A 60,948-nucleotide genomic window follows, 5' to 3' on the forward strand; every position below is an offset into this window, starting at 1 on the left:
CATATTATCATTCAACATCATCACCAACATCATCGTCTCTATCATCGCCACCATCAATATCACAATTATTGCCATCACCACCATCATCGTCATCATCACCACCAACATCATTCTCATCCATCATCATCATAATAATCGCCATCACCACTATCATCATCGCCATCATTATTATCACCATAATCTTCATCACATCACCACCATCACCACAACATCCATCATTATTGTCATCGTATCACCAGTATAATCGCCATCATAATCATCAGCATCATCATCATGATCACCAATATCATCATCACCACCTGTCGTCACCGTCATCACCAATGTTCATCATTATCATCACCATCGCCACCAACATCCTTTTCATCATCTCAGGAATATTATTGAGAACCTCTTGGAAATGATGCAATCCATTGACTCGATCTCATCAGTGCATGAAGTAGCTGGGTTTATTCAGCTTTGGGTGCACTGGGGGCCTTGAACTTTTGTAGGGGGCACCAAGATAAATATGTTGTGGGGATAATCCTGCAGACCAAAGTTTAAGAAAATCATAATTTCATTCTCAAAAACACGATTAGGTTATCTCAAAAGGCCTAAAGTTGGACCGTCACTCTCTTCCCCTCTTTCGCTTTTTCTGTTTTTTTTCCTTTTCCTCTTCTTTTTCCTTTCTCCTCCATTCCACTGTTTCATTCGCTCTGTCTTTGCACTTTTTCTCTTCTTCTTTCCCTCCCTTTTGCTCTTCTTCAGGTGCGTTTTTTTTTTTTGGGGGGGGGGATTAAAGCCCCCCTTCCCAAAAAAAAATCGCTCAAGCCCTACCAAGTTTTTTCGACCACAAAGAAAAATAATCGCTATATATGTGGGCCATATGTATTAATGTACTATTTCATTCATGTCATCAATTTGCTCTAGAATCAACTAAGTTTTTACTATTCAAATTCTTCAAAGATTTTCTCCCCGGTCACCAGATTTCCTCATAACATTTTTAAGGGTGTCATTGATATTAAAACCTTTTCCGCTGCCATTTTCTATCCATGTAGGAGTGCAAAATTGATGTTTGAACTAAGGGGGGGGGGGGATTGATGTTTGAACTAGGGGGTGCCAAATGATTACCAAGAAATTGACTGATTAGGCCGATGATGATTTATTAAATAATTTATTGAAAAAAATGAATGTTTGATCAAGCATATTGCACATTGATTGAGTTGATTTATTGATAAATTTTTGACAGAAGGATTGATGGGTAGAAGTTGATGCCCCAATTTTCGGAACTTATCATTAAATTCCGAAAATTCTGCTCTGGACTTCATACGTATATGTAAGAGCAATCAGTCTCTCAACAGAAGGGGAGGGCGGTGAGAGGGAGTTTTTTTTTTTTTTTGGGGGGGGCTAAATGTTCTGTTGAACCTTATTCCATCAACCTACTTTTCCAAGTTCCATCTCACCCTCTATTCTCCCGACTCCCATGAACACATTGCTGAGATCCACATAATTAAGTTAAAATGCTGCCCCCAAAAATGCAATGTGTGTTGAACTTCACTCATGCATTAAAGTTCAATTTATTAATTTATGAAATTTGCTTTAACAACCAAAACTGGCCACGATTGATCATTAATTTATCACAACACCCTTAACTTGGCAGGTTCTAACGGATTTGCCTATCAAAAACTGACTGAAATTGGAAGGCTATTTCCTGCCCAGCCTAATTTTCATACCCTTTGTTTAAGTGGGAAGTGCTCGCTCAACACATTTTGGTGTCATTTGAAAGTTGGCTTTATTATATATGTAGGTCCCCCCCCCAAAGTGATATATTTTTTATTCGGCAGCCATGTCAAAAGTTGATAGATTTTGGGGAGCTACGTAACCATCAAGTAGATAAAACTGGTATTGTACCCAGGTCAGTCAGGGTCGTATCTAGGGGGCACATTCAGGGGGCGCAAATAAAGAAAGGAAAAAATAATGCAAAGGAATAAAAGTGCAGAAAAGGGATACCACTGAACTGAAGGAAATTAATACCCCGTCTTTTGTTATTCCCATGGTAATGCCGTTTCCAACACATTTAAAAATGAATCTTGCATGTCTTTATCCAAAGATGAATATTCGTGCCACTTTTTGATTAAAGGGGTGGTCCAGGCTGAAAGTATTTATAGCTTAATAAATAGAGTAGAATTCACTGAGCAAAATGCCGTCAATTTCATCAAAATCGGACAACAGATAGCAAAGTTATTGAATTTTAAAGTTTAGTAATATTTTGTAAAAAATAGTCGTCATGAATATTCATTAGGTGGGCTGATGATGTCACATCTCCACTTGTTCTTTTGTATTTTATTATATGAAATTAGGTTTATTCAAATTTTTTCCTCCAAGAACTAGAAAAACTGGATTGACAACAGTTACTGATTTAGTACATTAGATATTTATTGCTGCAACTTATTTCATCATAAGGGAGACATATTATTTTCACAAGTATGAAAAAAATATGATTTTATGTAATAATATAAGAAAACAGAAAGTGGAGATGTGACATCATCAGCTCGCCTAATGAATATTCATGACGACTGTTTTCACAAAATATTGCTAAACTTTAAACTTCAATAACTTTATTATTTGTTATCCGATTTTGATGAAATTTTCAGCGTTTTGCTCAGTGAATTCTACTCTGTGTATTAAGATATATTTTCAGCCTGGACCACCCCTTTAAAGGGGAAGTTTACCCTGACAAAAAGTTTATTGTAAAAATAGCAGAAAAAATAATGAAAAATATTGCCGAAGGTTTGAGAAAAATTCATCAAATAATTAAAAAGTTATTAGAATTTCAATTATTTGATTTGTGACGTCATATGCGAGCAGCATTCCTTAGCGAATGGTAAAAAATGAATGAAATGTCATTTTCTCAGAAAATCGAAAATGGTTTTCACTGTAACTTTTGTATATCAATAGACAAATCATTTCACACCCGATCATGAAAAGAAAACAAAATAAAGTCATCAGGAACCGTACAAAATTTGAAATTCATACATTTTATATTATATAACACATGGGGCAGCTGCTCGTTTATGACGTCACAAATCCAAAATTTTGAACTCTAATAACTTTCTTACTTTTTAACGGATTTTCCTCAAACCTTCACCAATATTTTTTACTATTTTTTCTGCTATTTTTACAACAAAGATTTCTTCAGGGTGAACTTCCCCTTTAATGATAATCATATCAACTCTCTACAAGAATTCCAACAGCTTTAGCTTGAAATATTCCATTTGTCAATCGCAAATATGACTTCTTTAGCTGCGAGTTTGAATCTTGAAATTTTACTTTTCATTAATTCTCATTAATAGTTATGAAATACATTATTATTTATCTGGTTCCCTTTTCAAAGCGTTTTCAACACGCGCTGATTTGATAAGGGAGATATAAATCCTATTCATTGATTTTTACTAACAATGATTGAAATGTCATTTTTGGGTGATATGTAAAGTCCATCTTACAGTAAGAGATGAATAATGTGACATAAGTACTAGTATCTGTGTATGAAATCACAGATGAAATAATCATGATGACGATCAAGATGATGTGGTGATGAGGATAATGATGATGTGATGAAGATAATTATGGACTGGTGATTGTTATGAGATGGGAGGTGGTGATGATAGTGATGGTAATGATGTCGATGATGGTGGTGGTGATGTTAGTGATGACGATGATGGTAATGAAGCTGGTGGTGTTGATGATGATTATGACGATAGTAGATGGTGTTGGTAATGAACAGTGGAATACAGGTGGTGGGGGATCATGGTCTTGGGGGCAAGAGCACCCCCCCTCAAAAAAAAGAAGATAAAATACCCCCCAAAAAAAAGAATGAAAGAGAAACGAAAAGAGAGAAGAGTTTTAGTATGATGTCATAATAAATAAATGAGTTTGTGTAATAAAAATGTCAAAAATTTTACTCATTCACAATTAAAAAATAATAATTTTGGCATGATGGGCCACATCTTACCCCTCAAAATCTTTCACTCATTACGCCAATGATAATGATGAAGTTTGTGGTGATGATGATGTCATAATGACGATGACGGTAATGATATTGATGATGATGAAGTTGGTGGAGGCAATAATGTTTGTGATGATCCCCCCTGCCCTTTATCTTTCTTCTCCCATTATCAACACGCCTCCTGACATCTCCACCCCCATTATCTCCATTCCCGTCTTCTCCAACCATTTTCGCATCTCCATCCCTATTTCATTTCAATCTCTCCTCTCATCTCCACCCCCTACTCCTGTCAACCCTTCCACATCATCTCCATTCACCTCATCATCTCTACTCGATCCTCTCACCATCTCCACCACTTCTCACCATCTCCATCCTCATCTCTAAACCTTATCTCAATCCCTCCCTGCATCCTCTCCATCCATCCTTGCATCATCCCCATCCCTCCTCTCATCATCTCCATCCACTCATCATCCACACCCCGCTCATCATCCACACCCCTCTCAACTCCATCTCTCCTCATCATGGATATCCCACCTTTCACCATCTTCATCCCCCCCATCTTCATCTCTCCAATCATCTCCATCTGATTACCATGTGACACAACATTTGCTCCTGCGACAATTGCCCCAGGCCTAATTTTGTCTAAAAAATTAAGCCCCTTTCACAATTGGTTGCGTGACTACTTACGACCCTTCACCGTTGCAATTCTGTGCAACATATATTGTGACCAAGTGATCGCAAACAATCGCACGAGCAATTGTGAAAGCCCCTTAAGGTAGAGGTTCAGGGTTGCAATATGGTTTTAAGTTAGGTTTAGACCTTACTGGTTGAAGCTGTTCATAAGATTATGGTGTGGAATTTGCCAGAGCAAATGTCATGGAACCCGTCACCACAGCTCTCAATAAAAGGTAAATATTTAGCGAGAAAAGGGATACAAAATAGTGCAAGAACCAAATATTCAAAATACTTCTTTGGAGTTAAGTGGGTTTTATTAAGTAACATTAAGGTAAACTTGATCAGATCTAAAATTACATAGTAACACATATTGAACTTCAGTGTATATAAAACATATTATATCCCACACAAAATAAATACTGGTTCAAAATTTCAAATAGGATTACATTACCACAATTATGATAATACTATTATGATAATAAATATGACACAATTTCAACTGGGAACAATATTCTCTGCTTTTGGTGTTTATGTAAAGCCAAAAATAAGGACAATCTTAAAATTACATTAGTGCCAATATAAATTAACATTTATCCAACATATGCACTTTCAGGAATATACAACCTGTTATACATTACTATATTTGGTTTCCATGGCAGTTACATGATCCCTAACGTAGCTGGAGGGATTTTCAACCCTTCCTCATCTTTTATTTTGTCACACAAAAACTGGCCATACAGAGCTTGCAATTCAGGTGGTCTCAAAGAGCTGGAAAGATAGAAATAAAATAAAGTAATTTCAACTATTTGAAGCTCTGCACCTCTTTTGCTACTGAAACAAATCAAATCATTTCAACCTTCAGTTTAGAAGCAAATACTTTTAAATATATTAAAGTTAAATTAATTGCAACTAATTCAATATCATAAAGGGAAAGTTCACTCTGAAAAAAAGTTGGTCGTAAAAATAGCAGAAAAGTAATACCAAAAAAATATTGGTGAATGTATGAGGAAAAGTTTCAAAATGTTATTCGAATTTTAGATTTGTGGCATCATAAATGAGCAGTTTTAGATTTGTGGCGTCATAAATGAGCAGCTGCCCCATATGTTTTGTAATATAAAATTCATGAATTAAATTTTTTCAATGGTTCCTGATGACTTATTTTTGTTTTCTTTTCATGTTTGGGTGTGAAATGTTTTGTCTTTTGAATATATACAAAAGGAATAGTAAAACCAGTTTCAATTTTCTTAGAAAATTACAATTTCTTGACTTTTTACTATTTATTATGCAGAAATGCTGCTCGCACATGACATCACAAATCCAATAATTGAAATTCTAATAACTTTTCAATTCTTTGATGGATTTTCCTCAAACCTTTGTCAATATTTTTTATTATTTTTTCTGCTGTTTTTACAATTAACTTTTTGTCAGGGTGAACTTCCCCTTCAAGCTCACTTGAACGATACTTGGTATCATCTAGATGTGTATGACATAAATGTTCCTCATGAATTAAGCATAACCCCTACATACCCAAAATTAATTTAGAATGTTACAACTTCTACTTAACCTAAACATGTAGTAGTTACTCACATTTTTAAGAAGCAATTTTGAATTTTTATGAATACAATGTATATACATAAAAAAGTTAAATTTTTGTTCAATTCAAACAATGTATAAAAGAAATAATAAGTAAATGTTCAATTCAATTGTTCTTTCTTTCATTTAAAGAATTTGAAAATACCAAAAAATAAAAATTGAAATTTGATATGCCTGCATGAAGTGCACAAATTTGATATTATCTAAGAAGCTGTACTTACCTCATCGATCAAGGGACTGCTGCTCTGATGCCCAAGTCATTGGAACTCGGTATCATTTCTGCTCGTGAAAGAAATGGAAAGGCCATCGCTTGTCGAGTATGAAACCTCTTCTCCTCATCCCGGGTGTAGGTGGTTGGGACCAGCCCAAGTGCTTGTATCCTCCAGAAGACCCGTTGTTTCCAGTGGAATTTGCATTTTAAAAAGCTGTGACAGATACTGACAGGTAAAAAAATAAGAGACATGTTTTTCGATAAGGAAAAGCAAGTTTTAAAATTTAGATTTTGATAAAAACAAGTTTTTCAATTTCGGTACAATACATTTTTTTCAATAAGCTATTCCATATTGTAAACTTCATAACTTACAAATGTATTTCCTTAATTGGTTTAGATGTTGGTTGGAAGCACCCCCCCCCCCCCCGGCCTGAAGGCCTCCAAAAAGGGGCGTCAAGGATGGTTACTTTAATTGGGAAGCGCATTCTCAGACCACGCAGTCACTGTCCTAATGGTAATCAGCTTAGTGATATTAAAAAAACTTTTTAATAAGTAGAAGTCTAAAAATACAAAAATAGCACACTCTCGCCATTGGAAAATGGGAAATATGTCAAGAGACGGAAAAATTAACTAAAATAAGTAAGTTGACTTCGCATAGCTAGCCCGGTGGGGTCACTCAATATGACTTGGGGACCGCATGACCGTTACTAAAATCGCGGGAAAAGAGGTCAATTTCACAGAACGTCCGCGGACAGAACACTCCTCGAAGTAGTGAAAATAGGGGTGCTCACCGTCCTCAATCTGATGGAAATAGGGGTCAGGAAAAAGGGGAGAACGATTACGGGAAGTAAAATCCGTCGCCGAGTCACCAGCCGCAGAGGGCGCGCGCATCATGCTCTGTATCTTTATATGGACAACTCTACATTTATTTTTAGAAAGAATTCTACTTTTCTTAATTTTCAAGAAAAATAAAGTTCTTTTGGACTATTGTATCAGTATGGCTCTTGGTCACTCTGACGCCTGTGTTGCAATTTCCTCTAGTGAGGAAAGGGTGTAAATGCCCTGTCCTTGAAATACGGTAAATAGGGGTAAATTTGCGAAATGGGTAAGTGTCCTTACAATCTTATAATTAGGGGTGTTTCAAGGTACAATTTTACCGCAATTTTGTCCTTGTTTTGCGTGAAAATAGGGGGGTAAATTTCACAAAATGTCCTTGAAATTGACTGCAATAGAGGGTCACTTGCATTTGTGGTAACGGTCATACGTGTCCCCCTCTGCGGCTGAGTGACCCCACGGGGATAGCTAGTTCAGCCGACTGCCTCACTCAGTCACAATCACACTTCACATCACAGCCGGTCGCCCAGCTGGCTGGCCGGCGAGGCGAAGCACCGCATCGGTGTCCTTTCCATCCAGGTGAACTATCTCAAAAAGTTGCATTAAGTATCAGTTTTGTGAAATGTGATAACTTTAAATAAGTACAGGAAATGTGAAAATGGAATATGAAAATACAAAATAGCACAAAATATGTAAAGTGACGGAAAAATCAACTCAAATTAGCAAGTTGTAAGTTGAGTGAACACGGCTAGCCGGCGATATCGGATTATTCTCGTTGCAAGGGAACTCGCTATATTTTCTTTCAAAATAACTCAAAATGCACTGAAATGTCAATATTTCTGTCGAGAATGTATTGAAGAAACATGGATTATGCGGGAAAATACTTTTGAAGTAAAGTTTGACATTTTATTTAATAAAATTTTGAAGAAGAATTCAAGTGGTCGAGTTGTCCGATTTAGAGCCAACCCTGGACAACTCGACCGGGACGAGTTGTCCAGGGCAGCGGGTCGGGCTGTCCAGGGTCGGGCTGTCTGGTGGTCGGGCTGTCCGGACCCCAATCTTATACCCTATAGCCAACTGAATTGACCGAACTTCCGTGTAGTTATTGATTTGTTCATGAACATACCTCATGAAACAAAATTGCGAGATATAAATGTGCCTGAAAATAATTTTAAGGGCTTGTAGGAATTGGAAACAACCCATTGTATGCGATCCCTCCTGTTGTGTGGCCCTGAAATATATTTTTTTTTACAAAGACCTTGAATTTTGTTTTATAAGTAGTATATAGCACATGCCTGAAATTATGAATCCTCTACTTTTTATTTGCATTTCCAGACTTCCCCTATGTCTTTGGTGGAATAAACAAACACTGTAAAAAATTACTGGGTAAAATTTTAACCAGCACGAAATTCACTGTGTCCAGCCAACTTTTGGCAATATTTTACCCAATGCGCGAAGCATTTTGTCCAGTAAGGTTGGAAAATAAGTAGCAGCTGCTTTAGAATGGGTAAAATGGATATATAAAAATGCCCAAAAGAAATACCAAATGTTGGTTGGACACATCATAGAGCACATTTACCAAATATTTTTTTAGAGTAAATATCATCTGTTTGTCAACTCTAAATTCCAAAACATTTATCTAAATGGTGGCATGTGAATTTCTTTAAAAGCAACAACGTGCTTGAAGGCATAAAAGCCTCGAATAAAATTTGAGAGTCCAGATTATGAGTGTGCGGTTGGTAGAAGCAATATGTGCATTTAAAAAAAGATAATGATCATTGGCATGAACACACTGTCCAATTTAGTTTATTTGAATTGTTTCCGCAATTATCAAATATAAATTATGAATTATAAATATAATTATCCTGAAAATAGATTTCGTCAACAAGAATGTGTTCTTTTCATAAACATGTATTATGATATTTGTATAAACTCTTGTTCAATTGATCATATTGGAATAATATATGATATTGGAATCATATGATATGCAATATGATAATTATTATTAAAAAAAAACTGATCTTAAAAGTAAACGGTATTTTAATTATTTGGAGAACTATTAAATCTTATGACTAGTAATTTTCAGTAAAAAAAAAAAAAAATCCATGCTAGATTTAACACTTTACCTTATTGAAATCCTAAGCAATTATTGTCTCCGGAGCAAAATGTTGTGTCACCTTAAAAGAAGAATGTGTTCTTTTCATAAACATGTATTATAATGTTTGTATAAACTCTTGTTCGAGTGATCATATTGGAATAATATGATATGATATTGGAATCATATGATATGCAATATGATAATTATTATTTAAAAAACTGATCTTAAAAGTAAACGGTATTTTAATTATTTGGAGAACTATTAAATCTTATGACTAGTAATTTTCAGTAAAACTAAAAAAAAATCCATGCTAGATTTAACACTATACCCTATCCTATAAACGTAACCTTATTGAAATCCTAAGCAATTATTGTCTCCGGAGCAAAATGTTTTGTCACCTTAAAGGAAAAATCACTTTGCCATAAGTGTGCAATATGATACGGCATTCTTCTACCCAGGATTTTGCACCGGGGGGGGGGCGACCTAATTTTGGCCCCCTGTGAACTTTGCGGAAAATGGCCCCCCGGCTGTACTCATATGTGGCTTAAATGCATGTTGAATTATCTTATTTTTCATAATCACGTCATAAAAGGCAATCGAAGCCCACTTTTTTAATGTGTTCATGAAAAAATAACCATGAATATGTTGTAATACCACTTTTTTTAAAAAGAATAAATGCGACCAGAAACCATATAAGCACTTTAAGGTTTCTATTTAGTTTAACTTTTCACCAGAGGGGTAGTCCCTACTAAAATTCTTTGGGCGGGAGCTGTAATTTCTTTACCAGGGGTGGATCCAGGGGGGGGGGAATATTTTCATCAATATGTTTCCCGACTGGACACTTTTGGCACTTTTTGCAACCGTGAATATGATAGGTATGCGTATATGTAAACAATAATGTGCGAGCGCGAAACACGAGGTGATTTTTTTTATATTCTAACCCCAAATTTGGAAAATCTATAAGAACTTCTGGTATTCGAGAATAGGAAGGCATCTATCTCAACATTTTATTTGAGCGCTAAGCGCGAGCTGACAATTTTTAATTTCCGAGCCAAAACTGGACATTCTATGCATTTTGTGTAACCATGAACAGGATGAGTATCTATCTAAAAAAAATGTTGTGAGCGCGTAGCGCTAGCTGAAATTTTTTTATGTTCTAACCTTAAATTTGGACATTCTAAGCACGTTTGGTAATTTTATAATCAGGATAGCCATCTAAGTATAATTTTGTTTTGTTTTTTAATGCTTTTTAGCCTTTATTCAGATAATATCACATTTTCACACATACAAGGTAATAAATAAAACATACAAAATAAAGTGAAGTGCAAGTATACAGCAATATAACAAATGAAATATTATACATTGTGATATACATTTTTGAACAAAAATTATCATAAACCATAATACAAACCAAAATAGTTACTGCAATTTAAATTGTATTTAATGTATAATAATGCGGTTTTGTATGATGGAAAAAATCAAAACTTTAAAGACTTTTTAAGTTCTGAGCAGAAAATAAAATTGATATGAAATAATTTGTTTAATAAAGATAAAATTATAAAAATTATAAATCCATAATTTATTGTTTGAAATAGACATGACATGAAATACTCCGAAAATTTGCTTTGCCCAATTATTGATCGTGGGCCCGGCGGCTGCTGTGCAGCGCCAGATCTCCATAACTTAGTCGTTGAACGCCAAACTGGGTAGCAGCAACTCCCATCTTTTTACGTCTTTTGGTCTGACGCGGCTGGGGTTTGAACCCCGACCTCCCGGTTGTGAGACAGACGCTCTACCGACTGAGGCAACACACCGGTATGTCAGTTAGTTCATAGATGTGAATAGGCTATCCCATAACAAAAAATGCATATATGTTTATATCTCTACATTTTGTAAGACAATCAAAGAAATACCGTCATGGGCCGTAGTTCTTTGCACGGCCTTATCCTGAAATAAGTCACCTCTCTTCTCGTGTGTGAGGGTGTGTGTGCGCTCGTTGTGTAAAAAGTCGATGAGAGATGAAAGAAGTCACAGCCGCTGACGAAATGAACGGCATGGTGACTTAAACCAGGATAATGCCACTTTGGCCCACTTTGCACAAACTGTTTGCGCAGAAGATGATTTAAAATAACTTAAATCCTGGAAAATCGGTTAGATGTGCAGTTCTCTAGTTTACCTGCATGTAGTAATATAAGGGCTTTTTCACACATGAATCTTGAATCATTGTAATAATGATTGCTATCCGTCTCTAGAATCATTGGAACTTTCACATGCTCACTTGAAAACTGTGATTTGAATTCGAATTCCCGAGCGAAAGCTGTATGTGTCCTTGGTAACTTGTCAATCAAAGCATGTGCATCGGAAAAAAAAACTACGATGAGTGCGTGACAATAATTGAATTATCTACGGAAGTGCTTGAAAGGTCACGTAAGCTCCGCTCCCCAAAATATGTTTTAGCCTTTCACACGCAAAATTCGTACCGTAATTTGATTGAATTCACCTGCAGAGTAGAATTTGAATTCGTGATTTTGATTAGCGTTCGTGATTCTAGAAGCCAAAATTCACCTAGGTGAACCAAAGATATACCGGGGTATAAAACGCGTTATTTGAGTGTAATCCATGGACTAACGTTAACACCGGGGTATAACTCGGCTATGGGTTACTTAACCCCGGGTTTTTATTTAACCCATTGCTTAATAATCCATCGTTTGTGAATAGCGCAGTGAACTAACCCATGGCTAAAGTTAACCCCGGTATAACTCAAGTCCACCTATGTGAATTCGGGTTAACCCTAACCCTAGTCTTATTTTTCACTGGAATCATTCAAATTACGATTTTTTTTACCGTGTGAAAGGGCGGTTACTTCCATGTGTCTTATTTGGGAAATGTATGCCTAATTTCAGATAGAGGCAATGTTGTGATTGACTGTTTATCATTCATAATCCAGTTTTGTAAAAAAAAATCATTTCGTTTCCTCATATTATTCCAGACATACATGGCTCATATCGTGTAGAGAGCGCTCATCTGTAGGCCTATGTCAGTGCTGAAGTGTGCTGATCAAAATAACTCATTTTATGTCACAAAGTCATATGCTTCTCAATTTTGCTGTCCCAAATCTAAAGCATTTTTTAACACAAAGGCATCAACTAACAAAACCAAAAACATGAAAGCTGCCTTGTAAATGATCAGATACGCCTTGGTAGTCGCTATTGTCAAACACCTATACGCCGGCCTTTATGTTCTCAATCAGTGGCGTAACTACGGGGGGGGCACGTGCCCCCCCCCCAGTCGGCTGGCCAAAAAAAAAAAAACGGGGAAAAGGAGAAAAAGGGGAGAAAAGAAGAGAGACGTAGTGGCCCAAGAAGAAATTATTGTTCATTAAAGTGTTATGTTATGTTATATTACATAAGCATTTTTGTTAACGTTTTGAAACATTTTTTGCTCAAGGCCTATGTCTTCATTGTTCCTGGTGCTCGCATAGACTGTTTAACGGGATATATGATCCTGTTGTACTAAAACCTCCCGTTTTCAAATCAATATACACCAAATACATTTCCTCGCAATTCGAGTTATTATTGTTTTATGTAGTGACATTTGCTTCTTTTTCATGACTTAGTGATTGCCCTATTTTAAGGTCTTAATATAAAACATTTCCTGTCCATGCTAACGTTCGCATTAGTTGATTGGTGAGATGTCTGCTCTTCATGAATTCCTAAAATCTGTCCTTAAAATTAAAATTTTTCTGATCTGAATATCAAAAATTTTCAGCTCGCGCTTCGCGCTCGCATCATTTGGTTAGTGAAATACGTAAGGTCTAAGTGAATTCCTACAAACAAGCCTTAGAATGCCCCTCTTCAGGTGTGAATTTCAAAAAAAAATTCAGCTCGCGCTTCGCGCTCGCAGTATTTGATTAGTGAGATGCGTATGATAATCATGAAAAAGTGCTTCATGTGTTTAGATGTAATTCTAACAAAATCAGCAAAGGATGGCACTAGCATTAGATCACTAGCGTACCTACGGGGGGGGGGACAGTCTGCCCCCTGACGAGTCACAACCCATACAAAAGACATATCCCTGCCCCCCCCCCTCCCTGACGAGCTTAAGACCTTTTTTTGGGTCAAATTTTTCGACCGGTTTTGCCTCCCCCCCTGTGGAAAATCCCAGGTACGCCACTGCATTAGATGACTATGCTGAGATATATTTATACTCTAAATAGATTCCTAAAGATAGTCCTTAAATGTCCCTGTTTAGGTCATTTTTTTTTATATACAAAAATTTCAGCTCGCGCTCGCTTTCGCGCTCGCATTAGCGATACAGATCATAATTACAAAAAAATTGCTTATAATGTCCTTTTTTAGGTCTGAATATCAAAATTTTTCAGCTCGCGCCTCGCATTATCTAATCAGTGAGATACATATCTGTTTAATGGCACTGCATGTCCTTAAAATGTCTCTATTAGGTCAGTATACCTGGCACCTTAGCGCGTTTTGCGCGCTCCCTAAGTGACTCGAAATTTTTGCTGGTGCCCCCCCCCCATGCCGTGACCCACGGTACGCCACTGTTCTCAATGACACACACATACTTACTAGGCGGCGAATCTCGTTCGAACAAAGAAAATGAGTTGAATATCTAGGTTAGGCCCTCAGGTTGATTTCACATAAAACGGTATTCACTATGTTCGCTACTCACCATACGCTACATAAAACGGGCGGGTCACGTTCGAAGCACGCGTGTCCTTCATAATTCTTTTGGCGCCGTCTGGATAAGATGAAGAAGATTTTACTCTTCTCTCGTTTGAAATAGGGGAAAATTAAATAATGGTATCGTTTCTTATTTATGTGAAGTCGTTTCTGTGATTTGTTTTGTTTATTCATCTCCACCTAAATGTATGACAATAAGCATTTTTCCTATACCTGTTTTAAACTTAGACAAGAAAACACTCTCTTTTATGCATAATTTTGTTTATATTAAAAAATAAACTTGTGTGTTTTGGAATAACTTGAAGCAGAGAAATCACCTCTGCAAATTACTGAATTTCTGTTTGATACAGCTGTCAATGATCTATTAAAGGGATGCTCCAAGCTGAAAGTAATTCTATTTGAACAGATGAAGAAAAATCAGACATGCATGGAATAACAAATTATGGCATTTTGAAATATTTGCATCATTCCGGTGAAAAATTGTAGGTATATCTTTATGAATATTCAATGAACAAACTGATGTCAATTTCCCACTCTGATATCTAAAGCTTATTCATTTTTTCCTTTAAGAATCCCAAAATGGAATGACAATTGATTTAGTGCATTGGACATTCATTGCAGCAACTTATTTCATTACAAGGGGGACATTATATTATCATTCACACATGAATGAACAAATTTTTAAAAATCATGATTTTATGTAATAACAAGAGAAAAAGAAAAGTGAGGACGTGACATCATCAGCCCATTTATGCCGATCTGTGCATGCAGCTGTTTTCACAATATATTTTTTAATAAACTTTAAAATTTAATAACTTCGCTATTTTTAGATTTAGACATTAATTTTATAGCATTTTGCGTCGTAAACTACAAGTTAAGAGCTGAATATTTTCAGCACTGGGTACTCCTTTAGTAGGGTTAATTACTCGAAATTGTGTTATTTGAGTATAATCACACACCAAATAAATACCGTGGTAATGTTCAAAATATATATTCAACATTTCAAACATGTTTCAACATTATTAATGTTATCAATTATTCCTAGTTTTGCTTTGATGTAGTCATTTTCATGGCGGGGTAGATTAGCTCTGGCTCCCCCATCCCAGCTACGGTGAACTCAAATCAAAAGTGAATGATCATTTCTATGAATAATATTTTTCTCAATCAAATATATTTCCTCACTATTTTCAACTTACCGTAATCAAATATGGCTTAACCAAACACAACAACAGCGCTGCAGTTCAATCGTTTCAAGGTAAAATAATGCAAGAAATGTGAGGAGCGCGCACAAATCAAGTAAATGTATTTTATTGACATTGTTTTTTCAGTTAAAGAAATAGAGGCATTTCACATTGTAATTCCGAAGCGCTGGACAAATATGACGACATGATTAGAACCATGAAATTATTTCATTTGTACTTTACCTCATTTCAGATCAGCACAACTGCTGCCACCTCCAAACTGGACGCTATGTATACGCTGCACGAAAATCTAACAAGTTCGATTCCCATGCACTCTTCTACGCTATACGGCGTTTTTGAAGCGAAGGGGAGGGGTATTCGATATATTCAAGCTATTCGTGTTAACCTACAGAGAACGCGCATCGTATACCAAATACTTCTGAATCTCTGTGCTTGAACTCGGCCTATAAGGCAGAGACCATAGGGATATCTCTATGGCAGAGACAGAGAAGTATACGATATAAAGTATGGTGGCCCTGCAGGGACATCCCATATAGTCCAAATCGCGAATATTCACGACGAAATTCACGACGTCGCCAATTTCGTCGTCAATTTGAATATTCACGACGAAATTGGCGTCGAAATTCACGACATCGTGAATTTCGTCGCGAATTATTGACGACGAAATTCACGACGTCGCCAATTTGAATATTGACGACGAAATTCGCGACATCGTAAATTTCGTCACCAATTTCGTCGCGAATTATTCACGACGAAATTCACGACGTCGTGAATTTGTTTTGCTTGCCTGGGCGGTATGCGGGTTGAAACCAATTCGCCTGCTGCTAATTCGTCCACTCAACCACAGGGTCTACATTCATTTAGTATAATGCAAGTTTGTCCATTAATTTTTCGCCTAACAACCATATAGTCCAATAACCATTTGGTCCAGTGATCACTTCGTCTTATCACCAGTTCGTCTTTGACCATTTCGTCTCATAACTAGTTGGTCTAATATCAATTTTATTTTCCTTAATTTCGCCCAATTAACACTTAGTTCAATTAGACCAAATGGCACATTGAATAAATGGCAATTGGACCAACTTGGTTATTGGACGAAATGGCAGTTAGACCATGTGGATAGTGGACAAACTGATGGTAGACCAAATGATAGCAGACGAGTTGGCATTAGACCAATTGAAAGTAAACCATTGAAACGACAGAACGATGTCCACTACTATCCATATGCATATAGGCGGATAAAAATGAAACTAAGAAGTGACTATTAGAACTACCCCTTCAAAGAAACAAAGAAAATCATGTTCGGGGAAAATATGGCTGGAAAAAAATCCGCCCACCCCGAAGGCTGGATCTGCCCCTGTAGGTCCTCTATACACAAGAATGAGTGCATTCTTTATTTTATCATTATGAAAAATAGACTTAGAATTCCCCAATGTAAAACAAACGCATGTTCATTGAGATACACAGCTTGTTCTTTTTCAAAACATGCTTAAATTATACGCTTTTAGAATTTTAAAAAAATTTCTGCCCCCGCTCCGCGCTTACGTTATCAATGTAGGATACCCAATTACCCATGCTCTTCATGAGTTAAAAACATGAATAGAGTGATCTGTTTTTAGGTCTAAATCTCTTTTTATCCACTCGCGCTTCGCGTTCGCATTGTTTAGTTAAATACCCATCCTCATTACAAAAAGCGATTAGAATGTTATTTTTAGGCCGGAATGTCCAAATCATAGAGTGGATATTATGCGCTCTTTTCATTATTTATTTTTTTTACCTAGGACAGGGACATTCTAAGGACACTTGTCGTCATATGAAGATGATAACTATCTTCATATTCCTCTTCCTAAGCGTGATATATTCCATTCTGGAAAAAGAACAATTTAATTGTTAGAAATTCATGAAAATAAACCTATTGACAGCTCAAAATTTGTTGGTATTAAGGCCAGGAAACTTGACACTTATGTAATTATGAATAGAATGCATGGGTTAATATATTTTAACGATAATTAATTCGAGAGCAAATCGCGATGTCATGAAAAGTGGATTAAGAATTACTGTCATCATCATCATGATCATAGAGGAGGGGCGGAAATCTCTCCAAAAGGTAGGGGGGCAAGGGTCTGGAAAATTTGACAGGCAAAAAAAAGGGTTATTACATATAATTTAAAGTAATTTCGACGAAAATAAATTTGACAAGCAAAAAAAAAAACGAAAAGAAAAGGTCATCTCATCTCAAAATGCATTATATATTTCTTACCATCAACAAAGACCCAAAATAGTCGGGAGCGTCCCCCTGTTCACTAGCGTAACTACGAGGGCAGTCTGCCCACCCCTGACGAGTCACAACACATGCAAATGGCATATCCCTGCCCCCCTGACGAGCTTGAAAAACCTAGTTTGCCCCCCCCCGACGAACTTGAAGAACTTTATTTATCTTTTTTTTTGCTTGTCAATCTTTTTATGCTACGATTGAAGACCTTTTTTTATGCTTGTCAAATTTTCGACCGGTTTTGCCCCCCCCCCTGTGGAAAATCCTAGGTACGCCACTGTCCCTGTTCCCCGCGGGATTTCCGCCCATGTTATAGAGGTAATCATACATTACTCACCAATCAAAATGCAAGCGCATTTTGATAAATACACGAAGAGATACTTGACAAATCAATTAATGAGAGCGCGTAGCGCGAGCTGGAAATGAAAATGTTGATTGTGAAACAATAAAACGGAAATTTTACAGAGCATTTTTTTTAAGTAAATTTGTAAATCAAACAAAACAATGAAAACTCGTTGTCGGAGCTGGAGTATGTATATTAACTTCAAAACTTGATATTTCAAGCTCGATATTACCCTATTGAGCAAGAATCGTTTGGTATCTCACTCATTAAACTTGCAATGCGAGAGCGAAGTGCTAGCGAAAATCTTACATAATATAGTAACATGAATTTGTTTTTTTAGATATTTTCCAAGTCTTACCTCACCTGTTATTCAATTCATACTTCTGCCACTTCCATGTCTTCTTTTTTCCATCTTCCTTTCTCCTCCTCTCTTGTTCCTTCTTTTTTCTTCCTTCCCCTCTTTTTTTTGCTCCGCCAATCGGTCCCCTGGATTCGCCTATGTAAATTTGATAAGTAAAAAATAAAAAAGGGTTTGAACACAAATATGTTGGTCATTTTCCATAGTATTTCTGCTATGTGACACACCTACCATGGGTGCTGCCTATGGAAAGTAATACACGCAGCACCTCCGCCGGTGGAACCAAATCCGCCTCTCCACCGGTCTGGTAAGGGTGAAAGATGGGTTATTTCTCTGCATGAACTCGCTCGCAGGATCCAGCTTCCGCCAATAGGGGGGGGGGGGGGGGGGCTGAAAAATATTTTCATTAACACTGTTCTCGATTGGCTGCTATTATCTGATTTTTTTTGGGGGGGGGGGTTCAGGGGGTAGCCCTTACTAAAGACTGAAGTTTTAAGTATATGTTAGTCTTAGTGTTATAAACAAGATAATGTATCTCATGTGGTCTTAATATATAATGCGAGCGCGAGCTAGAATTCTTTGATATTTTATGTCTCTAGAACTGAAGATTCTGAGCAGTTTTTATAATCATGAACAAAGATTAGTATCCAACTAAACAATGCGAGCGCAAAGCGCGAGCCGAAATTTTATTATACAGTGCGTCCCAGAAAAAACGAAACCGAGATTTAGCGATCATTTATCATTACTTAATCATAAATAAAATAGACAAATGACCTACCAAATTAAAGCTTAGAATCTCTTCTTTTATCTGATATTACTTAGATTATTTCTCATTCGCGCATGAGTGAGCAAATACAATTTGAAGAAAGGATATCAAAAACTCATTTGGCGGGGGGTATCTGGGTTTCAAAAAGAAAACCACATTTTTGCAAAGTTCAATATCTCTTCTTTAATTTGATACCTAAATTACAGAAAATGGTCAAGAAATAACAAAGTTCTGGTCATTTGAAATAAGGCTTGAATTTCAATAATTTCATAAAATTAAGAGGTTCTCCAGGCTGGCTTTCAAACTCACTCGACACTCTGTTTTGTTGACGATCAGCCATGCATTAAATCTTTTGTTCACCATGCGAAAGCTTCTGTGGGAAACCGGTGAAAACACGTTTATCTCATGAAATTATGGAAATACAAGCCTTATTTCAAATGACCAGAACTTTTTTATTTCTTGACCATTTTCTGTAATTTAGGTACCAAATTAAAGAGCAGATATTGAACTTTTCAGAAATGTGGGTTTCTTTTTGAAACCCAGATACCCCCCGCCAAATGACTTTTTGGTATCCTTTCTTCAAATTGTTTTTGTTCACTCATGCGTGAATAAGAAATAACCTAAGTAATATCAGATGAAAGAAGAGATTCTAAGCTTTAAATTGGTAGGTCATTTGTCTATTTTATTTATGATTAAATTATGATAAATGATCGCTAAATCTCGGTTTCGTTTATTCTGGGACGCACTGTACAGTGCGTATCAAAAAAAGTTTACACTATGAAAAGGCGCAGGGAATTGAAAAATATACAGCATGTGGGTAATTTTTTCACATATAATCTTGGGTTTGGGTCATATTTATCCAATGAAATTAAAAGTTTTGACAGAATGTTCCACCTGAGTGAGCACCGTCCATTTTTGTAAAGCTCGCAGAAATTTGTTTGCGCAGAAACGCTCGTTTTCATGCGGTGTCAAGGGAAAGGGTGAAATCAAACTTACCCTGCGAACCATTTCTCATACATTTCCCTTGCACTTTTAGTCAATTGAAATAAAACGGATACATTCAAGCCTTTTGTAACAATTTTGCCACCAAAATTAACACTTAGTGAGCACAACCTTTACCCTTTTTGTGCCAGCTGGATCTGAGGACATAGCTGAATCTGAACAAAAGTTTTTATCAGATATCTCCAGCATTTTTTCTTTTTCTTAAGTTTTTATAATTTAAAGGGGGGGGGGTTGCATTTAATTTTTCATTTAATACTTGCTTCTCCACACTTTTTCCAAGCTTTACATTGAACATCAATACGAAAGCCATTCGATGTAAATTACAGCTCAGTGTAAAGCAAATATCGCCACGATGGCCTCGGCGCGTGGGGAGTGGGGTGGGTGTAATGCACTCTCCGATGTGTTTTTGGCAAGGAAACAAGTTTTAAAAGATATCTTCAAATCAATTTTACTAGCTAAATTCCATGTGTTCTTCGCACTACGCACTATTACCGTGAAAATGACCTCAATTAGGTCTGTTTTTAGTGATTAATGAAGAGGGTACAAGTATCACCAATTAAATAATGAGAGTGCGAAGTGCGAGCTCAAAATTTTTGATATTCCGACTTGAAAACTGGACAGTCTAAGCGAGTTTTTATTGAAATAAAGAACAAGCTGTGTGTCTAGAACAATTAAATGCGAGCGTGAAGCACGCGTGCTTATAATTTTTTGATATATTGACATGATAAAGGAGCATTTTGACAAATTTTAGAAAGAATTTCCAAAGAGGATAGGTATCTCACAAATCAAACAATCCGAGCGCGCAGCGCGAGCTGGAAATTTGATTTAACAATTTGTGTAAATCAAACAAAATAATGAAAGCTTGGTGTGCGAGCTAAAATATTGTGTGCGAATTGATTTCAGAACTGGATATGTGAAGTATCATTTAATCTTCTTGAATGGGATATTGGGATTCATTACATAGACAATTCGAGCGCGAAGCGCGAGCGAAATTGTTTATATAAAGTCTATTTTCCAATTCTTCATCTCACCTTTTTCTTGTTTCCTTTCGGGGTCAGGCCGGCCGCTACGAGGCTGTAAATTACACATATATCTTTCTTAATTTTTCTTTCTGTTTTTCGTAGTTTCTATCAAGATGAAGAGTACACTTTTTTTGCAGGTTGTCAAATATAGGGGGGCGGGGCCGACTCTGCCCCCTGGATCCTCGATGCCGCCTCGTATACCGTATGTTTGATACCATTCTTGGCAGATTCAAGCAAGCAAGGAAGCACAGATATATCGCATGATTTATAGCAGCGGTGCAATGAGCAAAAAAAATATCTAAAAACTAAAAAAAAGATAAAAATAAGAATGAGGGGGTCAGATATTGCCTGTTTTGAGCAAAATTTATAAAAGAAAGATGCTTAAGAGCAAAGCGAGTGAGCAAAAATTGTAACATTTTTTGTGATATATTTTGACATATTTAGGAAACGATATTATATTTTTAAAAATATAAAAAATAAAAAATGAGGGGGTCAGATATTGCTAGTTTTGGGCAAAATTAATGTAAAAAAAGTTGCTTGAGAGCAAAGTGAGTGAGCGAAAATTGTAACATTTTTTGTGATGTATTTTGACATAATTAGAAAACGATATTGTGTTTCACCCTTCTCTCTTCCATTTTCAAGCGCCCCCAATCTCGTTCGAGCCGATAAACAGTGACGTGTGGGGGTAATAATAACGTTTTTGAATTAATAAAAACGTATTCCTGGTTGAAACACTTACACTTGCGGCTTTACAGCGGTATTGTTATCGCTTAATTCAGTTGAATGTGGACTTATTGTTAAAAATCGAACGATATTCAAAGCCTGCAGTAAACCCTTTTCAATGTTGTTTATTTGATTTATTACCTGCGCTCACTGGATCTCAACGTGTATTCGTTTTATCACAATGATATTAAGACAGGGGTGGATCCAGCTTTCGCCAATAGGGGGGGAGGCGAATTTTTCTTCACTCAATTTCCTGATCAGCCGCTCAAACGGTCAACAGCTTCATTCATTTAAAACAACAGTAATCTCATAAGCCCTATTTAAATATAGTGCGAGCGCGAAGCGCGAGCTAAGATTTTTTTTGCAAATTTCATGTATTTTTCCCTGAAAATTGAACATTCTGGGTAATGTTTGTGATCCTGATCACACTGCTAGCGCGAAGAAAACTTTCTGCTCGAGCTTCGCGAGCAGAAAGTTTCAATATACTGTACATTCAGCCTGATCGGAAAGGTACCAGTTAAGGACTGTTTGCAGTTAACCATGAAGACAAGAAATATTTCAACAATCAAATAATGCGAGGGCGAAGGGCAAGTTGAATTGTTTATGATGTTCTGACCTACAATTGGAACTGTAGGCACTTTTTTTACAGTCATGAACAGGATAGGTAATTAACTACATGATTGATGGGAGCGTGAAGCGCGATCAGAGCAGAAAAATAGAGATTTAGACCTAAAACCTGGACACTTTATTCATGCTTTGTAAATATTGAAAACTGGTGGGCAATTGGGTACTTTCCTATGGCCTACATACATGTACATAATTCGAGTGCGAAGAGCGAGCAGAAGTTTTTTAAAATTCTGATCTTAAACTTGATACCATATGTTTTAAATAAAAAAAACAATTCGCTTTTCTCAATAAACATGCGTGCCCATGTTCTACATTTAGACTTAGAATCTGCATGGACATTCTAAACAGATTATTTATCATTAAAATCAATAATGCGAGCGCGAAGCACGAGCTGAAAACATTTCAATATCCCGATTTGAAAAAGGGTCAATTTAATCACTATTTCAAGAACGGTGTTAGGAAAATTGTGAAATGGATACGGATAGCACTTATGTGAGCGCGAAGTGCGAGCTGATATTTTTTCATTATTATGAAATTTGTCGCTTTTCCATTCTGAAAAAGACACTTTAATTACATATATAGGAGTTAGTTAAATGTTATCATCTTATTCATGAATCTAATAATAAGCATAATGAGTTCGCGAAATTTGTCGATAATAAGGCCTGAAAAGTTGACATTTTACACACTTTTGTAATTATGAATAGGATGCATGAGTAAAAAAATATTTCCAACAATTAATGCGAGCGCAAACCACGAGCCGAAATTATTTATTAATAAGCTGTTATGAATCGGAGATTTTTAGAAGTTTGTCATTACAAAGACATACATAACTCAATCAAAAGAGCGCGCATGCAGAGCTAGCTTATACGTTTTGACAATCAGACCTGATATTGCTTTATGGAATCGAAGAGGATAGGTACTTGACAAATCAAATAATGCGAGTGCGCAGCGCGAGCTGAAAATGTTGATATTCAGACCATTAACAAACATTTTATAGAACACTTTAATAATGAAAGCTTGATGTCCGAGTTGAAATATGTTTTTTTATATTGACTTCAAACTTCATAGTTTAAGCCCTATAACAGCCCATTTAGCAAGAAAATTATGTATCATCGATCAGGCAATGCGATTGCGAAGCGAGAGCGAAATTATACACCATGCGTATTTATCCCCCCAAAACGGGACAGTTTTGAAAAGTCTACAAAAAAGATTGTTTCAAATCATTATATCTATATTTTGATGCTAATAGATGCTCTGATATCTCATCTTTGAAATGCAATTAAAAAATATATATTTTGTTTATGCTTGAGCGAACATGGGACGTTTTTGTCGGGGGTTCAAAAAGAGGCTTGCGCCAAAATGGCAGAAATGAAAAATTTGATGATTAGACTTTTGGCCAATCAGCAGACTTCATTTCATTATCTTTGCCATAATTTTCAAATTGTGCTGTAAATGCCTGTAATATTTCATTTACAAATTTATTTATTTATTTACCTGAATTATTTTGTTTTTCATTTAAACTTCTTTTGCCTTTGAATTTTCCTTCATAAGTAAGAAAAGAAGACTTTTTGTCAACCCAAGTAAGAAGATTTGCATTATTAATTTGGAGAATTTGTAATTATCATTAAAGTCCCTTTATTATGTAAAACAAATTATGTTATGGTATACCTATGAAACACATGTACCTATAAAAGACATGAATCATATTTTCAAGGGGTTATTGAATCCTTCAAGTTTAATTATGTGCTTGGCAGGACAAACAGGAAAGGATTCATATATTTTAATGGCAATAGTGTAGCCTATTAAGTCGATTTTGAAGGAGCAGTTGTGAAGCGAGCAAGCAAAACATTTCCACCTTTTTTTAATTAAATAGCAAACTTTGTGATTTTGACATAATATTCAGAAAATGATATCATATTTCACTATCTATATGTATTCTGTGATTTTCCTTTTCACTTTTTTCTTGGTCATGATTTTTTTTTTTGGGGGGGATGGGTTCCCCGATCCCTCATCAATCAGCATGCCACTATTCAAAGGCACCATAACCTTTGTAGCACACAATGAAAGGATTTGAAAAAAAATGACGCTCTCCCAGAAGGAATATTCAAAGCTGAAAGAGAACATTATTAAAAACTAACAACAACAGAATTATTCAAGCAAATAAGTAGATTTGGAAACGAATTTCGACCGCATAATTCGATAAATATGGCAAAGATAATAAAAAAGGTTATAAGAGGAAGTCTGCTGATTAGCAAGAAGTCCGATCATAATCATATGCCATTTTGGCGCAAGCCTCCTTTTTGACCCCTGATAAAACATTCCGTGTTCGCTCAAGCATGAACGAAACTAAATTATTTTGATGGCATTTGAAGGATAAGACCTCAGAGCACCTATTGACACCAAAATATAGAAACATAATTTGAAACAAAAATTTCATTGACTTTTCAAATCTGTCCCGTTTTTATTGATACGCACTGTAGTGATAATAAAGATTTTCCAAGTCTTCCCCTCATCTTATTTCATTCACTGGTCTTCCTCCTCTTATTTTGTTCCCCTCCTCTCTTTACCCCCTTTACCTTCCCCCTTTTTTTATTTCACCTCCTTTACTTTTTTCTTTTTGCGCCGCCAATGGGGGGGGGGGAGCAGCTGGGAGCTCCTCTGGATCCGCCTATGTAAGAGAAGCCGCAGGTGCAGCATATTCAATTTGGATATCTCATAGCCAAAAATTCACCTAATACTGTAATACGCACACATATAGAATGTTTATTTTTATCTCTCGCTGTGGTTGCATTCGTTCACATAAAGCTGCAGACAATCTTAAAATAGATGGCAATGTATATAGTTTCGAAAGCAAACAAATGCAATTAGTGAGATGGCCGAAAAATATCTAGGCCTTCTGGAAGACATGAATATACAAATAATATAGACGAGGTCTACTACACCCCCGTCTCTTCATAGATTAATTAATAATGATCAGTTATTACCAATGAAATAATTTTCATCATAAAAGTATCTTAATATGCCATAAAAATGTGGTTTATTTGCTCGCTCACAAATATATGATTTATTTTCATTAGAACTGTTTATGGTGAAATGGTCTATTTAGTGTGCGCGAGGGGAATGGGTTAGAGAGTTAACAGCATGCAGAATAATTCTCGGCACCAGCGATAATGAATTGTGAGCAAATTAAGGAAATACATCGCTATTTACACCCCCTATCAAAATATCCCCACAACTCTATGGTCAAAATCTTTTGAAAAAATATATACATGTATTTTCTCGAATTTCTCTAATTTCAACTAAAGATGGCGTTAGAGCATATCGTAATTTTTGAAAAGCTAGGGGGTGCTTTTCGTATCTTCGAAAAGATGTCTGATAATGAGCGGAGGGTAGCTCGTCGAGTGCGCATCAGGACGGTACAATCGTCAAAATTTGGCTTCGAATATCTCGTTAATTGCGTAACATTTTGCACCATTGTCTTCTGGAATATATCAAGCAGAGTTTGGACTATCATACTGTGAATTTTCATGACGCGCTTTGGACGAATTCATGGTTTAAATTAAGCAAGGCATTGTTCGTGCGTCTTTGTTCGGACAGATATTTTCGAAAAGCCTCGCTATGTGCTGTATGTATGAGAGCACAAGTGATTTGAGCTAAGCTGTGTGTTCAACGGGACATAACCGTGTCTTCTCCGCTCCCCGCCTTCAACACTGCATAGCATAGCATGGAGCGTGCGTACAACCGGCTCAGCTCAGCAGCCGATTGCAGCTAGAACAGGTCGGTAATGTGATAAATTAGCTTTCGATTTGTACCTTGCTCAGTCCGGATTTAGCTTTTTTCTTACCCCAACATACGTCATTTGAATACTTTAGAGGAAATTTCAGTCATGAAAGTGATATGAAATTCTATTTTAAAGAGGTGGGCCTATTTTTACAGGGCGTGCACGATTTTTTTTGAGTTCGTCACGTTGGGCATGTGCATGAATATTCATGAGTCACTAAAACATTTGAACGAGCGCGGCTAGCTTGCTAGAAAGATCTCTATCAAGCCGGATATGTCTCCTTTGCTTTGTTTTGTTCATGTTGGAGTAGGCCATCTTGTGTGTCTTAGAACTTCGGAAGGTCCAATGAAATTGTTTTCAAGTAAAGCAAAGGAAAGCATGCCTGTTAGTGTTAGTGTTGAGAGAATAAATGTGTAAACTATTTGTGTCTGACAACACTTTGTATTTGTTTTAAAGCTAAATTATAAATATGGTACGGTACATGTGATGTAGTTGCACTAGTAAAACACTAATTTCGTGAGAAAGTCTGTAAAACCAAGGTTAAGTATGACACTAGGTCCTATATCATCGTGGATGTAGATCTGGTACAGTTACATAAACTGAACTTAGTAAAATCATAAAATCTAAGCTGAAATACGATCACACTGAAGAACGGCAACACAGAGAGGCACACACGTGGGATAGTGTATTGCTGGAAGTGGAATAAAGACCTGACGGTCAGAAGTGACTGAATCCGCGCTTATTTTGCTTATTTCTCAGCAATTACACAATTTCTTCCAGAATCCTTTGGCGCAGATTTTTTATTCATACAAACAGACACTTTGATGGTCATTATTTTGGATTCTGTAAAAAGTCATTTTGAGATTGTTACAAATACTGGAATTTATCTTTAAATATCATGAAATGAAGAGTGAGACTGAAAATAAAGTTGATATTCTTCTGTCCAACTTGGATTGAGTCTTAGTTTAATCACATTTTTTTTTAAATGCAAGTTTGTGAAAAGGGTAGAATCTACTTGAGATCCAAGTCTATTTTTGGTGGTCAGACTATGTACATGTACATTTACCTGTAGGCAGTAGCACTTGTTTACTGCAACCATCCTGCCTGTGGGGAATCTACAGGTACATGTAGGACTATGGCATGCCAATGCTGTACATAGCACACACTTCAAAAAATCATCAAAATTTTTTTTTTGTGACCAAAAATACTAATTTCCATACAGTTGCAATTTATTTTTATTAAAAACTTGGGAATCATTTTTGTATTCACCAGAGTGCTCAAAAACTTGAATTTTGGGCATATTTTTGTGTACGCCCTCTATTGGTGGAAAGTAATATGGCAAGAAAATTTTCATTTTTCAATCTATATTTTTAATTAATAAAAAGTAATTAAAAAATCAAATTTACATAAGAGCCAAGTTATATGATGAATGGCTGTATTGGAAACTGACAGTGTAAGAAAATTAAGAATTTGTCCCATAGAAAAAGAGAAAATAAGCCAAAATTGCCACCCTTATTTTGCTACACATAGAGATGTACATGTAACAGAGTAACCTTGTTCACTGAATGAGTGGCCAGTAGCCACTTCCTTGATCACTGCAACCACTCTGCCTTAGCTGTTAGCTGTGGGGAATTGGAAACTACATGTACATACATGTACATGTACCTCTACACATACATAAAAAATCATTAAAATATCACAAGTTTGTGAAAAAGGGTAGAATCTACTTAAGATCCAAGTCTATTTATGCAGGTCAAACTACATGTACATTTACCTGTCGGTTGTAGCCAGTAGCACTTGTTCACTGCAACCATCCTTCCTGTGGTGAATCTACAGGTAGGATTATGGCATGCCAATTCTGTACATAGCACACACTTTTAAAAATCATTCAAATGTCACTTTTTGTGATCAAAAATACTAATTTCCATATTAAATGTTACAATTTATTTTTCATAAGTAATTTAATGATTATTTTTGTATTCACCAGAGTGCTAAAAAACTTGAAGTTTTGGCATATTTTTTGTAGGCCCTCTATTGATGGAAAGTAAAATTGCAAGAAAATTGTCATTCAACAATCTATTTGTAATTTAGAAAAAATGATGATTGAAAATTTGAAATCATTTACGTTGCCCTAGAGCAAAGTTATATGGTGAATAGATCTACAATTAGTTGTAATGACAACAAAATCAAGCATTTGTCCCCAAGAAGAAGGGAAAATTATGCCAAACATTGCCAACATTATCTCCCCCCCCCCACAGTGAGTACATGTACATGTAGTAACAGAGAATAAGGTTATACATCATGTATCGTAACCTTGTTCATTAGATAAGTTCCTGTAGCCTACTTCTTACAATAAAGTTCATGTCTACATGTACCCAAGGTATGTACTGTATTCGGGGCCTGCCAATGATCACTGCCACTTTTTCCATTTTATGATTTGGTACTTTTTATGGTAGTGATTTTATGATACAAAATCTATTAAAGAAAAAAAATCAATTATCTAGAGTACAAACTTAAAAAATAGTGCATTGCATATGTTCGCATGTCTTGTCAGAAGGTGGTCCAATTTTACGAACAGGGTAAAAATGGTAAAAAAAAAAATCATTTTTTATGTTATAGGTACATGTAATTACCATTCTGTAAATAGTGAAAAAAAATTAGTCTCATATACCTCTGTTTTTCCTTAAAATGACTAACAACTACATGTAATTATATACTCTACCTCAATGAAACAGGGCTCTGTCCATGAAGGATTTACTGGGAGTGCTGAGCATGTGCAGCACCCCAGTAACAATAGATGATCCTCTGTGGAAAGGTCCATGCAATGTAAATGAATTTGAAAATGAATTTTGAAATGTGTTTGGTGCCAAAATTTAATGCAACATTGGATCACCCTAGTATTTAGCATTTTTAATCTTGTAACATCAATAATTAAATCTTTAACAAAAATGAATCTGTTATTGTATGAATATTAAAGGTCAAGTCCACCACAGGAAAATGTTTTTTTTATTATAATAAAGAGAGGAAAATCAAAATAGCATAACACTGAAAATTTCATCTAACACGGATGTGAAAGCTATGACACTTTAATTAGTAAAGTTTACTGTAGCTTATTAAAAAAAAACACCTTAAATGCTTAACTCAGTGACCTGCAAATGAGACAGTTGATGATGTCCTTCACTATTTTTTTTTCATTTTGTGAATTATACAATATTTTATTTTTTACAAATGTGACAATTTGGACCAACTTGACTAAACCATACAGTATTAAGCAATGCTACATGTAATTCCATGTGTTCAGGGAGGAATTATCATTGATTCACTTGACAATGAGAAGGAAATAAGAATATTTTGTATGATAAAATACCAAAGAAATAGTGAGTGGATGACGTCATCAGTCTACTCATTTGTATACCAAACAGGTTGTGCATATAACTGTTTTAGGAAATCAAGCAAAACTTTAAAACTTTCTTATTTTACACAGCTCATGAATATTGATGATTTTGCCATGCAAAGTGTGATTAACCTGCAATTTCAAATTATGTGATTGGCTAATGCTTAGCCCCACTTTTCCTTAGCCTTATTTCATTTCACACTGCATCTAGCACCGCAATTGTGGTGCTAAGCCGGCAAACCCTGCTTTCTTGCAGGGCCAGTTAGAGCTGTACTATTTACCATGCTAAAACATGTGAAAACGAAGTGGACTAAGCGTTACCCTGGGACATTGGTGGGGCTAAGACCCCCCTCCCCTTAGCCCCACCAATTTCTTGGGGTTAAAGGCAGTGTGAAAAGCATACAGTTAAACCCTTAGAAATCTACATGTACATGTACAGTGTGATGATGACCCATACCCTGAATTATTCCTGAATCAACCACATTCACCAACTGCTATGATTCGGGCCCAACAGCATCTTCCCCCGCTAGTACCCTGACCAGGCTGGCTGGTCTGAAAAAATTGAAAATTATTGTATATGTCGATTGTGCAAGTTATCATTTTGGACATGCTGTGGAATTATTTGTATTCATTAATATTTTTGACTTTATTTTATTTATTATTAATAAATAAATCAATAAAAAAATAAGACAAAAATGAAAGTGAAAACAAATTTATTTATATTTTTATTTTTTTGAATTATTTTTTGATTTATTGATTTATTCCTTTTTGGGACGGGGGTGGGGTCGTCGTCCTATCGTCTCCTGTCGTCCTAGGGGTGATGCTGCAGTCACAGTGCAGTGTAAGTGTTAGTTTTTTGTTCGTCTTGAAAATAGTAGATAATGTTTCCCATTGACCATAATATCTGTCATAATAATAATCTGAAGTTCTGAACTGGTGATTGGTCTACTCTCAAGTCTACATGTACACCCAGTCATGTGACCAAAATTAGTTCGTACCAATGTCACAAAATTGGCAAAAATACCATGAATCTCGACATTTGACATCACTAATGTACAGTGTACCAGGGAATAGTACTTGAGCCATGATATCAAACGTAATAATTAAAAATTTATTTAGGGGTACATGTATGGGCGGGGTTTAAACCAATGCTTTCAGTACCAAATTCACAAGCAAGTAAAATGCACATGTATGTGATTAAAGGGGAAGTTCACCCGGAAGAAAACTTTATAGTAAAATTAGCAGAAAAATTAGTAAAAAATATTGGTGAAGGTTTGAGAAAAATCCGTTAATAAGTAAGAAAGTTATTAGAGTTCAAAGTTTTGGATTTGTGACGTCATAAACGAGCAGCTGCCCCATGTGTTATGCAATATAAAATGCATGAATTTCAAATTTTGTATGGTTCCTGATGACTTAATTTTGTTTTCTATTCATGATAAGGTGTGAAATGATTTTTCTGTTGATACACAAAAGGTACAGTGAAAACCATTTTCAATTTTCTGAGAAAATGACATTTCTTTGATTTTTTTTACCATTCGCCAAGTATGAATGCTGCTCGCATATGACGTCACAAATCAAATAATTGAAATTCTAATAACTTTTTTAATTATTTGATGACTTTTTCTCAAACCTTCGGCAATATTTTTTATTATTTTTTCTGCTATTTTTACAAAAAACTTTTTGTCAGGGTGAACTTCCCCTTTAAGGGATCAATTATCTCCATGGCAAAGCTGATGAATGAATAATTTTTTTTTCTCTCAAAGACTGTTATTCAGTTAGATCTACCTTTCTACATGTATCTGATGTATTTAATTCTGATGAGGGATTTATATGTGTAAACAAAATATATATTCCGTCAGAGGTTTAGTGAAAGTACAGTGACCTTTGGGGCTGCACCCATCATGCACCCCTCAGGGATACAGGGATGGTGTCACTTTGGGAACCATGCATGTACATGTACATGTAATTCCAACCACCTCTGGCAGCCTTACTGCCTGTATCTATTATCTACATGTATTTTTTTGTTCATTAACCCATGAATTTCCCCTACGTTATACAGTGTATGTTTAGTATTTTTTCAGCATTTCATTTGTAGCTGCCATATATATGTATTCAGTCAATTAGTTTGAAAAATCATTTTTTTTTTCTTGAAGGCCATTGAAAAAGGGAAGCAGTTAATGTACAGGATGTACATTTACTTGAATTTCATGTATATGTACTAGTGCTGTTGTCGGGAACAAAAATCCATGTCGACATATTGCTTTAAAATTAATCCCGACATCGACAACGTCGACATGAAAAAGGGACCGTAATTTAGCCTAGGCTCCCTAAATAAAAAATCATTTGATCGTTTAACACTCTCAATCAAATGTATTCACCTTGACACGAGTGATATCCCCACATAGATCTAGATCTATACGGACTCAGTTTGGGAAAACATATTTTCACTACTAGGCTAGAGTGAATTCACTTTCAAAATCACCGATTTAATCCACATCTTTTTCTGGAGAATCAAGTTTTGTACCACGATCCGGTCTTGAAAGCATTGCGCAATAACATTCGGAGCCAATTTGAGAATCACCAATTACAACAGTGATCATTGCGTATTATACGCTGGTACACATGTGCTGCAAACGCAAGCTCCTCAAATTGACAGTAAAAATAATGAAAATTGGCCGATAATTTCAGTATCACTTCCGTAGCGATCCGTGCAACGATCTCCAAACAAAGGAAGGGAAGTTTTCTGTGACTTCATGATTTGAAGTAAGCGCTCAATTGCGGCGGTCACAACATGACAAAAAGACGTGTTCGCTGCTGCTCACGTTTATGTGAAAAGTAATGCATTGAGGAGCAACGTATTATCAAGCACGGTGAACAGCAATGGGTACGGTGAATGCTACTATGCTACGGTCCCTGTACGCTAAATGTAGATCTAGAGCGATCGTCGGGAGGGCGGCTCAATCGGGTAGGCCGGCCTGCACTGACGTACTGTATTTCTGCTGCCGCGCAGCTCACAAGTATTCTTTTTCATTTAATGCGCCGCTAAGCTGAATGAACCTTTAATCGCGCCAATTACTGTGGATAAATAATTCTAACTTTGCAGCTAAGCTTTACACTTGTGACTTTAGGCTAGACCCCTTTTTATTTTATGTTTACATGTCGATGTGGGTGCGTGCATGTCGACATGTCGGAAACATTGAAAATCCTTTGTATGTCGACATCAATGTCGATATGAGGCCTAACGACAACAGCACTAATATGTACATGTAATATGTGGGCATCCTGGCGATCTTACATGTGTGAGAGTTTTTCAAATTAATTTAAAATTGATTTCATTATTTTACTCTTCATTTGCTTTAACCTTACAGACATCTTTCTGTTTAAAATTTGTTGTTCATACATGAAATATGTAGGCCTACATGTATTTGTCATAGAGAATCTGAGATTTGTATTCATTTATTTTTTTTCTCCCTATAACATGTACCTCTAATGTAATCCTCTGTATCTTACTACATGTATGTTCTTCTTTCTTATCTTTCTATAACAAATACTGCAGGTCCGGTGAAAGGCAATAGACATGTGATTCATGTGTTTCTTCTGTGCAATAGCTTCAACTCATCCTAGTAACCCTAAGCTGACATGCCAAAGTGAGCTTTCATGAGACCTTTACTGATAAAACCTAGGACAATGCCCGCTCTAAATTTTGATGTGAAGACGTTCTGTCACAATCTTCGGGCAACCAAGCCTCCTTATGAGTGCCCAGTTAATGATTGTGGCAAAGTCTACAAATCTCTAAATGGAATAGAATTTCACCTGTTTCACTATGACCATGACAATCCTAATGGTAATGGCTATGCAACACCTGTCAAGAAAGGTGGCTGGAGAAAATCAAGAGTGAATAACCGGCCAAATCAGCGTGCTCCATCACCCCAGTTGATTCGTTCTCCGGCCAGAGAGGGCCTCACCTATGCCCAGGCCCAACGCCTTGTGGAGGTTGACCTTGATGGACAAACAATGAGGCTTAATATTTACGAAAACATTGATGTAATGACAGAAGACGAGTTTGAGAGTGAGACGAGTGAAGAGGAAAAGATTGAGAAGGCCACAGTAAATAAAGGAACTAAAGCTGTGGACCAAGGACAGAAGCCTCAGAAAGAGAAGCCAGCCGTTGGTGCTTCACTCAAGTTACCTGAGGCTTCTTTCACAGTTTTGACTGATTATGAGGAGCCCCCTGATATTCCGAACAGACCAAATGCTTACTTCAGGTACATTGAAAAGACAGCTGAGGAGCTGGATGATGATGTTGAGTATGACATGGATGAAGAAGACTATGTATGGCTAGATGTAATCAATAAAAAGAGAGAAAGTGCAAACATGAATCCAGTTCCACAAGAGATATTTGAGTTATTGATGGACAGACTGGAGAAAGAGTCACATTTTCAGAGTCAGTCTTCTGGGAAACCAGACAATCATCAGTTCATTGATGAAGATGCAGTTTGCTGCATATGCAATGATGGAGAATGCCAAAACAGTAATGTTATTTTATTCTGTGATATGTGTAATCTAGCCGTGCACCAAGAATGCTATGGGGTGCCGTACATTCCAGAGGGGCAATGGTTGTGCCGTCGCTGCCTCCAATCGCCCTCCAGAGCAGTTGACTGTGCCCTTTGTCCAAATAAAGGTGGGGCCTTTAAGCAAACTGATGATGGGAGGTGGGCCCATGTCGTGTGTGCTTTGTGGATCCCAGAAGTAGGTTTTGCCAACACAGTATTCCTTGAGCCCATAGACAGTATAGCCCATATTCCTCCAGCCAGATGGAAACTGACATGTTATATCTGCAAGCAGCGAGGTGTGGGGGCTTGCATTCAGTGTCACAAAACAAACTGCTACACAGCTTTCCATGTCACATGTGCCCAACAGGCTACCCTGTTCATGAAAATGGAACCAATTCGAGAAACGGGTATCAATGGGACGTCCATTAGCATCCGAAAGACTGCATTCTGTGACATTCACACTCCAGCTGAAGCAGAGAAGAAACCCCTTATGAAGAATGACAAGGTGATTGAGATAGATGCTGCTGAGAAGGGCTGGTCAGCAAAGAAGGCCAAGGCAATATCCAGGAAAAACATGAGGAAAGCTCGTAAGATTCTAGCAGAAAAGAGAGCAGCCGTGCCAGTAGTATCCATTCCATGCATTCCACAACAAAGGTAAAGGCAAATAGTGTTTTGTGAGCATTTCAGTTTCAGCATCATACATGTACTTTTCACATGTACACTGTCCAGTTCTGCGATTTGACAATGAATCTTTTCATTTCCAGTGAGATTTATTATATACTGTAATACTCCTTTACACATCTCCCAAACTGACTAAATTTGATTCAAATGTAAAATGAGATAATCTTGTAATGAGTTATATTGTGAAGAACATACATGTAAAAACAAATAAAAACAGTAACATGGACATGTATGCATGTACAGTGTAATGTACACGCTTTTTAGTACAATTGTGCTCTGAAGAACCTCCATGTTTAGCATCAATATAAGAGATGATGCTACATGTACATTAAATTAATGTAGTAATTTCTCTTTTTCTGTCTGTCTATAGAAGTACCGGTATGTGCTACATGTACATGTTGTACACTGTAAATCTTTGAGATGGACAAAATTTTAAACTTTTAGTAATGTTTATTAACTATCTTTTTTGTGCATTCATTACTAACCTGCATCCTATCAGGATATCCAAGATACTCAAAAAGGTATCTCTGCAGAAGAAACAACACTTCATGCAAAGACTTGTCAGCTATTGGACACTCAAACGACAGTCTCGGCATGGGGTGCCTCTACTGAGGCGATTGCAAGCGCACCACCAATCACAGCGCAACAAGGATTCGGTTAGTGTAAGCATTGTAACCAGTTTCACGTATAGTATTGCACTTTCATTATCCTTCTGTAGTTACCTAGCACATAGAAAGTAGAGTACCTATTTAGTGGTGTACATGTACTTCTGACTTGTTTAATAGTTGCATGGTTCCAAGTATCATTAGACAGCATGTTAAATGCTTCCATGATGCCTCTACTACATGTACATGTATGCCTTCTTGTTGATGTATTTGTATTCATGTATGGTTGTGTTTATTTTGTAAATTAGAATGCAGTATTTGTTATTTTGCTCTTTTCTGCATGTTTATCGAACATGTTGATGTGCAATTCATCATTTTTGCATGATTGCTGTTTGTCACCATAATTTGGAAAAGTAGTTCACTACTGCTAATTTTAGATAAGTATTGAACATTCAAAATGGGGTAAAAGGCTTAAAAGCTTGTTAATTGTAATTTTGTTTTATCCAGAGGTATGGTATGATATATATTTAGTTAGTCAGATACAGAAATTTATGTTATTTAATCTTAATTATTCATTTCAGTTGGAGAATGCACTAAAGATAACTTCCAGAAATGATGCAGTTACATGTAACTCTAAAAGCTTGCTCAGATAAAACAGTATTGTTTTCAGCACATTAATTAATTAATTGCAAAAGTCTACATGAAGAGTAATCCCTTTCAATCATTCATGTACCTTTCTTGTATATTTATGGATGTCATAGAAGTCTTTATTGATTAAAAAAAAGAGGAATATATAAGACCTCTCCATTTCTATGATATGAAAACCCAGCGGCAGTTACATTGTGGTCATAACCAATTATTTGTTTGGAGAAGTATTGTTTTATAATTCAATTCAGATGATTTTATTATTTCTTAATAATATTTGTGTTTTATTTTTTTTTTGGGGGGGATAGCGTGAGAGCCAGAAGGCTAACAGACTCAAAGAGCAGCTGAAGTACTGGCAGAGGTTACGGCATGACTTGGAACGTGCAAGGCTACTGGTGGAACTCATACGCAAGAGAGAAAAGTTGAAGAGAGAGCAGGTAATGAGGACCTGTACAAGTTTTTCCATGTAAACTTTTTATGCTTTCAAGTTGTGATTTTAGATATTCATGAAGTCCTTGTACATACTGTACATCTAAAGAGAAAATGTCCAATAATGAATGCATAAAAGCATGAATTCATTATTGTACTCTTCATAAATATGCACTTGCTGAAATAAGCTATACTTAAAACTTATATTTTTAAATCTTAAATTGATTGTATTGTATGTATGTTGGCCAATTTAATGGAATTCCTTTATTCATGATCTGGTGAGAACTACAGTAGTTGTAAATTGTGATAGTAGTTTTTATACATTTTGTAGTGCAAAGTATATCTATTTTCATTCTTTCCACTTCATATTTCCCTTCTCTTAGTTGCTTGGAGGCAATTTGCGAATTCGCAGTATATATTATACCGGTAGTTATCGAATGATATCTGCATAAAACCATGGTTTAAAACCACTGATTCGAAGTCACCTGTGGGAATTTGGGCCAAAAATGTTACATGATGATTTCTTGAAATCATTGCTGTACTTTGGTAGGAATGTTTTTAAAGGGGGGGGGGCAGACCATGCAAAAAATCACAATCAATTCAAAAAGTAATTTTTACGTTTTTGTACACGGTTTTGGAAAAAAAGTTGGGGGGGGGGTTCTCAAGCCCACCCAGCCCCCCCCCCCTGTTTCCACAGACCCTGTTCAAGTTTTCAACTTTACTTTTTGATTAAAAAATTGTTTCATTGGTATTCTATGAATAAACCACTTGATACTAAAGTCTCAAATATGAAATTTTTAACTCTGTAAATAATTAGAAATTTCTCTTGAATATGCTGGGATTGGTTTGAGAGTGTGTTATCTTGATATCCCCATTTTCCTTTCTACATAAAGTTGTTATTTATTTCTTCCCTCACCTGTCAGCTCAAACTGAGCCAGAAGGCAACTGATATGCAGCTACAGCCATTCAACATCTTGCTCCAGAGAACACTAGCCAAATTAGAGGAAAAGGATCCCTTGAACATCTTTTCAGAACCTGTGTCTGTTGAGGAGGTAATGTACTGTTATGTAATAATAATGATAATCAGATCCTGTATACCACATAATACATTTAATTGCTGTATGTACTTCCAAAGGGACTGGGATATCACTACCTTGGCTTTAGCCTTGAAGCCCTTTTACAGTATTTAAAGGATTAAAGCCCTTTTAAAGTATTTAAAGGATTAACTTCCCTTCTTGCCAGATACTCATTTACCTCACCTTGGTTGAGTGCAGCATGATGTGGATCAATTTCTTGCTGATGGACATTGCACCATGTCATTCTTGTTAACAGTTAAGAAAATATTATCAAAATTAACTGCAAACCTTTGAATTAGATAGTCATTTCAATGTAGACTTTATGCCTAACAGCCTGGGGAAGAGGGGGGGGGGGATCAACCCACTTATCCTCAGTCAATGAAAGGAAAGGAACAGGTACAATGGTTGAAAGAAGCTCTTTGATAATTAAGATTCAATAGAGAAACTCGGATCACATACTTATGTTTACCATAGATCCAAGACAACTAGGCCTGCTTAAATAAATTGTGGTTAAGTTTTCCAAAAGGGTGTTAATCAACCAGATACATTGTAACATGTCCCAAGCATGGAATGTACTGAAATACAACTACATGTATGCAAGTCGCACTAACAGAATAGCTCCAAATATCACTCTTTAGATTTAGCAAGAAACTTTTGAATAAGTCTACATTCAATAAAAACATTGCTAAAAAATCCCAAACAAAACAATATTTTCAATCTTTGATTCATATCCCTTTAGACAGCTGGTTCCTGATTTTATAGCAAGTCAGTGTAAATTAAACATGTTTGTAAGTTAAGAGTGACTTTAAGAACGATGAGTTAACCTTTCTTACATACTAATAATCACCGATGAACATCTAATGGTGAATTTTATTTTCCACAAGAAGGGATCACTAGTCAAATAAAGTCTCTTTTAACTTACAGACGACTTTTTAAACTGGTCCCAGGGCTTCTTTGCTTTGTTTGTTGTCACCTGTATATCAAGAAACAGCTGTATAGTTTAAAATGTGTAACAGTAAATGATCAAACATGTAGGAGCATTGAGTGCATCAGTTTTCCTTTTCTTTTTCCCTTTCTTGAACATGTAATACTGAATAATTTTATTTCATATTTGAATAAGAAAGTATGTTGAAGAGACATCTGCATGTTTTTTTTTTATTTGCCAGAAAAATGGGATTAATGACAGGACTTATACTTGTTCTCAATTGGAGCATTAAATCATTTATGATCAGATATCGCTATGTCTATTTCTACAGGCTCCTGACTATTATGAGGTCATCAAGAAACCTATGGACTTCTCTACCATGAGTAATAAAGTGGAGGGTCACAAGTATAAAGGGCTTGACCAGATGGAAGAGGACTTCAACCAAATGATAGAGAATTGTATGAACTACAATAGTAAGGATACAAAGTACTACAGGGCAGCTGTCAAGATCAGAGATCTGGTAAGACTGATATGTTTCAAAATTTTGCAACATAATAGAAGGGGAAGGGTACGATTAGGGTTTAATAATAATAGTCCATAAAAATGTTACAATGGATTCAGATTATGCACAACTTTGAGATTGATCCTTACTGTAATATAAAAATATTTGAGATCAGGTAAATCTCATACTTTTGATTAATCTGATAACTGGTTGATTGCTACTTCATAAAATGGTTCCATTGGATGCATTTTCCTAAATTGTTATGAACTTCCCCCATCTTAGGAAAGTTGATTTTAACCAGTATGTGGGCAATAATTGTCTGCTTCCAAGCAATAGAATAGTTATAGTATCCTTATAGTGTCATTTATTTGAAATATACATGTATGGTAAGCCTAATGTTTGTCTAAAACCTAAAAGAACTGGGCTACTAAGTATTTGAGATGTATTGAAGACGGGGGGGGGGGGAGTGATGGTCCTCCCCCCTCCTGATCTGGGCCGCCATTCGCGGGATCACTTCAAAATTTTGCTCGCACATTTTTTACCACATTAACTACAAGCCAGTATTATAAAAATCTGAAAGTAATTATTTATAATCAATTATGAATAAAATATTCAAATTTATTCTTCAAAAACATTTAACACCCAATTTCACTTCAAATTTTTTTTCCAGATGTCATATTTGTAATCTAATTTAAAGGTTTCCATACAAAAAATTGTGAAAGCCAATTTTTTTTGTCATGTATTTCTTTGTTCTTAGAATTTCTTATGTATTTCTTTTTTTATATTTTGTTTTCCATTGTTTTTTTAATTGAGATTATTACAGACCATTTAACAACTAAATTAGACCCTAAATTATCTAAGCAGACCAATTGGAATTAAAAATAATCACCCTTTTATGAATTTCATCTTCCATAGATTTTGTACACAGAGTATGAAAATGAGCCACTTTCGGCATGACAGTGTCTTGTAAAAAGTCATGTGGCATCACGATGCTATACCCTTATCTCACGAGTTTTGTCTCAAAAGTTGCAAGACTTCGGAGAAAAGAGTGATAAAATTTGCGGGACTGTCTTTTTGCATTTTGGAAATATTGCGCGAAGCCTTTTATCAACAAGGAAATTACTGTACTTGCATATGATAGATCCTTGCACATGTACATTGTATCAGCAAAATGCAATATGAAAAGCTATTGTGCCTTAGGCACACCTTTTCACCTATGCAAAGTCATGCAGCTTGCCCTGAGTAAGAACCTAATTAACACTCAAAATTGTGAACATGTATTGGTTACACAAACTACATGTTGTATTCAGGAATCCTCTTGATAACTTAGTTCACATTTTCAAGTTAATTATTATTAATGTACAAATATCGTTGAAGCAACTATTTTCTTAATATTGAAATGTTGAAAATTAACATTTTTGCTTAAATGTTGCTTAGCAATATATCTGAATAAAGTTTAATTTGCAATTTTTTCAGGGAGGTGCTATTCTAAGACATGCAAAGAGACAATCAGAGAAGGCAGGCTATGATCCCGAGACAGGACTACATCTAGAGAAAGCTCCTAACTATGAAGAAACACAAATCAAACTAGGAGACAGTAAGTTGACTGGTATTGTTATGACTGCCTTTTATTTGCACCATCAACATGTTATTATTCTTTGGATCAGCGATGCCATATTAGGATTGGACAATTGTATCACACTTTATTAATGCATCTGCTCCAAAGAGTTCTGGTTGCTGGGGTTCCTTGTCCATTTGTACAAATTTATATATCTTTGAGTATTGATCAGTGGATCATGTTGTCAAGGTTTCTCATGAATTCCTGAAAATAGCTTGTTCTTGTGACCTTTGGAGACTGCAGCCATATCTTTGCTGTTACATTAAATACAAATGATGTGTCTGATGCAGCAAGACTACCTACAGAGGATGCTTCACTACTCACACCCTCTCGTCTTGTTTACTTTTTTGACTGATTCTGTGAGGGTTTTCCTACAAAAATCTGCCTACAGATTTTCATCAGAAATCAACGACTAAAGCAAGGAGAGAGAGTATGAAGTCTCGCTGCATCAGACGCGTTGTTTGCATTTAGTATTACAGCCAAGATTGAGTTTTATAGATAATAGTCTCCATGATTCTGTGATGGATCGACTTCAAACTTTACTCTTTAGGTGTATGGAATCAACAATACCCTTAATAGTTTTAGTCATAAGATTGAAATTAAACTTTGATATTATATGAATAATTTCATATCTATCGGCAGGCAAGAATTAATATGCCAATCAAAACACAAAATCTGCAGCTGTTCTGATAGGGAACTGATACAGCTACTGATACTTCTAAGTTTAATGAAAATAAACAAATATGCATGAATACATAAATCATCATTAAATAAATAACAAGGGTATATATGAAAGATTGATAGGACCACTATGAAGGAAGGCTTATGAGTTGGGCCTTTGCAACAACAAAGAGAAAGAGAGTTATGTTTACATGTATATAATGTGGGCCTGTTGTCTCCCAAGAGAACATTCCATTGGATTCATAGAATATGATTGTTTTATACTTTTCTCCCCCAGTTGACTCAGTACTTCAAGCAGAGAATAGAGCAGACATGACGTTGGAGGACCAATTACATGAACTCCTTGAGAAGCTGGATGCGACTTGTGGCATCAAGCATAGCGCTGCACGCTCCAAACGTTCAAAGCAGCTGAAGCGGGAGATAAACGTCATTCGACGGCGACTGGCCATTCAGAAAGGCAAAGACAAACCACAGAATGGTGGAGATGCCAGTTCTCGCAATGTTGAATTGACTACTGAGGATTCATCATCAAGTATGTATTCATTCTTGCTCTTTCTTTTTGGTATATGTATGTATATAATTACAAACTGTTATTTCAAAATAGCCTGCATGAATGTCCTTAACCAGTGAATGAATTACGTCTCTATGATCAAATATTGCTACTAGGTTGGCAAAACCTTTTATTACAAATATCTAAATATTTAGGTGAATGAAAAATATGACTACCATAAGACTTTTATCTAATAGGAGTAACCTTCCCTTTGACATAGCATAGTAGCTTTTCGTTTTTAGATTGAAAACTTGACTTGGACTGGACATTACTGCATTCTTCTTCTTCCACTTCTCGGGTAACTAAACAAGTCCTATATAGTGGAGGGTTCAAGATCTAGCTTTGGGTTTAAAGATTAAAGACTCCTTGGTCCTGTCTTACAAAGAGTTGCATTTGATCTGATCAATTGCAACTATGGATGGCCAACAACGTCAATATATAAAATGCATGTTTGATCCCCAAAAAATTAAGATATGCATATTTATAAATTCATTGATTTTATTGACAATTTGGTGTGTTCTCCTTTGTTCACACAGGACATTTTGCAAATTTCCTGTAGAAATTTATGACACTGTTGGATTTCCATATAGTTATGATTAATTGGATCAATCATATCTCTTTGTAAAACAGGGCCCTGGTCTTTGGCAGTGCACAGCTCTGGTAGGAGGGGGCAAACCAAAAGTTGTTGCATTGTCTATACTCCCCGCAGTGCAGGCTACTGTCTCCATCCCTGCTTTTGTCCCATTCCTGCATAAGGACTTTGCTCCGTCCCATTCCAGGCCATAGGCAATTAAGACATTACTGTATAGCTTACCTGCTTATTTAAACAGTCCCTCCAGACTGAGATATAAGGCCTTGATAACCTAGCATTAATATGAGGCAAGGTGACAGGGTGTGACACAAAATTAAATGTATCTTGAAAATACAGATATCTTTAAAGGACAAATCACCGCAATAAAAAGTTGACTTGACTAAAATACAAATTCAACAACCATAACACTGACAATTTTATCAGAATCACCAAAATCGTAAAATAAGAAAGTTATGACATTTTAAAATATGCGCATCCTGGTCAGAATGCAAATGAGGGGACTGATGACGTCACCCACTCACTATTACTTTTGTATTCTATTAATATATGAATTATTCTGTTTTTTCCCCTTTGTCATGGGAAATCAAGTTGTATTCCTCCCTGAACATATGGAATTAACAGTTTTTGACATTGTGTGGTTCTGTTAAGTGATGGATATTATAGACTCTCTCATTTGCATACATGTATCACTGAGTTGTGCCTTTAACTGTTTTGAGAAAAATAAGGGAAACTTTAAAGTGTCATAACTTTCTTATTTTAACATTCCATTTTGATGAAATTTTTAGTGTTATGCTTGTTAGATTCTGTTTCTACTGATTCAAATCAACATTTTCTGGGGTGGGCTTGACCTTTAACAAGTGCTAGCTCATTATATCTTCTCAAAGTGTTACTATTATCTTCCCCTTATGTTCCTTGCCCAGGTGAATCAAGTGAAATCACATCCCAGAGTGACTCAGCCCCACCAAAGCTTTCACCAGCTAGGCCTCTGCCTATAACAAGTCGAAGCAGGTCATCTCCATCTAGACCCTCTCCGGGGAAAGCCATGGGCTCTCCAGGTAGAGGGCGTGGAAGAGGGAGGGGCCGTGGCCGTTCTGTCCGAACTATGTCTGATCCTCAGCCTGGTGCTTCTGTGGATTCCATTCCCACCCTTTCAGCAAATGATACAGCAGAAACCCCAAAGACAAAGAGTCCGACACAGGCAGATAAGACTGCATCTCCTTCTGGCGTTGGTAGGAGAACATCAGTACTGTTTAGTAGTAAAGGAGGGAAGCAGGGCAATCCTAGTCCCAGGAAACCTGGCAGACCTCCAAAGAGGTCATTATCAGTAGATCAATCGAGTTCACCCAATAAACCTGCACATCGGGTCAGCCAGAGTGGAAGCCTTCATGTAGAAACTGAATACGAAGGCAACGTCCCAGCCCCCAACAATGACTCTAGTGCCAGCCCTCCTGCTAAGCGAGCTCGTAGTGTGAGCATGAGCACAATTGGACAGCGTAGTCCAAGTAGGAGGATGACATCCCCATCAAAGGACCTTCCAAATGGTTTTGAGAGTGGAACCCCGAACAATGAAAGCTTTTCAAAATACCGTTCAGGCCATGTACGACCAAGGACCAGTTCTGAATCAGACAGCAGCAGTTCATCTACAAGCACTTCCAATGAATCCATATCGGAGATGAGCTCATCAATGGGGGAGAATGGAGGACCAGGTGGGCGTAGCCTGCTTCAGGCTAACAGGAATCCATTCACTGATGACAGCAGTGGAGACACTTCTTGTGGAGAGAGTACCAGTACTACCAGCAGACCCATCCCTACAGGTGCGACTGGGCCTGTGCTCAGGGACAGGAGAGGTAGGGTGACTGTGCACACCACACTTTTATCCTCTACATTACACACAAAAAAAGGATAAGAAAACAAAGTCAATTCTAAAAAAAAAACCTTGGGCTCATCTGCAGAGTTGCTTTTTCTATGAAATTTAATTTTGTTTTGCTTGTTTCTGTAAATCTTTATTAAAGAAGTCTTGTTCTTTTTCATCACTTTATTTTTTTATCTTTATCAAAACCGTTTTGCTTTCTTTCTGATGGGTTTGCTTTCTCAGTTGGTCCTTTCTCTTTCCTTCTAAAAAACATTTCTTATGTTTGTTCAAGCTTGACTTGTTTTGTTCTTTCTTCTAACTAGTATCCATTCTTGTTCATATTTGTTATTCTTGCTTTCATTTTGATTGGGCTTTAAAGAAAAAATCTAGCAACCTGACATCTATATCTGTTTATACATGCAGATTGATCATTAAAGTAATTTCATCATGGGAAAGATTTGAAATGAAACATTTAAAAACTTGGAAGAAAAAAGAGTGGCACTGTCTCCCTATCTCTTTGATGTTCATATTGAGACCAGGTGTACATGTTGATGTAATGTGATGTTGACTGTTTTTTTTTGTTTGTGTTTATGTGTGTGAACATACCATCCACTTGCATGTCTTTCTGTTGCATGATCACTAACACATTTGTAATGCATGTCTAATTCTCATTTCTCATGGAAAATATCCATTCTATTTTCATTTTCACCATATTGGGCAAAGCCTTCTGAATATTATCTGTCCAGCAAAATACTTCATTTGCTAATCAATTTCTGAAACTTAAGATATAGGCAGCAACAGAAATTTCTGAAAGTAAGGTATAGGCAGTAAAACATGTGCTTCATTGTCGAGTGAACTCATCATTACGGACAAAAAGACCCTAAATCCCTGAATCATTCTTGTGACTGAGGCATGGACCGAATGACATAAAAATTTTCACTGTCTTGGAAAGGGACTAACATTGCAGTAAATGGAGATTATATGATATTGTAGGATACGTAAAATATACTTTCAGGTTTGAGACATAGCAGGGACTGGTAGATTTAAACACATCAGTGGCAGAACATCATTTTCCAAAAGACATATGAATATGCAAGAATAGCAAAAATTCTATGTGATAATGTGTGATAAACATACATCATAGCAGGTGGTGATTTTTTTTTAATTGACCACCTATTTCTTTTAGAAGGAAAGAAATTACCTATTTCCTTTCGTCTCAATCAAAGAAAAGATGATGTAAATAAGACACTGCTTTCAGGAAATCAATGCAAGTTTCATTATCCATGGCCCCATGGTAGACCAACATATCATTGAATTGGCTTTTTTTTTTTAAATTGAATAATTAAATACATGTAGGTGTCTGTCTTTCACTGTGATCCAGTCTGAATGGAAGCACTGCTTTTGGTTTACTGCACTTGTTATCTACATGAAATTTATGTTGAAGGTTGCAGAGAACCCACCACCCCCCCTTCTGCTATCCATAGTGATGTACAGTTTATATTGTATATATACATGTTTAGTACACAAACATACATGTGTAGTTGACAGAATCGTGCACTCGTTGTTATCCATTCTAATAGAGCATTGTTCCCATATCATGCATGAGTATTGTGGCTTGCGACAAAAAAATTGTTAATTTCTGATGCATTTTTTGATAGTAGGCAGTTGTAGTGATGTTTTTGGTTAACTTGTTGAAAGAAAATATGTGTGATTACCTGTGAACAAAGCTCACAGTGTAATCACAATGTTTGTTATTGTGTTGTAAACTATGTGTTGATGATGAGGTAACGTACTGAATAAAAACCCAGTTGCAAACTATTACTATACGTAATTCCCCATATTATTATTTTTTTAATAATCATATAGAAATTTTAACATTGGTCAGATGATAATGAAGCAGTTATGTTTATTTTGTTGATTTCTCACATTTATACTAATCCTAATTACAAGCCATCCCTTTCAACTGCAATTTATAAGCTTTCACTACATAACAATCTTTTAAAACCTGTTTCATTCTCATGCTAACCATGTAACCCACTAATGCATTTCCATTTTTTGCCTATTTGCAAAAACAAAACTTTGAAAGGCTATGCACAGATATCACTTTGATGAAAGAGAATTAATTGATCCACTCTATACATATTTATATGAAAAAAAAGAGGGAAAACAAAATATTGTCATTATGATTGCTTAAGAAGTACATCATATACATGTACATGATGCAGGAATTTTTTTTTTGTGTGTGTTACCCTATGCAGAATTGTATCATATTTTACGGAAATGTCTTCCCAAAAGGCATGATCAGCCTTTAGCCTCTGATTGCTTTCAAAGCCATAATCTCCACTCTACATGTACATTTTGCATTATATACTTGAATTTAGTGGTGTATATATAAGTCACATAAAAATTAGAGAAATGGTTTAGTCATGGTAGAAAAACGAAAATTGACATGAAAAGTGTTTAATATTATTGTTCTCATATTATCAGACTTCCCTTGAAATATCTATGTCAGAGATCCAATATTCTGGTGTTTTTGTGAAAAAAAAATACATGCCTGTATCAACTATGACTATGTACACATAATATATACATGCGTGCAGCTCTCTGCACAAATGTACAGAGCTGCAGGCATAGAACAGATATCGCATTGGTTTTACTGTTCATGAAGATGACTGTCAAAATGTCATCACAAACTACTCAGTGCTTATATACATGTATTTTAGCCATCTTTACCGAATGTGCACCAATATATCTATCATCTAAATTTATCATGTATGGAATTCAACATACGTAGTAATTTTCATTCCAGCTGAATAAGTACAGTTAAATAATTTCTTTTTTATTTCTATCAACTTTCAATAAAATTACATACAAAGAAACATAAAGATTATCATATTATTTATGCAAATTGTGTTACTGATTGTTACAAAATATTACCAAAATTTTACTCATATCACCTGTTCTGGGCCCTGTAACACAAAGAATAGCAATCAATCACTAAATGAAATGACCAATCAATATCTACGATACATGCGTATTTGGTTAAAAATACTGACCAGGGACCAATCAGTGTGGTTCTTTCATATTTGCAATCCATCTCAAACCTTTGTGTTATGGAGCCCTGGACATTGATCAAATCAAAGCAGCACCACATTAGATAAAAGATCACAAATATTAATTTTAACTTAAAAAACCCAGCATTAATTTGTGTTGCCCTATACACAGCATTAGTTTAATTTTGTCGTTTTATGACACCTTTATGGTGTAATATTACTTATCTTTCTAAAATTCATTGCCATTGACATTTGAACCTTCATACTAATGAGCTTATAACTGGGCTAATGGCTCTGTGAGTATTTAAAGGACAAGTCCTTTCCAACAAAAAGGTGATTTGAATAAAAAGGAAAAAAAAATCCAACAAGCATAACACTGAAAATTTCATCAAAATCGGATGTAAAATAAGAAAGTGATGACATTTTAAAGTTTCACTCAATTTCACAAAACAGTGATATGCACATCCTGGTCAGTATGCAAATGAGGAGACTGATGACATCATCAACTCACTTTTTCTTTAGTATTTTATTATACGATATATTCTAATTTTTTCATTGTCGAGTGAAACAGCAATTAATTCCTCCCTGAATATGTGGAATTGGCATTGTTTGAAACTATATGGTTCAATCAAAGTTGGTCCTTATTGCCATATCAGTTAAAAATAAAATATAGTTCCGGTATAATTTATACAATAAAAAAAAAACAGTGAGTGAGGGGACATCATCAAATGTGTCATTTGCATGTCACTGAGTTATGCACATCACTGTTTTGTAAAAAATAGGCGAAATTTTAGAATGTCATAACTTTCTTGTTTTGCGTCTGATTCTAAAGCGTTAGGCTCGTTATTTTTTTCTATTTATTTAAATCAACATTTTTCTGGGGTAGACTTGACCTTTAAGCACATATAGATCACTTTACAACTGAATGTTTTTATTCCCTAAAATGGGGGGGGGGGTTATGAATTATTATTTTTTTGGGGGGTTAAAGTGAATTAAAAATGAGACTAGTTTACTAATAATTTTCTTATTGATAAAGCATTTTGGCAATTATGTTCAATATGCTACTCAACAATTTATTTAATAATGGGCTTGGACATGACTTTCAGTTTGATAGTTACTCTCATGTTCTCATGTGCACAATTTGTTAATATTTTGTAATGCTTAAGATCTCATTTTGCTGAATTACTGAAATATCGGGTCAGCCAGTGAGCAGAACAAATGAGTTCAAAAGATACAAAAATAAAAGTCTGGAAGAAGTTTATTTGATTTGAACCATCAGTAAAAAACAAATAAAGATTACAATTAGTCTTTTTATTAATGGAGCAATTGCACACCATCAGCAACCAAACACTATTCTTCTATGGATACTTGCTTTATACAAGCTGCAAGATATCAATGTGTATGCTGAGTATTGCTGACCAAAGTAATGCAAACTTAATCTAAACTGAATTATAATCATGGTTTTGAATATTAAGTGGTAACTATTTCTACATATTACAAATTAAGATATTGTCATTAATTCAGTAAAAATATTCTTTGAATAATGAAAAGTAATGCAATTTTAATAGTCTGATTAGTGTGACAAAGTACAACTAGCTTTGCACTTACAAATCCCACAATTTGCCACTCTATTTCAATGCACACAACATGATTCCAGCAACAATACATACTATCCCAAATAATTTTTTTGTTATAGCTAAAATTTATGTACATGTAAGTATATGTGCGTATCACATGTGACGTGCGTTCTTCTAACAACGTGTTCAAGAGCACTTTCATTGCCATCACTTTCAATGTGAAACTAACAATTATTTACACTCATCTCTAAGCATGGGACTGGTCGCAGATGATGATAAAGCTGTCTTCCATAAGAAGCCATTATTTGAAACCATCAAACATTACTTGTTGTATTGATACTAATGTTTCACATTTACATGTATGATTTCAAATTCCACAGTTTATATATAAATTGAAGCAGTCACCTAATTAAGTAACGTAAAAAAGTCATCTGAATTAATATTGTAAAGATGAAACACAAAGAGGTTGAATTCCAGATTTTCAATCTCTATTTATCTTTGCATACATATAGTCCAAATTTATTTATTTTTTAAAACTTGACTAATATCATTTTTAAGACACAGTGACTTCACTCCCCGTATGAGAAGATCTCTTCTCGTAATATAGTTAGGTTGTTCATGAGTGAGCCTAGCTTTGTCATGCATTATGTCCAGTCATGTACATTAATTCTAAACTACATGTACATGGCCTTTTCCCTGTATGGACTGATAATAACAATCTACGATGTACACTTTGTACAATATCCTTTCTAAATCACAAAATGTCATTTTTTACCAAGAAAAAGAAAAAAAAACGGCAAAAGAATTAAGGCATTCAGTCATGAACCAGATTTTTAAGGATAAAATTGAAGATGTATTTGCACTTCTTTTGTAAATTTGATATTCCAATATATTAGTCTTTAATATCAAATATGTTTCCCCAAAATATGCTGATTTGCTTACTAGTATTATATCATTTTTTCCTTGCATACTTGAAATTCACATTTGTACAGAATTAATTGTGAGGTGTGCAACTGGGAAAAAAAAATCAGTGGGACATTAAATTAATTATTCAATTGATTATAGAATCAGATCTATTCAGGACAAACATGGAAGAGAAAAACAAATGGAAATTTACTTGAGAATCACTAATTTGCTATGATCATAAATTGCATCCGATAACTTTCTTGTGTTCATTGTCTATGCTTTTCATAAAACGAAAATAAAATCCTGCTGTTATGATTTGACCTGGCAAGTTTTTGCGTTGCTTAAAATGCTTGAAACCACATGACTTTACTTCACTGCAATTCTGTTTCATTTGCGATTAATATGCTTAAGGGAAAAAGGGGCTACTGATATTAGCAGTTGGAAATGAACGATAGCTTTTTAGCAGTCAAGTATATGTACATGTAGGATATATTCAACAGGATTTTACAGATCTGTTAAGACCTCACTTTTACAACCATGTCAAGAGAGAAAATACAGAAATGTGATGTATAATTATTTGAGGAGATTTGTAAGGCAGTAGAAGATATTGGAGTTAGTGATTACTTGGGGCACCCCTAACGTACCCACCCCCATGTGTGTCGTGCAGGCAAGCTAAGGAGCCACCACTGGGGTTCTGATGAAGAGGAGATCCCACTCAATCCATTGGACATGGTCTGGGCCAAGTGCAGAGGCTATCCATCCTATCCTGCTTTGGTACGTACTTCACCTGTCATCACATTCCAAGATCTTCAACCGCGGGTGTCCAACCTATTCACCTTAACCAACCATAGTTGGAAGAAATCTCAAGATCAACAGCAGCTCCTCTCTCTCTCTCTCTTGTCTATCACGTATCTCTCTCTGTGCCAGCTTGGCCTGGACTGCATCAGAGACAACAGCACAGGTTGTAGCTCTTAAGAGTAGTATTAAGTCAAAAGAGCTGCCTAAATATGGAGTAGGTGTAGTTCTCTAGCTGTGTTTCATCATTCATCTCCAGTTACTGCTTTGAACATCACTTTCTTTTTGAGATGAGAGGATCGTGTTGCATCTGTGCGTTCTCCAATTCTATGGCCAGTTGGGTGATAGGTTGGACACCCCCGATTCAATATTCAATCCAGAGTAATTGTGAGAAATATCCATGTGAATAAATTTTTTTAGCCGAGGAGTTCAACACATTACATAACAATCTACACTAGATAGCCAAATGACAGCACATGCAACCATCACCAATCAATATTTACATGTAGGAGTAGTCAAACCATGTATTTCATCTCATTACAGAAATTTAGGAGATTAGTGGTAGAATTCATGATTTCATTCCTATTTCATCGCTTTCATGCTTCACTTACCTTCCCTCTCACGCTTCTTCCTTAACAAATATTAGAATCATCCCCTTCCGTTCTGTATTTAGTTATCAATTTTTTTTATTTATATATTCATAATTTGTCATCATATTTATTTAATATTTGGAAAATTATGATGTAGTTGTGAACATAATGGGTATGCTGCTTCATGTTCATAGGGAACCATATTTTTTTCAATTGAATATTTCGCAGCTTTCGTTCTGTGTTGCTTTTAACGCTTCCATATATGGTATATCAAAGGACAAAATGGAATACTAAACAGATACTTTGAAAAAAAAAATCAGTATTCTTTATATATTCTATTCTGGATTAATTTTAAAATCAATTGGTGATATTATAATGATTAATTATTTAGAACTATTAGTTCATATGTTTGTTTGTGATATATTTGGCATGTTTTCTTAACCTACCCAGTAGTTGCATGGTAATGCTTTCATCAATTATGAAATGTAATAACATAACATGTAAAATGGCTTCCAAAAATGTACAGGAATAGAGGAAATTGATTTTTTAGATACTATACATGCTTATTTTTTCACTCTTTCATCGACGGTAACTTATTTAGAGATTCATAAATACTACAAAATAGATCTAATGAAATTCTATAAATTTGGTATATACTCAAACTCGGTGAATTTTGATTGTACTGTAAATGATGGAAAAATTCTTGAATGAGTGAAATGAAAATTTAGCAATCTGGAGTTCTCAACATAAATCAATTACACCTTGATAAACATATAAATACTACTTGATATGTTGATTTATGTATGATTATATAAACCTTTTGCTTTGTACTTTGTTATTTGAATTTTTCATACCAAATTACCATATTCATAAGGAAGGGAACTTATGTAAAGGTACACTTGGTAGAATATGTATTTCATAGGTGCTATTAATAAATATTTTCTGCTTCATAACCCATTGCAGCTCTATTCTTGCTATGAATTCATCTTTCTTATTTGTTGTCATGTTATACCAGCTTAATCATAATGGTCATCATTGAGACAAAGAGAAAGGGAGTGAAATACATTTATTTGAACAAAGATAGCTAAGTTATACTTTAAGCCTTTTTTGGACACATAGATATGTTAGCACTCTGTTGCACACAGTGAAATGGTTTATCACATCTATAGACCTTCACCCTATCACTGGTAGCTATTGTGGCATGATATTAGGTATACAGTTAGTGAATGTTTCCCACATATTAAGAAGATGTGATTAAATTTTACTAATTTACTTGCATGTTGTCTCACCTGATAACTGAAACGCTTTGATCAAGAGCACAACATTGATGTTTATTTTGAGACTACATAATGACCCTGCTGAATAATGAATGACATGGACTCTGTTGCATATAGAATACTTTTAATAGCAATTGACCAATTGGATTTGTGGTTTTATGAGCATTTTGTTTGCCATTTTTGCAATCACCAAATCAGAATTGAGATTTTGAAATTTGCAAATAAATGTGAATCTTTGTTATTCATCGATTTTGTTTTACAGAGCCCAAATCTATTCTCAAATAAAGCCTGTCCTTCAGTGTACCCCTTTGATTTTATGTAAAATATTGCCACATATTCATGATTAATGAATTTGTGAAGGGTTTCTCTCATAAATTGTCAGTCCTATCAGACCAAGTAACTAACCACAGCAATATTCTCTGCTTTATGATTTTAAGACTTACTATGTATTTTCCATCATTTTTTATAATGTGATAAAACTGATAATATGGAGTCATGGACTCCATCAGAGCTAATTATTTTTACTCCTATTTTACTACAATGTATTTCACATGGGGCAAATATCTTCTTTTTCCCCCTTTGGTTTCAAATAAGTTGGAGAAAATATATTTTGTATGTCCTGAAATACCCTTGTAAACTACTTTTTTTTATTCAGACAAGTTCGTTTCATCAGATATATTACAACTATTAAATCATGTAAATTGTCAACTATCTCGAAACATGTACTGTGCATTGGCGTACCAGTCTGTCAATCTATCTGTTTCTATCCTTATGTTTTATTTTATTCATGTCTTTTCTTTTACTGTTTGTAGATTATCGACCCCAAGATGCCACGGTCTGGAACGTTCCACAACGGCGTGCCCATCCCAGTGCCCACCACGGAGGTGCTCAACCAACGTCTCAACTCGGATGACATGCTCTATCTCGTTCTTTTCTTTGACAACAAACGCACATGGTTAGTTGGAGTGACTACTTTTTTCCTTCACAGTTTTTCTCAGAGTGGTTTCCTCAATATTAAATACTGATTTAATCCTCTTATAATAGATTAATAGTATGCACTAAATTCCAGATTTTTTTCTACTCCAGGTTATTTCGTCAGTGATCTTACAAAACGGCTCTAATCTCGGTCTCCAAAACATGATTTTTGAGATATTTCAAAGTTTGGATTTTTTTTTAACTGCACATAACTTCGCACTTTGAAAGAAACCAGATCAATTATTTATACCAATTTAACCCTAATTCTGTCAAGGGGGGGGGGTGAATCTACCCCCCCCCTCGACATTTTCAGCGATCATTTTGCTGCGCGAAATTTTTCTACTGTGCCACTCACTGACTTTTTACTGTGAAGTCTTGCGCATCTTTAGAGAAAGAAAGCACGATCTGGTTAGGGTTAAAGCATACATTCTATTATTTTATAAAATACAAAATTTTGTCTGCAATCGTATTCATTCTTTCAATATTTGAAATGAAGCACATGTATGCATTTCCGAAGTTGCTATTTAAAAAAAAAACGGGGTTTGAGTCACTTCATAAAATCATGTGCTGTTTTTTAGTGACTCAAACCATGGTTTGAGCCAGTTCGTAAAATCATTCTTGCCATGCGCATGTTTTTTAGAGGAACAAACCACATATGCGCAGCATCGAGGTTGGGTCTTTGCGCGCCATCCCAGAGACTTGACAGTACACAAAGTATGGTTTGAGCCAGTTTGTAAAATCAAAGGAGGGTTTGAGCCAGTTCGTAAGAAATTTTAATATGCTCTTATTCTTTAAAAAATATGGATTTTAATCTAAAATTTAGCAAATCAATAGAGTGAATCACAGGCTTTAGGAATATGCAACAATTTTTTTTTATTTGACCGAAAATTAGGTTTGAGCCTGTTCGTAAAATCACTGACAATTTGAATAACCCAACAAAGTAAAAACAAGGGGGGGGGGGTAAGGAAGAGGTTGAACCAATGAAAATAAAGATGAGATGATGTAGGGAAAGTGGCAGCTTATGTTAAATTGTTTGTCTAGGTTCTGTGCTTAGATGTGCAATTCAAAAGAATTTGTACATGTATGCAGTTAAACAATAAAATGATACCATATTGGGTGCCTAACTTGACTAGTTTAGAATGTATACTTGAAATGATATCTGAATATGCTTTAGAGTGTAAACACCTCATTGAATGAATATGATGGTATTCGTGTAATTCTCAATCCTGGCAAAGTTTATGTTACCTGTAAACCTAACCTCCAGATGACTAGTGGCATGTAGGGCCTCCACCAAATGTCTCCACCTTTGCCTATCAGAGGTTACAGCTCTGGCTTCTGTCCACGTCTTCCATCCAGACAGGGTCCTTTCTGTTTCTACTGTTCGCCGGGAAGTTGTTTTGTGCCTGCCCCTTTGCTTTTACCCTTCTGGTGCCCAGGTCAATGCTGTGTTGCAGATGCTTGCAGGTTCCCCCCTTAGTGTGTGCAGTGCCCAATAAATTTCCTCATTATTGTCATGCTCAGTTTCTCCATTTAGGTCTTTTTATGTATTTTCATTAAAAATCTAAATCATAAGTCAAACTTATTTATTCCATAATGGTAATAATTAAAGAAATAATATTTTGGTTCTGTTTTTTATCATTTATATCACGTGCTTAATATTAATTATTAAGGTTATCAGTTTTTGGTTTGTCCAGACCTATACTATATCTTTAAATACCTGTTGACTTTGTAGGCAATGGCTTCCAAGGACCAAACTGGAACCCCTCGGTGTTGATTCTGGCTTGGACAACGTCAAGCTCATGGAGGGACGCAAGTCAACTGTCCGCAAGAACGTGCAAATTGCATACGATCGTGCTCTCCATCACCGACGCAGAGTGACAGGCGAGGGCACTGAACCATTCACAAGCGATACAAGCGAGGCCCATGATACTGCATAAGGCTCAATGTGTTTGTCTTTCTCGTTTTCATTTTCTCACTCATTTTCTCTTCATCTATTGTGTTCTAATTGCACTACTTTATTGTCTGTATTTCTCAAACATTATCTCTCAATTTCTGACCTCACTTATACATTTCTCTATTTTTCCTCATTTTCTCTTGTGCACTTCTGTTTAATGCATTTTTAATGTGTGATGATAAAATACAACTGGAATCAATTTTGTTGGTGTATTATATAGAGACTCTAAGAGGAAGAAATTATATTAAGTTTTAACAGTACATGTATGTAGCACTACTTCAACATGTTCATCATTTTCTTTTCTGTAATCATTCTTTGAAGATTAACAATAACTTTAGGGACTTACTCAATGTAACAGGATGACACTTATCAGATAAGTGCATGTATCACACTTAAGTGAAGAAATATAACAATGTTTTTAACTTATCTTATGTATACATTTTGTATTTGAGGAGCCAAGATTGGAATAAGGATTTTTATTTTCTTTATGATTGACGGTGCAAACCTATATCAAATACTTCCAAGGACAGAGAATTCAGATTTCACATTACTCTTATTATGACACCATTCACTTTTAACCCCTAGGCATCTAAATTTTGTCTTGTTAGGGGACTGGTCAACTAAGCTTTGCAGCTTTTTGTGTACATGGCATGAAATTATATGTTGGTGAAGCAAGGAATTTGCTCTGTAATACAATAACCTTTGGACTGTTCAAATTGAAAAAAAAAGAAAAATATGCACAAAATAATTTTCTGGAGTTGGACAGAATACTTGATATATTCATAGCATGACAGGGCATTGAATGTCATGTCTTAAATAATTCAAACTTTTATTCAAGAGTTGATAAGATGACGTATAAAAATAAGTTTAGTGTTTTTTCATATTGTAACGCAAGAAATGTGGTTTAAGCTTTAGGGTCTCGTGTGAAAATTGCTGCATAAACATCATAAACTGTGACAATGTATACAAATCAAGCCTTTGTAACATGAACAACTCCCTCTAAGAAATTCCTGAAACACAGATTAAAGGTCAAGTCCACAGTGAGTCCGCAAGCCCTGAAAAAGAAGCTTCTTTTAGCCAAGTGATATTCATGACTAAAGGGTTTTTGCATTGTTAATGAGCTTGATGCGGACCAAAACACCTTTTTGCTGCTCTAAATATTGACCAAATTTCATGCTTTTGGTATCTTTGTAAAGAAGAAGGATCACTCTTTTAGGTCATGTGTTTGGATTTTTAAAAGTATTTTGTAATATAGGGGAAACTCTTGATCTAAAACATGAAACAAAATAATTTTTTTCATGCAAAAAAAGTTGTTGTTTTCACACTTAATTTCTGTTTGAGCACAAATGATTTTTAGACTATGATAAAGCTGAAGATCTAAGCTTTAATATATGATTTTTATAAGAAGATGTATTTTAGATGGGTCAGGAGCCAGCTTTTCATAAGCCGTGTACATTTAGTACAGTTCAAAAACATGAATACTGCGCTCTGATTGGTCATAGAGACCACACACCCACACAAATTCCAATGTTCCCCACACTGGGCCTCTGAAAGGTCACACTCACCATGTGGTAATCTCTTCAAATTACCCGCGCCTGTTTTGAAAACATTCAGCCAATCAGAACTCTGGAATTTATGCTACTCAGAAATTTCAGAAATCTCGTCTTGCATCTTGATGGTAAAAGCTGGCTGCTGACCCATCTAAAAGATGCCACATATCAAGAGTGACATTGTAAGAAAGTATAGAGTTTGAGCTTTCTGATGATATAAATAGTGTTTGTGCCTAAAAGTAATATTGCACAATTTACAAGTGAAAACAGAGGAAGAAAATTCTGTTAGATGCATCTTTTCAGGTGAAAAATTCATTTATTTATCAAAATATTTTATTCAAAAGAAATAACCAATATAAAAGAGTAACATTTACTCTTTACCATGGTATAAACATAATCAATATTACTCAAGGAGAAAGTGGTTAAATTCTTTGAGAAAGAAAGTCTTACAATTCACAAGATTTTGCAGGGACATGAATTCAGCCATGAGAGGACTTGGATAAATCTTGCTCATTAACACAGGTGCTTGCAGACTGACTGCCAGACCACAAAAATGTTGATTTGAATAAATAGAGAAATATCAAACTAGCATAACACTGAAAATTTCATCAAAATATGATGTATATTAAGAAAGTTACATTTTAAATTTTTGCTTATTTTTCATAAAACAGTTATATACACAACTCAGTGACATGCAAATGAGAGTTGATGATGTCCCTCACTATTTATTTTGTTTTTTATTGTTTGAATTATATAATATTTAATTTTTACAGATTTAACATTAAGGATCACCTGACTGAACCATATAGTATTAACACATTGCTAATTCTATTTTTTCAGGGAGGAAATAATCTTTGTTTCACTTGACAAGTTGACAATGAGGAAAAAATTAGAATATTACATATAATGAAACACAGAAGAAATAGTGAGTGGATGGCATTATCAGTCTCCTCATTTGCATACCGACCAGGATGTTCATGTAACTTTTGTGTGAAATTGAGCGTAACTTTAAAATGTCATATAATGTTTTTTTATTTTACATCCGATTTCGATGAAATTTTCAAAGTTATGCTTGTTTTTTTTTTTTTTAACTCAGCTTTTTGTTGGGGCGGACTAGTCCTTTAACCCTAAAAAGACTGGGGAGGGCTGATTCAGCCCCCCCCCTTGACATTTTTCGCGATAAATCTGCCGCGCAAATTTTTTTGACCGCGTCGCTCGCTGACTTTTTACTTTCAAGTCTCGCGCAACTTTTGAGACCATAATTGTGACCCCCGGGTAGGCGGTTCCAAAATTACGCAACATTTCGTAAGTGCATGCAGACCCCAAATTACTCAAAAACATGAATTTGGGTACAAATCCAATGCAAATAGTGTTCTTAGCCAAAATTCATAAATGTATCATTTTTTTTCCTTTTACTGCTTAAAATCAATTAATTTTATCTTGTTTATGGTCATAAGAAAGTCCCCGACAATTTCCATTGAAAAAACAAAAAACAAAAAGTTGAAAAACAAAGAAATACATAAGAAATTTAGAAAACAATAGAATACATAAGAAAATAAATGTGATTTTGAATTTTTTTTAAATCAATTTAATCAGATGCCTATCTAGAGTATGTGAAACAAAAATTAGCATTTCAGGGGCATTATTTTATTAATTAGAGCAAACTTATGATTTTACACATAAATTAGCATAATGAGACAATTTTCGTCGCGATCGGGCGATCGACGGCCGAGATCATAAGGGGGGGCTGAATTAGCCCCCCCCCCCCAGTCTTCTTAGGCATCAAATAGCCCAGTCTATTTAGGGTTAAGTAATGAACTTGGGAGATAATCTCAGTCACACATTTTCTGTACCTAACGTGTATTTTGTGATTTTTTAAGAATCCATCCTTCGGAGAAGAAAATCTGCAAACAGGCTGATTTAATGATCTGTTGATTATATGCTTTGTCTGCTTTGTCATAGGGTGTGTAGACTAATCAAGCAATGAAATTCATGGTACTCAAGAAAAGTGTTACAGCAGTAGGGAATTAAGTTATAATGAACACTTGCAGTGTTCAGGTTATATTTGAGCATACTTTTTTCTATAATAATGAATTCGCCACCTTCTTCAGTATGACAGTTGCTTGTGAATATGTTTTTATTCTATAATTTACATACAATTCCATTTTTGTAATCTTTATCTCACAAATCATTTTCTCTTCCTTTTCTCTATTTAGAAAAGATTCCTCATTCCATGTTTTTTTGTTGTTGTTAATACATGTCACATTGTGCAGCAAGTTAGCTTTCAATACAATCTGTAATTTTTAATTAAAAATATTTGAATTTGATAATATCCTGAAGGTATACATATAGATGTTGACGATTATTATTATATGTTTGGTGTCACCCGGGAAGAAATAAGCGAACTGAATCACTATGACCCTCAGGTCTCTCCTCTGGATATAACAGACGGGGGGATTGCAGGTGGACCACTACACCGGGTTTCCTCCTACTCCTATACAAATAGGGTTTTTAACGTGCAAAGGTGGTGACCTCTACACGGCGCCTCCATTTAATGTCCTTTTGAGGGACGGAGTGTTTTCCACTGTAACAACCTGCATCTATTGAACAGTCTCCAGTCATCTGACGGGGTTGGACTTGAACCCATGACCTTTGGTTCGACAGGCAGACGCTTTGATAAAAACAAAGCTCTTTTTAAACTTAAATTTTGTTAGGTCTTTGTCTTTAATTGGTACACCTTTTTTAGGTAGGCTATCACTCATTAAATTAAATTGAAAAAATCCTGGATTGAAAATGAGCTAATTGTGTTATCAATTTGGTTTTTAAAACATTTATTTCATTTGATTATCTGTTATATTAGGGATTATTGAAAGAATATATACTAACAAGAATTTCTATTTGAAATGAAATTTCTTGGATTTGCCTGTAAATATGATGAAAAATATGGCAGTTAATGTGAACTAGAGGAGTATTGATGAGTAAAAGGTAAATGAAAATGAAATAATTTAAATTATATACTCTGATTATTTTGAGGAGAGAATGAAATTTGTCTAGGCTATATATTCTTGGTTATGATTTTTTTGGAATAGATTTTAATATGAATGTATATAGTGTAAAATAGCAATCAATTGTAAATTTACATGTTCATATCTTCTAGTTTGGTAGGGCCAATTGATATGGAGGACTATTTATATGTAGATCTCTGTTGCCTTAATACAAAGAAAGTACATTGTTTTATTTGTCCAGTTGCATGCGGAAAGAGTTTTGATTTTTTTTCTTTTCTTTAAGACTTGGAAATGTATTGTAACTGTTTGTTTCCAATCAATAAATTGTTAGTAAAAATGCAAATTCATATAATATTTTTTGTGTGTGTTGGTGTAAAGACCCCCCCCCCTTCCTTCCTTCCTCCAGCTCTATTTTTATTCAACAGAAAGACAGGAAGAGTAATAGAATACATTCAAATAGAAAAGTATATAATGCCATTTATTTTCCATGCAAAGTGTCAATAAGTTGAGGATCAGCAAAACAATTCATCAGTAATGTATACAACACACTCCCTAAAATTACTTTCTAGGGTGCAATGAAGCAAGAGAGTATATTATGTATTTATAGATATAACAAAAATATTATCAAACTACATAAGATACTGCACCAAATTATGATGACAAGATTGTGGCATAAATATCACATAAATACAAAATATAATTGTGGAATGTTTACACAATTCAAACATAAACATCTAAAACAGAGATTCCTGCTATAATGAATTAATTGTGAACCACTTCAATTTTTGAAGGCCTCCTTTGGAACAAAATAATTTTTGTCATTCTCTAGTTTTGGATGCATTCCAACAATAAATATCTAATAAATGTTGGCAAGATAAGAGATAGTAATGGAATGTCGAATTAATTTCCTGGCAAGAAGTATATGACCAATAGACTGGAGCTATAGCTCCATGAATAGTCTTTGCTTTACTACT

At 35.5% G+C, this 60,948-nt stretch overlaps 1 protein-coding gene across 5 annotated transcripts; it reads left to right on the forward strand.

The window, feature by feature from the left end:
* Positions 1-25,762: 25,762 nt before the first annotated feature.
* LOC121410772 (peregrin-like) lies at positions 25,763-56,876 on the forward strand. Of its 5 annotated transcripts, none has more exons than XM_041603066.1 (12): positions 25,763-26,185; positions 33,140-34,790; positions 35,317-35,479; positions 36,376-36,504; positions 37,420-37,548; positions 38,829-39,017; positions 40,476-40,596; positions 41,576-41,830; positions 43,361-44,287; positions 50,496-50,602; positions 53,303-53,445; positions 55,198-56,876. In XM_041603066.1, the coding sequence occupies exons 2-12, from the start codon at positions 33,241-33,243 to the stop codon at positions 55,400-55,402; spliced, it is 3,918 nt and encodes a 1,305-aa protein (XP_041459000.1). In that variant the 5' UTR covers positions 25,763-26,185; positions 33,140-33,240; the 3' UTR covers positions 55,403-56,876. The 5 variants fall into 5 exon arrangements, with proteins under 5 accessions (XP_041459000.1, XP_041459002.1, XP_041459001.1 ...); XM_041603068.1 differs by having other exon boundaries at positions 43,361-44,254; XM_041603067.1 differs by having other exon boundaries at positions 35,317-35,473.
* The last annotated feature ends 4,072 nt before the right edge of the window (positions 56,877-60,948 follow it).

Source organism: Lytechinus variegatus, chromosome 3 (genome assembly GCF_018143015.1).
Source record: "Lytechinus variegatus isolate NC3 chromosome 3, Lvar_3.0, whole genome shotgun sequence".
NCBI classification, from domain to species: domain Eukaryota; kingdom Metazoa; phylum Echinodermata; class Echinoidea; order Temnopleuroida; family Toxopneustidae; genus Lytechinus; species Lytechinus variegatus.

Excerpts from the sequence above, each read along its gene's own strand:
- LOC121410772 (XM_041603066.1), top strand. The coding sequence starts at position 33,241 with ATGAGACCTTTACTGATAAAACCTAGGACAATGCCCGCTCTAAATTTT. Across the intron at positions 44,288-50,495 it reads TGTGCTCAGGGACAGGAGAG|GCAAGCTAAGGAGCCACCAC; the intron begins GTAGGGTGACTG and ends TGTGTCGTGCAG. Across the intron at positions 53,446-55,197 it reads TTTGACAACAAACGCACATG|GCAATGGCTTCCAAGGACCA; the intron begins GTTAGTTGGAGT and ends TTGACTTTGTAG.